Here is a 72,089-nt window from a genome sequence, read left to right as displayed (position 1 = left end):
CTCGGAATTGGGAAGAGGTGGACATGATCAGTAACAGCATCTCATACAAGCCATCCTTGATATGTGGCACAAAGACTATCTTCATTCCCCCATCACATCCTGAAATCTCCTAGGGTTTACAAAGACTTAGAAATTTTAATAGTTGAACTTTTTCCCAGTCTTGTATGTAAGGAACTCAGAGGGCTTCACTCTACCCTAACACAAATAAAAAGATGCACAAACTTAAATATCAAAAATTCTTATAGTGTTTTTCAGAGAGATAGGGTTACAGAGCACACCATTCTCTCCCAAATTGGAGACAGACAGGTAGATATGAAGAATCAGCTTACCTGAGCATAAAACCAGTACCAGAAGTGTCTGCAAGAATCAGTGGTAAGGCAGAAAAACCTGAGCTGTAATTAATGAAGTGCCAGAGGCATTTTAAAAAAAAATTTATTTATTTATCTATTTATTTATTTATTCATATGTGCATACAATGTTTGGGTCATTTCTTCCCCCCTTCCCCTCTCCCTAACCTCACCTGCTCCCTCTCTTATCTCCCCAACCCCTTGCTACCCGGCAGAAACTATTTTGCCCTTATTCCTAATTTTGTTGAAGAGAGAGTATAAGCAATAATAGGAAGGAATAAGGGTTTTTGCTAGTTGAGATAAGAATAGCTATACAGGGAGTTGACCTGCCTTGCTTTCTTGTACATGTGTGTTACCTTCTAAGTTAATTCTTCTTGAACTAACCTTTTCTCTAGTTCCTGGTCCCCTACTATTGGCCATGCCAGAGGCATTGTATACACAAAACTGAGGGATAAAAATTCCAGGAGCATGTAGTCATGAGGGGTCATTGCAGTTTTTGTAAGTTTTACCTCCAGAAATTCTGGCAGGTCCTCACAGTGAATAGCGGAGAAAAAAATATTGTGAGTTATTGGCAAGGAGGAAGAAAAAAAGTAGTCATTTTCACATATTTCAGAGTTTTCTGTTTTTCCTAAGAAGGACTGCTCTCAGGCAAAACATTTTGCCAAAGTGCAATCTACTGAGATTTTGTGACAGCATCACTTATCACTGAGAAATAAAGTACCTGACTCCAGATAACTTTAACAATCCATAGAAATGACAATAAATACATAATGCTAGCCCCTTTCAGACATTTATACAATTTGGGAGGAGGGTCATGGTGATGTTTAATCTTGCTTGGATTGAGAAATACATAGGAAATTAGTGAAACATAATTCTGAATATGTCCATGAGGATGGTTAGAGAAAGGATTAACTAAGGGGGTAGATTCACCCTAATTATGAGAGACACCTCCCATAGATTGGAAGCCTAAGGAAAAAGATGGCAAAAGGCGACAGGTCCCATGACTTTAAGCAATCTCTCCACCCTACATACTTACAGAGAATAGTTGCATAGCTTTGCTCTACCACAGCCTCTCCACTGCAATGGATCAAACCTCTGAAACCATGAGGAAAAGCAATCTTCCTCTAAGTTGTTTTTGTCAAGTATTTTGTCACCATGACACAGAGGAACAAATTGAGACGTTTACAGTATTGGAACCACAAGCTTATGAGAATCCCCTGACTTACTCACAGGAAAACGAAATATTTCATTCCTCTTTACAATTACTACTGCATCATTAAACACTCACTACCAGTAGTTCATTTTACCCAGCACATCATGTCCATCTTTCAACAAATAAGTTACAAGACATAATAACAGACAAAATAAAACAAGAAAAAATGTTCAATATGACAATGAAGTTGCAATGATTGGATTGAAGACTTAAAATAGAAAAACATACTAACTAGCTACAATGAATATACCAGGGACTTTCATGGAAACAGTAGATAAAATGAAGCTATCATAATGTAAGCACAGACAGAAATTCTAATAGTCAAAAAGTACACTGCCTCAGAAATATAGAATGTCCCCACAGTGTTATTAGTAGTCAGGATACTGTGAAGAAAACAATTGTGAGGTTAAACATATGACAAAGGAAACTTACAACAGTAAATGGTTAAGAAGAAAATGAGATATTAAAAGATTAATAAAATATCCAGGAACTGTGGAACAAAAAGGATGTAATAAACACAAAGACTAACAGAAGATAAAGAAACAGAAGAAGGAAAAGCAGCAGCACTGAAAGAATGAAAAGAATTGACATCATAAGCAAGAGAAGCAGAAAATTTCCCCAAATTAATGTCACACAACATACAAAATATTCTGAAAACTCTGAGAAAATCAACCAGGATAAATGACCAGATTCATTTTGAGGTAAAAATAAACCTGAAATAATATGTAAATTGTCAAAAAGCCAAATATTAAAACAAGTTCTTGAAAAAAAGCCAGGAATGAAACCAGATCAAATATATGATACTTGTAGAGGAGCATACACAAATTGTATACAACGCTGATCATTTATGGTGAAAACCACCACTTTTGTGGCCAGGCTTGGTAGCTCACAGCTATAATCATCAATTGCAAAGCAGAAATGTGAGGAGTATAGTTCAAGTCCAGTCTGGATGAAAGTTTAGTGTTGACCCTATCTCAGAGAATGAGAAGGACAAGGAGGTATCTAGCTGTAATTATAACTATGAGAAAGGCAGAAGTTGGAGGATTGTGGTCCAAGGCTAGCCCTGGGCAAAAAAGGTCATACCCCCCCCCCCATCTAGAAAACAACTGAAGAGAAAAGGCATAAGACATGGCTTACATAGTAGTGTGCTTGCCTAGCATGCGGATGGTCATAAGTTCAAAACCTAGTATGCCACAAAATGAGACAAACATTTTCCTTCTAACTTTTTGAAATGTATAGTATATTGTTCTTATATTAATCACTTTCTTTTTAGTAGCACATCAAAGGTTTTTTGCTATTTTCTATCTGTGACACAGTACCATTATTCAATCTTTCCTCCTTCTTGAATTGCCCTGTTTCTAGTAACCACCATTCTGTCAACTTCTATGAGATCGACTTTTTGTTTGATTCCATGCACAAGTAAGCTCATGTGGTCATTGTCTTTGTATGCTTGAAGGATTTCAGTGAGACTGACATTCTCAATATTGTTTCAGGTGATAACCCTTCTTATATGTCTGTGTCGTCTTACATTGTAGATGTGTATCACACATGCATTTTTTTATCCAGTCACAATTGGTGGACACTTAAGCCAATGACTTTTAGTAGATAAAGCACAAAGGGAACTCTGTACTTTCTACTGAACTTTTTAGTGAACTTAAAATTTTCAAAAGCAAAGGTTAATTTGAAACAATTTGTGAGAAACATTTTTAAATCAATCTATTTTATTCCTTTTAAATTCTTACTTGAAAATTGGAATGAAACTAGCAGTTCCTAGGACCACAGAAGACTACTCATATTTATTTTTGTCTTGACTCCAATTGTGAATGTACAACCATTAGAATGTGTTGTGTACATATTAAAAAGTATTTATGCTTGCATAGAAATGGGATTTGATGTGAGTATATATAGCTATGTGTGTGGAAATTCATATAACAATTGCTTAGCTGAAAACTTTGTTCTATTTCCTAAACATTTCACTCAAAATATTTAAATATATGTTCCTTACACTGTATTTTTATCTAATTTATTGTGATAAAATTTGTTTTTACTGAAGTTGGCTATTAACTATAAGAAAGAAAATTAGCATAGCAATTTGTTTTAACTTCATTATTTCTTCTGGTTTTCTTTTCTTTTTGTGGTTCTGCTTAGAGGTACTAAGTAAAGTAGAAGAAATAAGCAAAAGACAAGAGATTTAATTACTTCTATTTTATTAAGTAGTTGCATGACATATGTTGTCACTGTAGACTGTCATTTATACTCATTTCATGTTCATCTATAAAGTGAGGGAACATTGCACGGGGATTTGTTTCAAACTTGCTAGGATTCAGAACAATGTCAGACTTACTGGAGACCTTGATTTAGTGGGGAAATACACACACACACACACACACACACACACACACACACTCAGACACATACACACACACAAATGGAACTGGACCAGAAAATCTATGGGCTCTGCCTCCCTGCCTCCTTCGTTCTTCAGCTGAAATCCTATTGTCAAAATTGCTCATCTTATCACAGCCTCATCTTAGTGCCAAGCTAAGGAATCAGTGTATTTTCCATGCTTTGTCTATTACTATGTTATTAGAAGGTATATTGTAATAATTTAATGAAAATACAGGCAAATTATTTTCATTTAGCAAAGACAGAAACTGTAATGGAAAATTAACCAATTCCTTAGGTGCCTCATTAGCAAGCAATAATTTCTATATGAGGACTTTTAGCGGTGCTGTCTTCAATTATATTATTACAACTGACCTAAGTCATTGACCATTCTCTTCAATTGATGATTAAAGTAATTTCAAAGTGGACTCATATTATGATTAAACTTTTTTGTTTTGTTGTTCCATTTTACAATTGGACACCATATGTGAAGGAACATATTCAATTTTAAAAAACCTGTTTGTCTGCAATTCAAGCCAAATGAAATTCTCTCTAATTGCTTCAAACTATTCTACAATAAGAGGCTTTAAAATGGTAGTCTCAATGTGTTGAATGTTAAAAGTTAAATGAAATTTTATTGTATCATACATCTATACTTTAATCATTATCCCTTGATATTTACAAGAACCAAACACAATTAACCCTAAAACAGAATCTCAGGTTGGAAGAAAAGAATCATTAAAAATGTTGGTATTAGAAACAGTAAATCAAAGCTAATGAAGCAACATTAGCACTTTTATGTGGTAGGTTCTAATTAGACAGTCTGTTAATGAAATTGGGGCATTTACTTAATTACTGTGAACAATTATTTTCAAATTAAGGATGGCAATTAAATAGCATGATTAAGCTCAGAATAGTGGATTTAGGTAGAGATATGCTCACTATTTTTCATGATGTATTATGTATGGCAGTTTAAACACTGAGTATCTACTGATTAACACATATAAATGGCATGTAATACTTCTTGATCTTGGTGACATATGCAAAGAAATTCCTTACTGCCTTAAATACTTGCCTGCACAGTCACTTATAACTACTGGAACCCAAACCAAAAATCTGCCCCACTTAACATAAATAGATTTTTTTCTTTCCCATAAATGTCAGACTTCCTGAAATATGCTTGTACATTTACAAGTTCCTCTGGCTCCTTTCACATTCAGCAGACTTACTCCTGCTCTTAGTCTTCAATCCTATCACAAATAAAAATAATTATTATCAAATGAAGTTTCAAACTGGTTTCACATTAGTATTTGATCCTGATTTATAATGATTTCAAAAGAAAATATTGCTATTTCTATTTTTGAGGAAAAACTGAGTTACAGAAAGTTGGATGTTTTTAAACTTCTCAAAGGCACATCATGGATAAATAGCACATCCAGTTCACTTACAGCAATTCTCATGTATCTTCTGTGAAAATATGGTTTTATATCTTTATATCTACTAATACCATGCTTTCTAATTGAAATGCAAATTTTTAAATAATCCCCATTGTATTGGATTTCTTAGTTTCTGAAACTATTGGCAAATTGTCAACCCTCTCAACCTTATGGATGTCAAATAATATTTTCCCACTTTTGTCTGTTTCTTTCATATCATCTGCTTTCACTTCTTTTCAAGTTTCCTTCTTCATTTTACCTTTTTAGTTTGACAATGTCCTCTGAAAGTTCATATTTTCTTCAGATGATTTCTATCAGATGATTTCATCATAGGCTTTTTTAGATGAAATTTGATTTGTAGGCACATTTTTTCTTATCTGATGACCACTCACAGGAAGTTAATCACAGCAAAATTATCAGTACTTTTGGGTACCTTTTATTTTCATTGCTCCTCTGCATTTAACTTTTGTTAGAGAATGCATCATCTCTTGCTCAGTCTGGTGCCTTACTTTCTAACCAGCTCACTTTCACCTCGTTTTCTCCCCTAGCCTATGAAATATCTCTCTTAACACTGATTTCCCTGCTGATTTTGAATAAGACATACTAACTTTCTTAACCATCCTATGATTTCCTCATTCTTTTTCATATGTATCAGTTACTTTCCATTCTTTTCTGCCTAGTAAAGTTCTATGTTTCTGTTTTAGTCCATTAATGCTGCTACAAAAAATACCTTATACTGGCTAATTTGTAAATCATGTAAATTCCTTTCTCATGGTTCTGGTGGCTGGGAAGTCCAAAATCAAGACACTTGGTGAGGTGATTCAATGTGGGAGTTGTTCCTGCTTCTAATAGGTGATGTCTCCTCTGTATTCTTAAATGGTGGAAATAGCGAAACTCCCTTAGAGTACCATTTCTAAGAGAACTCACTCCGCTCATGGGGATTGGATTCTTTATGATACAATCACATTTTTGAAGACAAGATGTCCCTGTGTATCCCTGGCTGGACTTGGACTAGTGACCTTAATGCCTCAGTTTCCTAAGTGCTGAGATTACAGGTATGCCCCACCATACTGAGAGGCACAATTATATTCTAAAGACTCATCTCACTGGGTGTTAGGATCCAAGCTATGAATTTTGGGAGAATCTTAACATTCTGACTACAGCAATATCCTTTAGTAACTGATGTTTTTGGGGTGTCAAGTTTGAAAGCCAGTATAGTCTCTTCTCTCTCTCTCTCTCTTTTATCTTACTAGTTGACTTCAATTCTATATATTCCATTATTTCTGAATCTGTGACATTCCTCTCATACCCAGGTTCTTACAAAGGTGTTTCCCTGGGTTCAAAGTTCTAAAGTTGGTAATTACATTTATTTATATTTATTTCTTTAATAAATAAATTGGAGGTCGTGTATAGCTTAGCTGTAGAGTACTTGGCTAGCATGTTAGGGTCCTGGCTTTCATCCCCAGCACCAATAGGAAGAAGAAGAAGAAAAAGAAGGAGGAGGAGGAAGAAGAAGATGAAGAAAAAGAAGAAGAAGAAGAAGAGGAGGAGGAGGAGGAGGAAAAAGAAGAAACATTTTTGGTGGTACTGCAGGTTGAACTCAGAACCTTGAGTTTCTAGGTAGGCGCTCTACCACTTGAGCCATGCCCCCAGTCCATTTTGTTTTAGCTATTTTTTGGTTTGGTTTTTGTGTTAATGTTCAGAGAGTTCCAGAAACCTCCTTTTTTATGTTTTCTGTGTAGTATTAATGACAGGTGAACACTATCACAGCAGCTATTGGTTTAGACGGGATCTAACAAACTTTTTAATCTAAGCTGTCCTCAAACCATGACCCTCCTGTTCTCTGCCTCTTAAGTTATTAGATGTATAGCCATAAGCCACAATGCCTGGCTCTAATAATAAATAATTTATTAAATGCTCTACATGTATTCCATTTTAAAATACAATGTATAAAATGTGCACTATTATTAACTGAATTTATACAAGTGTTTACTTCAGATGAACTTATTTAAGACTCACCAAAAAATTCATCTGAGCTGTTTTCTTTGTATATCAATCTTCACTATATATTTTTTATTTTTGACTTTCATTTTAATATGTTTCTTTCCAAATAGAACTCTTAGTTGAAGACATCAAACATAAGCAACGATTATGTTGAGCTACAATTAGTCAATAACAAGTATGAAATAGATCACTCTCATTGCATCTGTGTCTGGCACACTATTACTTAGTCCATATACATCAAATTAACTTGATTCAACTTCTAAAACCAGTTCCAGTGCTACAAACATGCAATAGTGATTACATTGAAGTTTTAATTTTGTATTTCTTGGGTAAAAATACATGCAAATATAATATTTTAATAAAGTATTTTTGCTTTTAAATAATAACCTAGCACCCTTTGTACTATCTCGTTACTTATAAGCAAACTGTGAATGTTATTAAGATAACCACTTATTTACATAAGCCAAAAAGTGCATGAAAACCAAGAAACAATTTATGAAAGTATTTTATCTGTGTTAGTATAAAATACAATTGTCTTCCAATCAACTTTTTAGTATATATCTAGTATTAAACCCCTCAAAAATAACTTGTATACAATATGTTGTCTATTACCATATTATATTTATAGTTTTCTAGAACACCATCTCTGTGCTTTTTGGTTGAATAGATTAAATGCAAAAATTTGCCTATTTAAGATACTTTAAATGTATTTAAAGAGATTATTTCATGGTGATGTAAAACATGTAAAACATGTTTGCAATGAAATCCTTATTTTTAAAATCTTTCTGTATTGGGCCTTGAAGTACAGCTCAATGGTACAGACCTTGCCTAGCATGTAGAAAGACATGGGTTCAATTGTGAGCACTAGAAAAAAAATTCTTTGTAATTTACAAAGTGCTACATAAAATGATAAGAATTTTTAAATACCTAAGATAATTTATATATTTATGTTGTTCTCTTAAAGAAGTGTTCCAGCCAAAACTACAAATTGCTGAATTACTCCAAAGATCCAAGCCCTATCGTGCCTTAGGGCTTTCAATGATTATATTCCCTGTGATTTGAAAACTCTCCTCTATCTTGTTTTCAGTCTTCACCCATGTGATTTCTACTTATTTAGTCTAAAAGCAAATATCGCTTGCCTCAAGCATTCCATGGTTCATTCATGTGAGTAGGTCAGAGTGTATTTGCCCATAGGCACCTTGAACTTCTCTTTTAAATACACATGGAATTACTTGTTACCCATCTGATTTTCTGAAAAAAATATAGGCACCAAAAATTCAAAGAACTTCTGTGCTTTTTTTTTCTATGTATACCAATCATCTCACAACCATTTTTGTGTGAATAAGAATGTGGACTTCAAATTTGTATTCCTTTTTTCTAGTTTGTTCCTCTCAAATTCTTTACTGAACCCATTATATTTATCTACTAAAAGTATTAATTGTTTATTTCATATATCCATCTCCCATAGGCACAACATCCCATTTTGTTTGTTTAACATTCACTATGATTTTCTTACTAGAGAATATATTCTGAATTCATACCAGCAAGTGTTTTTATTGGATAAGCTAGAATGGGACCAGGTTATATTCTGACTACTTTGAATAACATTAACCTAGAGAATAACATCTGAGTTCCTCTAAAAGATGTTGAATGCACTCTCATCCATTTTCTTACCTGTCACTCCTTTTTCATTTGTCACTGTACACAATTGACAACTGTCTATAGTTCTCCATAAACATTGCACAGTTTCATGTTTCACTGTTCTTTAGTATCCTTTCTTTACAGAAATAGAAATTTATTTAAAAATTGACAGAGAATTTTAAGCAAAACTTGTTACCATTTTCAAATTTATTCTCACAGGAAGCTTCCACTTTAAAAATGGTAAAGAGAATGCCCTGTGCAAATACTATGTGTGCGAGTTTTACATAGGCTTACTGTGTCAGGTCAAATCCCTCACTTGTTTGACTGAGGTAGTTATTCTCATCACATGAATTTTAGAATGCATTCCATTTTCCAGAATAAATTACCTGACATGATAAACTTCTTAGTTTGGTATTTCTCTGTACTCACCATCTTAGTAAGCATTATTTGTTTTCTTATGTCTGTTTCAAGTAAAATATTTCTATAATTAAGGAACTATGTATTTTTAAATTTAACTTTAACTAGTACATCAAAACAAAATCATACATGTTAACAAGATCACACATAACACTTCCATAAATGTATGCATTATATAATGTTTAAATCATGTTAAATATACTGATAATTTATGTTAAGAGTTCTCAAAACCTTTTCTACTAGCTTTTTGAAAGGTGTACTTTAGGGGTATGTAGTTATCCTACCAAGCTACAGCACACTAGAACTTCTTGCTCATACCTAATCATAACTTAATAACCACTGATAAACCTTTGTCCATCCCCACCCTCAACGCCCTAGCATCCTGGTCTTTGGAAATCACCATTCTATGCTCAACCTCGACGACCCCATCTTTTTACATTCCAACTACAAGTTAGCTCATGTGTTAATCCTCTTTCTATGCCTGCCTTATTTCATTTGGCATAGTAATCTTCAGTTCCATTAAAGTTGTCAGAAATGACAGGATTTCATACTTTTTATAGCTGAATACAGTTCACTTGTATATAAGCACAACACTTTCTTTATGGACACTTGTGTTGTTTCCATTGTTGTCTACTGTGACTAGTAGCTGTGAAGATGTCTCTTCAACATTTCTTTCATTTCTTTTTGATGTACATCCAGGAGTGGGATTGAAGAATCATATAGTAGTTCAATTTTTAATTTTTTGAGGAACAGCCACAATGTTTGCCATAACAACAACTTAATTATACTCATTGTATATTAATATTAACAGTGCACAGGGGTTTTCTTCCCTTCATACCCAAACTAAAACTTTCATATCTTTGATAACAATAAACCTAATAATTAAGAGATGCTGTATCATTGTGGTTTTGATTCTCATGTTCCTAATGATTAATGGTCATGGTAGTTTTTCACGTATCTGTTAGTCATTTGTATGTGTTTTTTAGAGAAATGCCTACTTAAGTTCTTTCCATATTTGTAGGGTTTTATTTACCACTATTAATTCATTTCATTTCTTTAAATATTATGTACATTTACTCTTTATCAGATATACAGTTTCCAATTGTTTTCTCCTCTACTATAGCTCCTTTTTTCACTCTGTTGATTATTTCCTATGTTTTGTAGAAAAGTTTTAGAATGATAAAATGCACTGTATTAAATTTTGCTTTTGTTGTCTATGCTTTTGGGGCCATATCAAAACAAATCATCACATAGATAAATATCATGAAACTTTTCCCCTATGTTTAAGTTATTTGCTTTCAAAATCTATTACAAAGTTTTAGTAATAAAAGAAGCATGATACCAGCATAAAAACAAGCACTTAGGTAAATGGGACAAAACAGAAATCCCACAAATAAATCTACATGTTGGTTGTCAGTTAATTTACAACAAAGGTATGAAGAATACAGGATGGGGAAGTATTTTTATTCAATGGTGTTGGAAAAATTGTATATCTACATGCAGTAGAATGAAATTAAACCCTTATAACATATGATATAAAACTAGAATGAAAGACCTAAAATTGTAAGACTAGTATTCACATAATTAGTCCCTATAAGGATGTCTTTGTATTAAACAAACAGGCATCATCTGGCAGGACATGGTCTGAATAGATGAGGTATTGTATTGGTGGCTCAGAGGTCAGAAAGTCCATGAGACCAATTCAAAAAGCCAACATATAGTTTCATTTTAGGAAGGTAAAAGAAAATCAAGCAGCCATATGGCAAGCTGTCTATGGAGAGGGAAACCTGTAGGAATTGAAATTCTTGGTTCTACATGTAGTTTCCAAGAGCATCGTTCTGTCAACATGTCAATGAGGACCCTGAGTTTGTGAGGAGAACCACAGTGTGGTCACACAAAGATTTTAGCCATCTGAGTCCCTAAACTGTGGATTCAACCAAGCCATGCCTGGACTCATGACCTACAGAAAGTGTGAGATAATTAATGTATAATCTTAATTGCTAAGTGCATGGAAGTTTATTGAACAGCATTCAAAGAACTGTGGCTTTCTTATATCCTAGAAATCTGGTAAAAACCAGTATTTGCTTCGTACATTCCTCAGGAGTATTAAAGGAGTAAATACACATTAAATTGATCTCAGTAATGCCTGGTCCATATTAAGAACTTGATAAAGACTGGGTCTTGTGATTATATGTGTTCATTATAGGCTTCCTAACATTTGCTTTTATTTCATAATAATTCTAAAAGGGAGCACCAAGCTACACCAGTATTTTACTTTTATAAGAAAATAATTATAACTTCTCATTTCTAATATACTCTGAAGACATTAGGCTACACGGAAAATGTTAAGTACAGAACCTATTTTTGCTTTTTGCAAGCTTTTTGGAACCCTCCAAAGCAAGCACATGCTGAACATGGCCCAATGCAAACTGTGAATTAGGCAAAGCTGCTCCTTTAGCTTCCAGACCTCCGCATTCACATCACTGCATTTTTAGGTTTTTATATAGCTATATTTCCATGCATTTGCATAATTTTAAATACATACATAAATGTGATTAAATATAGATATTTTTATTACAATCTAATTTAGCTTTTTAAAGTTTTGTGCTCATTCTTTCATTTTTTATTGCTTTGACAAATCACCAAAATAACTTCACTCTTCTCAAAAATCATACATTAGACAGACATACATTAAACAATAAAATACAATGTGCATCTTGCTATACACACACATACACACACAAACAAATGCAAACACACAGATACATTGTCCTTGCGTGATTGTACAAATATATTCAAAGAATCCTTGTGAAACATTTTATTAAAAGTTCAATTGTATATGCATACATATGTGGTTATGAATTTATGGGTATATGCAAGGATGTGTGTATATATTTTGCATTTATCACTAAATAATACTTTGTGGAAAAATTTTTATGCAACTTTTATACCTACATTACATACTCCACTTTTATTATATGGTTGCTCTATCTTTTTTTTTTTAATTGTTTTTATATTTATTCATATGTGTACACATTGTTTGGGCCAACTCACCCCCATGTCCCCCTCTTCTATTCTGCCCCCATCTTCTCCCACCATACTCCACTTTCAATATTATCTTTTTCACCCTAAAATATAGACCCCCCCACTCTTCTTGTGATTGGTTTCTTAGACAGTGTGAGGAAGGAAGATGGATAGGGTTGCATCATAGGAAGAAGCAGGAGGGAGCACTGACACTGATGAGTAGAAGACACTGTGAGCAAGTGACTATCAACAGCAGAGCATCAGAGTGTTTTTAATCCACGAGTATGTGTGCTCTGTAGATCGTCAATATACACTAAGTTATGAAATACGTGGTCCTCATAGCCATATAGTAACCATTAATGCCAGTGACTCTTACTGGCAGATCTAGACCCTTCTTGTAATTGAGGCATGGTTTTCTAGCAGCATCAACCATAATGAAAAAATAATTAAGAACAATATTTTTATCGAGGCAAACTAGCAACCTCAAAACTGACACAAAGGGCCAGGCACGTTGCCTCATGGCTATAATCTCACCTACTTGGGAGGAAGAAATCAACAGGATCCCGGTTTAAGTCCAGCTCAGACAAAATGTTCATGAGACCTCATCTTAATAAACATGGGGAAAAGACAGTGCCTAAAACCCAAGAATGGAGACCTGTAACAGATCCTTCCTTACAGCCCTGAGAAGAAACCAGTCATGCTGACATTTGATCTTGGACTTCTACAAGTATGGGAAAATAAGTTTCTATTATGTAACTCACCTAAATTTCAGTACTCTCTTGAGGCATCCCTAATGAATTAGATTCACAATTGTTGGACAATAAGCAGTCAGTTGACCACCTATATCATTAAATAAAATTTTGTTGAAACACAAACATGCCCATTTGTTTGCAATCTATGGCTACTTTTGCACTAAACAGTTCAGTTAGATAGTTGTAAACTGAGACCGTATAGCACACAAAATCTATAAAATGTATCTGTCCTTTTATAGATAAAGTATTTCAACCCCTAATACAGAAGTGTAGTTTTTGGTGATCAGCATACCAACAAGGGAATTCAAAGATAAGATGCATATTTGGATTCAGCAGACACATGCTAGGACAGGAGTCTAGCATTTTTTCCCTAAAACTTTGTCAATTATTAAATATCTTGCACTTTGTGGGCCAACTTGTCTGTGTTACAGCTACTGAAATCAGACTACTACCTTAATACAAAGGCACAACGTTTTTTGCAAAGTAATTGGTGTAGCTAGAATGCAGTAAGATTTTGTTACAAAAGCAAACAGTACTTGACCCAAGTGCTACAGCACATTCTGCCCTAACTGTAACATTCAACAGCTTTCCCCAAGAAGATTGTATTGTGTCTTCCCACTATGGACAAAGAAGCATTTTTCTTTCAAAGAACAGAAACCTAATTCTGGTATGAATTTTTCTCTTTTCCATACATTTCTTCTGCCAACCCCATCATTTGTGGATTTATATCATCATTTTTGGATTTATATCATCATTTGTGGCATTACTACAGTATTTCACTCAACATCATCCTTAGCAGTTATCAAATTAGAGTAAAGGTAATGAGACCGTAGCTTGATGCCTACAGAATTGACTGCTATGCCACATTCTCCATTAAACAAAAACATGTTTTCTGGCTTAAAAAACCATTTTTTTCCTATATCACAGACTGGCCAACCAATTAGGGATCTGAAAATCTTTGTTGCTCTTGGTTGGTTTTAACAAGACTCCAGTGTAAGACTGTCCATGTATCTTATCTTAACCTCCAAATTGAAGAAACTGAAGTTATTTTATGCATGATATTCTCATTGCAAGAATATAAGAAATGGAAAGGGCACACAAAATGTCTCTTAAATTCTCTGTTATGATGAGAACTTGTACAGTCACTTTTGTTCATATTCTATTCATAAAAACAAAACTCTGGGTTAACCTGATGTCAGACTGATAGAAAAGTATGACTATGGGTACGAGGAGATAGTTAGGAAGAGAGAACTTTGAATATTTGTTGAAATAGTTAGGACACCAGGTGTCTTCTGTAAACATAGTTATAGATCTGAGGTATATAATCCTGTGGGTTTGAGTACTAGAGTATGTGAAATATTATCTAAGTATGCACAATTTTGCCAGTCTCCCTACAACAAAAATGTGTGGATCAGAAAAAAAAACAAAAAGCAAGAGTCAGAAGTGACTACTCTCCCCATGTCACTAAAGAACACAATTTAAGAATCTTTGCTTATTCTCATTAAACCTAGTGGTCAGTTCGTGAAAACTGGTGCCAAAGAAAAGATAACCTTCACCGAGCAACTCAGTCAGGATTCCCATGAATTATATGTGGAGACTCTCACCTGGCCATTTTGGGTTCTTTGCACCATATAGCACAAAGAAGATGATTGCTCAGTAATCTAGTGAGCTTAATGGTACTTGTTTAGTGAAATTTTGGTTATGGCATATGTTAGGGACCCAAAAGATAAGATGAAACAAGATACATTAACTGAAGTTTATCTTAGTGTTGCTATCATACAATAGTCTTAGTCAGTAAAAGTCATAGCTACTCAGTAAAGAGAAGATCATCAAATGCTAGGTACCTGCAGGCATAAAGAATTACATACCCACACAGCCATGAAACTGACCCAAGATAAAAGAAACATAGGATAAATGGGTGGTGAGAGTGAGTCTGCTGTGTCTAAGATTTATGCACTAGAAAGTGGATTACAACAGTTATGCTTTAAATGTTATTAGTTATACCATGATTTACTCGCATTTCTTATTTCTCATGGTGATATGGAAGGTGATGAAACTTCAACTATCCTACATGTTTGACAATCTAAAGTTTTTTTCTATCAGTTAAATATTCTTTGTTAATCTATACATTTGCTCCTTGTGGAAGTATATTTTTTAAAAAATTGTAGCATTAGACCACCATTCTTTGCTTATAGTATTTCAAGAAAAACTGTCAAATTTGTTGGGAATGTAATTACCTGAGATGGAGAAGAACTGCCTAAAGCAGTCTGGACATTGTTCCTGACCATCCTAGAGAATGCACCATCTTGAAATGGTGGGGAACTTCCCAGGATTTCATGAACTATAGTCTTCCTCTCCTTTGGAAGAAAATTGTCCTTTGATGTTTTGCCCAATGAGTCACATTGTCTCTGAGGTGTAAAAGCCAGTGCTGTTTTGTGGTTCCTAGATATAGTGAAACTGAAACACATGCATAGTCAATAGTCAATCCGCCCTACCCAGCTTTCTTGAGTCTTGGGGAACTGGCTTACCATGTATCCTGGGCTTGTGTCCTTTGTTGCCTATTTGTACCTGATAATCCTGATTCACATAATTTGTTGTGTATAGAATACTTTGTTTCTCACCAGGCTCCTGCATAGGTTAACCAGTGCATGGTGATACTGCTTATAGCTAAAAATCTATCACCCCCAAAATGAAATGTATATTCATCATAATTATTTTCAGTATTAATGAGTTTTGTGTATTAGATAGTAGTTAAAGTCCATAGTCAAATATAAGAAGCAAGTGTCAATTGTATTTTTTTTTGGTGATGCTAATTGAAGTTTAAATGAATGTCTGTCTTATATATTCTGTGTTCCATCTCTTGCTTCTATCACTGTATTCTTAGGCAAATGAGTAGGCGCTGATTTATCAGTTGGGAAACCTGAGGTTTACTATTATCTTGAACCTTCAATAACTGTACTTTTATTCAAACCAGTTAGTTATACCAAAGTTCATTTTACTACTCTACAAAATGAAAGAACTTTTAAATTAACTCCATTGCAATTCTTAGATGATCTCTAATGAACGAGTTCCCTTAATGATATCTTGATTTTATTTTTGCTGTGTAATTATATGACAATACTTGAAATAATGAGTATTGATTTAATTTACATGTGTAAAGAAATAGTTTTTAAATTTTGTCATCAAAAGTCATGGAGATGTTTTCACCAGTGAAACTTAATTACAGATGCCAAATTCACAATGTGAAATTAAATACTATATTTATTATTGAATAAAATACCCTTTGAAAAGTCTGTAAATTATACACACATAAACATGAAAAAGTTTTAAATATTTTCTAGTATGAAGACTTTAACACAGGTAATACTTGTTAAATACATATTGATTTTAAAAATAATAGTAATTTACCTAATTATTTATTATATCCATTTCTTTACAGTTTTAAATCATCTATTTTCTATAGAACAAATAAATGCTGTGGATCTTAAGTTCTTCCCATGTAGAAGAGACCACATTCAAAGAAATATCAGATATAAGAATGAGACCTGAGAAGATTAATATAAAAACAAATCCCAAATACCAATTTCTGAGTCAAAGTCACTTAGAAAAGGATTATTTTAAAAGCCACTGAAGCAGAGGAAAGGGCCAGGGGCCGTCATTCTCTGAGGATCAGATTCATTTATTTCAAGGGCTTTTTTTGAGCAATAAAGTGTATCTGTCTAATAAAAACACAAGTAATTCTTGGCCTAGGAAAGTACTTCTGTCCCCAAAAGCTTTTCTTTAACCCTGTCATCAAACCAACACCACAAACCCCATTGTTATGACTTTCTCATTCTTTCTCTCAAGCCCTTGTTCTACTAATCCTGTTCCCCCCATACTATTTTACATTATAGATTTTGTGGTTTATTTCTTTGTGGGTAGATTTTGCTTCTTCCATATTCCTATCTGTCAGGAACTTATTATAACAAACACTGGCTGTCATAAGGTTGAAGAAATAGATACCTGTCTTATCTCCCAATTGTCTTTCATTTGTTGCATATATTTTTGTAATTCCAGAGCACCTTTCAAATACTTGTTAATTCCATATAAAAGAAGCAATGTATTTCAAATCTTAAGAAAACACACAGAAAAATAGCTAAGATGGAAATTAATCACATAAGAGCAATCATTTAGACATGGACATAATTCAGTTTAGATGAAAATAAGTCACTAGCTTCTATGGGTCTGATAGAACTTTGAATAAATTCTTTCTCTTATCCTATGTCTTCTAGCCAAAATGTTAAAAAAATAAGAACAAAAGCTGTAGGCATAAAATATTCTCAAGAGAGTTGTTGACTAGTCCTTCTACTACCAAGAGGAGATAGAAGTTAAGCAAGAAGAAGAGGAGGTCCTAAAAGTAGTACTGTCCCTCACCAAAGGCAACAGTGAATCTGACATTGATTGTAGACTCTGATTTTGCCTTCCTGGGGAGCTCTTACCCCCTCCTCACACATTTAGCACAGAAATACAAATACATAGCTTGTAATCACAGTTACTCAGGGAAGGGGCGGAGACAAGATGATCTTAAGTTTAAGGCCAACCTGGGAGCACTATAAACAAGTATGTGGTAGAGTACCTGCCTAGAAGGGTCAAGTGCCTGAGGTCAATTCTCAGTACCTCCTCTTCCCCCAAAGTAGATAGGCACACACACACACACATACACACACACACACACACACACACACACACACACACACAGTAATATACAGGAGTCTATGCTCTGGGAACATGCACATCCAAAGCTTGGTTGCCATGCAAACATCACTGCAGTTGAGAAATGTAAAAAATTCTCTTGGTTGATCATAACTGAAAGGGCATAACCTTCCTTTTGTCACAATTTTGTGCTCTTATTCTCTTTCCTTGAAATGGCTGTATTTCATTTTTAAAGCTAAACATGCCTTTACTGACTTTAACAAACAGGAATTTCTTTCTTAAGGACTCAGGACCATGTCTTTGAAATAAAATAATTAAGGGACACAACACTCCAAATTCTAAGTTTGTATGAGAAAACAAGGCCAAAGACCTACCTTTGGAGGTCAACATGCAAAACTACTTATGTTCCACCTCTATGGAGCAGGAGAATTCAAAAACTGAATTTATCCTTTTATTCTCAAATTCCTATAAAAGCCTAAAGGTGGGAGGAGAAAGTTCTTGTGAGATACTTGTTTGGATGTTGGCTGATCCTTTACTTGAGGTAAGAAAAAACTTTGCAATCAAATTCTTTTTGAAATTTTTGAATGGTGGAGTTAAAGGGGAATGGTATATGAGAAAAATCTGAGACCTCAGGAAGAAATGGAAGAAAGTATAGATTAACGGAATGGAAGTGTTTCTAAAGATTAACAAGTGAATAGAAAGGGAAACTGAGTGACTATATGCTACTTTACACCATCTGTTGCTCTATACTTTGTTTTGTCTCCCTGAAGGAATAGTTCTCATGAAAAGGGTGAGAGCAAAATATATTCAGTTTATAATCTTGTTCTAATTTATAGTTTTTTCATGTCTAGACATGTAGTTTAAGAGATTCAATGTGTACTATTACAGAGCAAAAAACAACAGAGTTGTTTAAGAGAATCATTTGCAGACATGGGGCAGTTGTCACAGTCTGAATTCAATTCTGGCACATTGCTCCTCATGCCAAGTTTACTTCCCCAGGGAGAATTAGATGGAAGGGAAACAGTAGGGAGGGAGCTTTTGAAGGACCTCGAAGATTATTCCCGGAAGCTGTGGATCTATGTGGTAGAGAAAGGTCTTAACTATTTGTTTGGAGGAGGGACCTTGGTTACTGTGGTACATAGTTGTGAAAGAAAAGGATGACTAAATCCCTGTACCTAAACCTCCATGTCATTCACAATGATACATGAAGGACTTTGAAGAGGACTTGGTTTTTCCAGTATCCATGAATGAAGGAGCCAGGTAGATAGAAGAAGAGAAGGAAGAAAGTGCTGTAATAGTGTTTCCTGGCAAAATGTGAGAAACCCCACTAAAGAAGTGGCTTTATGGCTAGATGGAAGGTTTAAGACAGACATGGTTATACTATATTGAGCATTAGCAATGAAGTGAGCGGGGAAATCTGAATACGACCCAGAAAAAAACCACATATAAACATTGTCTGGAAAATATCTTAATTCCCGAAATCACTAACCGCAAACAGAAAAACTCCTGGTAAGTACAGACACTCTCATCAGTTGGTAGTTATTGTCAGCATAAGAAAATATTCTCCTCCATTATTCCACATTTCCCATATCCTAATATGGAAAATGCTTGACCTAGTGAACACATGAGGCAAGATTCCTCTTTGGGAAGGATACATTCTCGTCTGCCTGCTGTGATCTGGAGTGTGTCCACCACAAACTTTGTGTGTTGACTAGTTTTCATGAATGGAAGAGGCCAGAGACGTTATGCACATGTCAGAATAATGACCGATTAAAAAAATAGAACAGAGAAATTATATAAAACACAGTTAAATTAATAGCCTCTGATAAATTAAACCAATACAAATTCAAATAAGTTGAGATACCTCAGTAAAATGCAAAGTGGTTTACAAATATGTATAAATAATGTCACAGAAAAGAACCATTTGGCACTGTTGCAGGGCATACTTTTTTATTTGAATGAGCATTCCTTTTCTCTAAGCTTCTAATTCTAGGAAAAGTATTTATATTCACTAGAAAATGGTTAGTTTCAAAACAATTTCCTTACAATGGCACTAGAAATACATGTACACCTTCCATTTTAGTATCCATATATATGTTTCTCCGTCTTTCTTTCCTACAATGGAAAGGAATATATTTGCATCCACATATATGACAGCTCCTTTTAAATCCTGCCATTACTCCTAGCTCAAAATGAACAAACTTCAAATCCTAACCTTCTTATTGCTGCCACGCTTTGTCTTTCTTGAATCACTTTTCAAACTAAGATCTCATTTCTGTCAGTAGTAGCACAACAGAATGTCTTTCAATCTCAATAGATAATATACATCCAATATATTCTTTGTCAGATTCAATGTGGTTATACTCTTTCAAACTGACCCTAGCCATAGCCACAATGATATTCAAAAAGAAAAGATTTATTCATACTTACTTTAATAACTTTGACCCAACTTTAATAACAGTATTATCTCACTTAAAAAGGTTCTTACAGCTGGGCAACAGTGGCTCACACCTGTAATCCTAGTTACTCAAGAGGCAGAGATCAGGACTGAGGTTCAAAGCCCACCCAGGCAAATAGTTCTACAAGACCCTATCTCGAAAAATCCTTCACAAAAATAGGGTAGGTGGATTGGCTCAAGGTGAAGGCCCTGAATTCAAACCCTAGTACCAGAAAATAAATAAATAAATAAAGTTCTTATATTCTTCAGTGAGTTTCCTATCTTTGTTATAAATGTCACTTAATTTTGTCTTTTCATTTTAACACAATTTATATTCTATAATGAGTTATCAACAATTGTCATGTTTATCCAATTTATTTCTAATGTATATCTTCTATTATAATTTGTGTAATTTCCCATCTCTTCTATTATTTGCAATAGCACATTCTTCTCTTCTCTGCACCTAAATCCTCATCATCATTCAAAGGAAACAGAAATTTTAATATCTTTATTAAACCTCATCTGACCTCTTGATTCCCTACCAACCTCCTTAGAAACTGATGAAATACTAGTCTACACACAGAAAGGATTTCTCTGGAAAGAATTAATTAATCTTGTATAGGATGAATGAAAAGGCAAAAAAGAGAATCTGAAGTTATCATGGATATAATACCGGTAGGAAGCAGCTACAATTCCTGAGGATGCAGGAAATAAAAGAGGTTAGAGTTATTAAAAGGCCAGGAGAACTGGGACACAGACTTCTCATTACGACCTCACCCCTAGGTCAGCTGTTTCTAGTGTTTATGAATATAGGGTGCAGTACAATAAGACTGGTGTTAGGAGTTTGGAGTAAAAAAAAGAAATTGGACATAACTACATGTGGAACAGTTGTCAGGGGCAGAGTGAAGATCAGTAGTTCGGTTAATACTGAACCAAACTGGGAGCAAAGAATCTTCCGCTTTTTATTTTCATCTCCTGTAGGAGAAAGCTTTCACCAGCGGACAGAAAGAAAATATGATGTAAAGGGTCTGAGGCCTAGGCTTACAATACAGTTCAGGAAGAAAATCTGTAACTCAGAGAATGTGGTTGCATAGCCAGCACACATGTCAAGCTTTAACTATACCAGGAACATTCATGCTTTCTTATGTTTCCTATATATTTGAAATCTTGCTCTTTCTTAGATTCTCCACAGTCAATGTCTTGTGTAGTATTTTGTATAAAGATATCATTTTAGAAATGCTTAAAAAGCTAAAACAATTTATAAAGATGTTTAAATGCTCTATGTTATGCTATCGATAGGCAAATCATAAGGGTCCGGTATATCTTCATGGTGTTTAGTGGATGTTCAAGCTCAATCACTCCCTGAATTAACTGTCCTTGTTATCTATCTAGATTTAGTTCATCAGCATAATGAATGGTTAAGGAGTTGTTTTATCTTTATAATTGTCATCCAGTATAAAATCAACTGAATGACATGTATATCACAGATTAATTCCCTACCATTACTGAAGAAATCTGGGTTTGCCATCTAAATTACTGTCAGCAAATCTTACATTACTGTATATTCAGCACTTTCCAGCCTATTAGCAGTGTATGCTCATAGAAAAAATATATTTTAAGATGCCGTGTTGAATCATATCAGATAATAAAATTATATTAATGTTTTAATGAGAGCCTTAAATGGTTTCATTTCACATTCCTGCTGTCACAATGTCATTGAATCATACTTCAACTTGCTAGATAATGTCATCATTTTATTTTGTCTCCTATGAATAGTACAAAATAAACACTTCTATATTTGGTATACTTTCCCACATCTAAGTCAACAAGCCAAGCTAATAATAGTACTTAATATAATATGCAAATATAAGTAAGTAAAGAGAGGATTGAACATTCTGAAGCAGAAATACTAATGGATTGCATAGAAAGGGTTGGGTTTACATCCAAGAAGGGCCTCCAGACAAAGAAATTTGGACTTCTCTGTCTAAAGAGTAATCCCCATCATTCAATTAAATTCACTAGGGTCTCAAAATATGCAATTAACCACATGAGGGCCTCATTAGCAAATATGAAAGCCAAATTTTCAACATTTCTAGATTTTTCTAAACTTCTCTTATTGTCTTCTGATTGAGTTGTGTTTTTTAGATGCTTTGAATTTAGGCAGGGGCCCAAGATGGTTTTAATCAATATGATATGAGCAGAAATGGATTGCTATATTCTTTCTTCCATTGGATATGATCCATAACTTCTACTTCATCATCCCAGGTAAAAGAGAGAACATGATGACAGTACATAACAGAAATTCAACACAAACTCTGATAGGCATATAGTACAAGACAGAAATTAAATGTTGCCTTATTTATAAGATGGTGGAGATTTTTCTAAATTTCAACAAAATGTACTTATTCTTATTAATGTAATAATGGAAATTCTCAAGGCCTTTGAGAAACAGCTCTAATGAAGACATACTAAAATAAAGGAGAAAAAATAATTTGGAGAAAAACGCTTGTGTGCTTTGAGATTAATACTTTAAAAAACTGTCTCTTAAAATTGTATAACTACAACAAAAGAAGGATAGGCAACAAAATAAGGAATATTGCTACATCTTTAACCTGCGAATAGGCAATACAGTACCTGCAGAGAAAAAATAGTATCTCCTTGAAAATTCAAAATAGAATTAACAGACAAAATATTACAAGCTATAAATAGAGCAATTTCCTATGAACTAAGAAAATTAAGATTTTTTTAAAACATGAGTAAAAGTAAGAATTTAATATTCTCTAACATCTTCATAATGTGAGTTGTAGAATAAAATAAAAATGAAAATGTGAGGAAATGAAAATAAACTAAACAAGAAAAATTTACTAGTTTAGTATAAATTTCCATTTTACAATGAAACGAGTATTCTTAAAAATCAAAATATGCTGAAAAAAATATGCTTACACTCTTACACCAAGAGAAACCTTTATGCAATTTTGAGAGGAAGGAGCATTTGATTGTAAAAAGTTTAGGAATGAAAGCAACATCGTGCTTCTTAAGAAGCTGCACCGCAGAATAACAAAGAAAATAAACTTTCATAGTTCTTTTTATTGTGTATATTTTTTATTATGATATTATTGTTTTACTCATGGTACACCATGAAGTTTGCAGAAGTACTTACAATATATCTTGCCTATTTTTTTATTTTATAATTTTTACATTTACTCACATGTATATACATTGTTTATATTTTCTTTAAATTCACCCCTTCTATCACTCTTCTTTGTTTTTCCTCCTTCCTTATTAGGTCTCATTTTTCCATTTTCATAGATGAGTATATAATATTTCACCATATTCACCCTCATATACCCTTCCTTCTATCCTCCCAACTCCCACTGATACCAGCCTTTCCAGACAGGACCTGCTGTATCTTCCTGTTCTCCATTTTTGAAGAAAAGACATTTTTGTTTCTTTAAGATAGCTACATGGAGAATTTCATTATGACATTTCTATGAATGTAAGAAATGTAACTCGAATTCGTTCATTCTCTCCATTTTCCTCCTTTTTATCTTCGTACCCTTCTTATGGTCATTTCAACAGATTCAAAAGTTCTATATTAATTCCTGCATAAGAAGTACATGAACCCTATTCATCTTCTTTACTTCCTTCTTTTACTCTCTCTATCCTGTTAGTGACCTCAGATTAGCATGACATGTTTTTCATGCTTGTTCTTTGTTTTTTGGCTGTCTTTTGGTAAGTGGAATTTTTGCCTTAGTATTATCCCAAGGTGTATATTGTGCTTAAGTCAATTTAAACCCCATCTATTTCACTTCCTCTCCCTTTCCCCCCCATCCTGTGTTGTTTAATAGTTTTCAGCATGTTTTCTTTTTTCTGGTTTCTAAACAGATTGCTGTATTTCATTATTATTTGCCATCTTCTTTCCTTCTTTTTCTCCTCCCTTGGTCTCCTCTACCAATATATTTTCTGTGTCTTTGTAATATTGCTTGTATTTGGGGAGAACTATATTCCACAGATGAGAGAAAACATGAGGCCTTTGGCTTTCTGAACCTGGTCAGCTTCACTTAAGTTGATGTTCTCCAAGTCCATCCACCTACCTGCAAACAAAAAAAATTTATTCTTCTTTGTGGCTTAATAAGATTCCATTATATATAAATACCACATTTTCTTAATCCATTCATCAGTTTTGGGGCATTTTTGCTGTTTCCATGGCTTAGCTATTGTGAATAGTGCTGCAATAAACATGGGTCTGCAGGTGTTTTGGTTGTAACCTGACTTACATTCCTTCAGGTACATTCTTAGGAACAGAAATTTCTGGGGCATATGGCAGAACTGAGGAGCCTCCGTACTGTTTTCCAAATTTCTGGGTTATATGGCAGAACTGAGGAGCCTCCATACTGTTTTCAACTGAGGTTGTACTAATTTACATTCCCACCAACAGTATATGAGAGTTCCTTTTCCCCTGCATCCTTGCAAACATTTGTTGTTGTTTGTGGGGTTTTTTATTTATTTATTTTCTTTTTAAATACATTATTGTTGTGGTGGGAGTACATTGTGTCATTTACAAAAGGTCTTACAATATATCATAGTTGAATTCACCCCCTCCATCACTGTCCTTTATCCTCTCCTCCCCCATTCCTGGAATAGTTTTAACATGTCTCATTTTTCCATTCTCATACATGAGTACGTAATATTTCCCACTACATTCAGTCTCCTTCACTCTTTCCTTTTATCCTCCCCCTTTACTGGTAAAAACCTACAGATAGGAACTATTTTACCTACTTGTTCTTCATTTTTGAAAAAATGAATTTTTGTTTGTTTAAGATAGCACTACAGGGAGTTTCCTCATGACATTTCTATGTATATTTGTGTTATAACTTGACCTAGTTCATGCCTGTAATTTTCTCCTTTCTACCATGTGTTCTTTTTTTTAATTCATTTATCCACATTGCATACATTGTTTGGGTTATTTCTTCTGTGTTTTTGATGATAGCCATTCTAACAGGGGTGAGGTACAATCTTAATGTGGGTTTTATTTGCATTTCCTTTACAACCAGATGTTGAGCATTTTTCATGTGATTTTTGACATCTTCCTTTGAAAAAGCTCTCTTTGGTTCATTTGCTCATTTCTTCATTGGCTCTTTGGTTTTTTTTGTGGAGCTTAGTTTTTTGAGCTCCCTGTCAATCCCTTGACAGATGTATAGCTGGCAAAGATTTTCTCCCATTCTGTGGACTGCATTTTTTAAAGAGTAGGTTGTTAACAACTAAGAATTTTTTATTTAGTGAAGCCACCAGTCATGTGAAGGTACCAAAAATAGTTTAGCACAATTGTTTCTCTAAACAGATACTTCATAAACTCACATGTGAGCTTTCCCAGGAAGCCACAGAGGAAAGCGTGCCATCAGATTGAGGGAAGAAACTAAGAAAGAAAAATGAATCATCTAATTGGAGACAAATGATCCTTTATAAGAAAAGAGGAAAGGAATGTTTAGAATTCACCCTGTGTGAAAAAAATTCTTGAGTTACTAAAACATCATCAGGAGATGACTTCTACTCTTTCCCTGAAGAGTTTCTCATGGCAGGATCTCCCACATCACAGTTAGTTTGTTTCCTTCAGTGCATCTGGTAAGATTTTTTTTTTTTGCAAAAAAAAAAATCCCTTAATGCTCTGCCTTTGCCCCATATTCATCCCTCTACCCACAACCCACAATTGTCACTTACATAGGTCAGTTTTTAATGATCTCTTCTGTAGAGAAACAAAGCCAGGAAAGGATTACTGAAACAAAAAGAGAACAGGATTACCCTTATTTCCAGTCACCCAGTGAAAAACACTTTTAAATACAGTAAATATATATATATATATATACATATATATATATATGTGTGTGTGTGTGTGTGTGTGTGTGTGTGTATGTGTGTGTTTGTTAAAAAAAAGCAAAAAAAATTCAGAATGAGAGAAAATAAAAGTGTTTAGGAAGAAAACATGTGATTCCAAGAGATGTATCTGTGGACAACACAAAAAGAAGAGAGGAATTGGAGAGGAAAAACAGAGAAAAAAGTTTTACAAATCTAGTAACTTTGGTATCTTAAAACTAATAACAGATTTCTCATCTATGTCAGTGTTTGAAAATTAATTCATAAATACATAAAATTAGGAAGTAAAAATGATACAATTATAAACTTTAATCATGGCAATAAAATCAATAAAAGTCATGTAATCATAACATACTGAATTTTAGCTTTGAATATTTATGATATGACTTAATAGCTGAATAGTGATAATGGTGGACAGTGTTACTTATTGAGGGAATTAGAAAAAAGGAAGTAAAACTTAAGTATTTAAGTAACAGAAGTTTTTTGACATCTTAAACTTCATTCTCTCTCTCTCTCGACATAGCTATATATATTATACAATCAAGTGAAGATAAATAATAATGGTAATGAATTTAGAAGAATAGAAACACATAACACAAGAAGTTACTGTTTTGAATATGATTCTCAATAGAGTCAGTTTACAATTGTGAGAGAGAAGAGGAGTTGATGCTTATAATTTTTGGTTACGAAGTATTTTCTTATTCTTCATATTTTGATTATACATCCATCTGACAGAAATAACGATTACTGAAATAATTAAATCCATGTCTTATATAATTATATTTTTTCTCAATGTATAAACAAATGAGTATCTTTTTATTATTTAGCTTGGGAAGATATTTTGAAAAAAATATGAATCAAAAATTTAAAAAATAGTTATACCAAAAATGAAAAGAATAGCACACTTTTAAATTTTTTCCTGAATATTGTATAGTTTTACTGGCAATGGATTAAAATAAGGAAAATAGGTGAAGGAACGGATATATGAAATTATTGAACATAACTGACAAAAACTTGCATCTGTGTATAGTTTCCATGATTTTATTTACTAATACACAGGCAAAGGTCTAGGAAATATAAGTAGTAACTTTTGGTAAACAAAAATATTATGTACTTTTGGTGTACAACACAATATTTTCTTTTACATTTTATAAACTTATTTATTTTTAGTTCTCTATTTTTTTGGTAGAACTGGAGTTTGAACTCAGGGCCAGTAAATACATTTTTATTAGCACGTATTTGCTATACAAGGGGACTTCATTGTGACACATACATATGGGTTTACAATGTAGCCTGATTAGAGTCTCCACATCCATCACTGTCATCCCTCCCCATCCCTACTTAAAACAATTTGAACTGGCTTCATTTTTCTATTTTCACACAATTATACAAAGTACATGAGCCATATTTGCCTTTCTTCACTCCCTTCATTTACATTCTCCCTCCAATTTCTTCCTCACTCTCCCACAATTAAGAAATGCTTAATCTTCCTGTTCTTCATGTTAAGTGTTTATTAATTGAGACATGATATTTTGATAGTATGCATGCAGTGTGGGATGCTAAATCAAGCTTTTTAACATGTGAATTACTTCACATACTTATTATGTTTTTCTAATAGAAATATGAAATCTATGCTGAGCAATTTTTATTTGTAAAATATCTTATTAAGTTCAAGCCCCATGATATACAATAGGTCTTTTAAACTTATTCCTGCTGTCTAACAGATATTTGTGAGTAATTATCTTCACGTATCCTAGACACTCATAAAAACTCTTTTACTTTCTGTTCCTGAGTTTAACTTTTGTACACCCAAAATATAAATGAGATCCTACAGCGCTACATTTCTGTTCCTGGCTTTTTTCCTAAACCTAATGCCCTCCAGCTTTGTTATAGTTTATATCTTAACTGTTCCTCAAAATCCATGTGGTAAATATTTGGTACCAAGGGTTGTAGTACAGAAAGTTGTGCGACATTTATGAAGTGGGAACTAGCTGATGTCTTTGAGTCACTATAATGTGTCCTCAAAGAGAAGAGTGGGACTCAGCCCCTTTCTCTTCCTCAAAACTGAGGTGATCAGTTTTGCTTCACCACATTCCCACAGCCCCAAAGAAATCTCAAGCACTCATGAGCTGAAAATGATAAACCTATGAGCGAAAATAAATTTCTTCTCCTTACAAGTTCATTGTCTGTACTAGTTTTTATATTAACAGAAAGCTGACTAGCATAAGATTCATTTTCATTTTGCAAATTATAAAAAACTCCTGTTTGTAAAGGATAACTAGTATACCATTGTGTATATATAGTCCATTTTCCTTACCAAAACATGAAAGTGTTTGATGTCCCCACTACAGAGGAACTAATACAGAAACCCTAAAGCAACAGAGGTTAACATGAGAAGGGAATCAGGAATCAGTGTAAAGATCAGTTAGAGATGAATCAACTTGGGTTGTAGCACATTTGTACAAGAAAGCAATGCTAAGAATCTTTCTGTGTAGCTATACTTAACTAACTAGCAAAAATGCTTTGTCTTTCTTATTATGCTTATGTCTTCTATCCATTCATCTGTTGATGGACACTTACATTGTTTTCATATCATGACAATTGTTAATGATGCAGACAATTGTTAATGATGAGAGTGTAGACATCCCTTTGGAATATCAACTTATTGTCCTTTGAATGTATGTCGTGTAGTGGGCTTGGTGCGTCATGAGGTAGTTCAACTTAATTTTGGGAAAGTTATGTACTCTGTTCTATTGTAGCTATACTAATTTACATCCCCACTAATGCTGTGTTATGTTTTCCTTTTCTCTACAACTATTAGCTTTCATCTTTTTTATAATAGTTATTCTAACAACTGTGAGATGATATACAATTGTGTTTCTAATTTGTGTTTTGCTGATGATTACTGATATTGAGTGTATTTTCATACACTTATTGACCATTTGTATATATTCTTTGAGAAATATCTACTTAGGTCTCTTGCCCAGTATTTAATTGGGATTGATATTTTAATTTTGAATTTCTTGAATTTCATGTATAGTTTTAATGTTTACTCCTTATCAGATGTATGGTTTGCACATATTTTATAAGTTATCTCTTCACTTTATGATTGTCGTCTTTTTGGAGAGAAGAAACATGGTTTAAATGTACATGTCTATGCTACTTGTAATCCCATGTGTCTATTGTGGGCTTCATTACCTTTAGTTTATGGTCTTCTCCAAAATATGATTCCACAGACTAATGCCATGGAACTTTCACTCTGTTTTAGAGTATACAGAATTATTAGTCTTTCACTCATTTTGAATTGACTTTCATATAGTGTGAAATAAGGTTCTAATTTCTTTCTTGTACTTGTTGATATCCAGTTTTCCCAGCATCATTTTTTGAACACTCAGCCCTTTCTCTAATGTGTGCTCTTGGCATAGTCGTTGATAATCAATTATTTACGAATGTATGGATTTAAGTGTAGGAACTCTATTTGGTTCCATTCTTTTATTGATCTTTTTTCAGTTGTATTTGTATTTGAACTCAAGAATTTGGACTTGCTCTCTCACCTGAGAGAGGCATGGGCCTATGGTCTTTTTTAATCTTTATTTTTCAGGTAGGATCACATAGTTTGACAAGGGCTAGCCTTGGACCACATTCCTCCCATCTGTGCCTACTGCATAACTGGGATTATAGATGCATGCCATCATGCCACATTATTTTTGACATAAGGTGTACCTTTTTTGTGGGGGGTCTGGGCTGACATTAAATCACGATATTCCTAATCTGCAGCTCTCAAGCAGCTGGGATTACAGATATACTCCACCAGGGCTTACTTTATTTTTGTTGTTTTTATGGGATCTGCTGTTAATTATGTTTGCAAGTATTTGGAGTTGAAGGTTACACTTTTAATTTTATACAGTTTCTGATGTCATGGAGTTGTTTTACAAGGATAACTTACATCTCAGATAGTAATTTAAAAGTATCTTTAAGAGCCAAAAAATAAAACCATAAGAAAAATAAATGAATAAACCTTCACAACATGGAAAATCTGATACTGTCAAAAAAGTATATAATTTCTGGAGGAAACACTGGCTTTAAATGGAGAAAGAGATGTGTCACTTATTACAGAAGAGCAGTTCTGACTAAAGACCCAGATGTACCTTTAACTCTCCCCAGAATTTTCTGGTGTTCTTTATATTTCTAGAAGTTGGAAAATAAAATAAATTTAACCAAGAATAACTATGTTTTCATTCTGTCTAAAAGAAATTAAATTTTACAGAAAAGTAATGTTTAGTAAGTTATTCTTATCCATGTCAATCTTGATAAACATTGTTCAATTCCTTCTGTATTTGTTAATGTTGTTATATCAACAGTGACTGCATTCAGTTTTATAAACATAAAACAACAAATTGTTTCATTAAAACATTCTGTATCACTAAGATTTTTGTCATGTTAAAATTTCTATGCATGTGTGTTCTTATAAACACAAATGTAGTTTACCACTTGCATCCTAGAAATACAATTATAATTTACCAATGTAATACATGATACGTTTTCTCTATAGACCACTCCTCTTTTGCCTATTTTTAACATTATATATGTTAAAGGTGATAATGCTATAATAACACATTTTTTATTTCAAGTAATATTTTCACTGGTCAGCCTGAATGATGACATATTTTGTAATGTGTGTTGGAATAACTGCAATCTGAAAATTAATTGCAATTTGTGCAATGCATATATATATTTTAATGAAAAGAATGTGTAGTTACCTAATGAGCTATGGAACAGTAAAACATCAGTCAGAACCCAACCATGAAAGGTACTTGTTTCCAGTTAAATAATATATGATACTTCCAAGATTCAAAGTTCTAATAGAACATTTGCATGCCATGATATTATAAATAGAATGAGTAAGAATGAATTCTATAAATATGATGGGATAATCACTCCATCAGGTTGTGTTTCATGACAAAGATGATGGCATAGTCACTCTTCTAAATACATTATATTATATAAGATCACTTAGCACCAGACTAGAGAGAACTGACAGGCTGCCACTCTTGAAAGAGTTAAGCTCTCATACTGTGAATGGTTCAGTGGAGCAGGGAGAGTAACTGAGAAAAGTCTCCAGCCAATATCTAACAATAAAAAAAATTACTTCAATAATATCTTAACAGAAATTTACATCCACCAGTACACGTATTAGCATTGAAAAACTTGAGTCTGGGTTAAAATCTCGATCTGGTTAACATTTGCTAGAATTAAGTAGAATTTCTTCTTGAAGGATTGGGAATGTGGGCCCCAATACATCTGGCTGAAGCATGGACACTGATTGTCTCTGTCATAAATTAATGGCATACTTGTTTATAATTTTACTAGTGTTATAATGCAATCTCTATCAACTATTTTAGAAATTCACTAATAATATCAATTATTTTAAGAATATAAGGAAATAGTAATAATAAGGACAATAGAAATCAATAACTTTTGATGAAGAGGATGAAAATAAAAAGCCTGAAGAGCATGACAATAAAAAGCCTAAGACAATTAATTATTTATAAAAGTCTTAGCACAATACCCAGCAGGAAATTTGGAAGCTTTTTGAGACACTCATGTCCTTCAGAAAAATATCAAACTTCAGGACTACATTCATAACTTAATAATAAAAGGAACTATGTTCCAAAGTTTTTAAAATTCTCAACCTAAAGTTGTGTGTTATGGTTAGGTCTAGACCTCATGTCAGAAACAATGAGACCCATAATAACAGAGACATCTTGGTTAATTCATTCAATATCCCCAGATTATCTTGAATCCTCTGAATCTAAAGAACTGTCTTACTCCATTTTGAAGCATAGCAGTACTTGCTTGCTTAAAGAAAGTATAGAAGTCTTCATAATGAAAGTCAAAGTACAGAGTCTTCAATATGTGCCTTCACATACCTTCTGTCCAGAAACTGTAATTTGGGTAAAGCCCAGACGTAACTTGTAAAGAGAAGTGCTGTATTTATAAAGGATGGAGAGACCTCTTTATATATTTCTAAGTATAGATATATAGACATTATGGAATGTATTAGACAGGCAAGGACCTTGGAATAGATTGCATACTCATAAAAAATTTTAAAAACTTGTAGAAATTTTGAAAAGCTAGAAGAAAATACTTTGTATGTATGTATTCACCATAAAGAAATGATAAATTTTTGATGTGATGAACCTAGTTAACTTGATTTAGATATTATAAAATCTGTACATGGATCAAAAAATCACATGGTATCTCTCAATGTACATAATTGTCATTTTCATGTACTACTTAAAAATTGAATTGAAGTAAAAAATAACTTTGATGAAATAATGACTCATACTAAATGAAGTATAAAAACAAATTATTGCACTTTAAAGATTGGAAGTTTGAATCAAAATTTTCATAGAATAAAATATGCCAGATTGATTAAAGTGCATAAGGTTAGATCATCCATCAGTGTACTATGTCCCAAAGTAAGGTCTATAGAAATTCTAGTGACAAGGTGATAATATATTGAGATGTTTCTCAGCATTTTTTCAAAGTTCACTTATCAGTGTTCTACTGTAATTCTTGCCATTAAGGTACATGCTGTAAATTCTATATTTATATATCCATATTTATACCTCTATCTCATTTTCTTTAAGTAACATTATGCTCTATTTGCACTTAATCAAACCTGACACCATTTGAGAATGTTTTACAGATGGTGATGAAGATGTTGCAACACTGAAATTACAAAGGGTAGATGGTAAGATTTAAGCAACACAATCAAGATACCTTAACCGCAACTGGCAAGACAGCTCATGGTATCTGATCGTGGTGATAAGATTAATTAAAAAACAACATTCCTTGGAAAAAATAGATGGTCATCCAACAAGGAAACTGGTCAACAAAACATCAGTGATGAAGTGAGTGTATAGGCCAATAACATTAAAAAAAGTTTCAATCTCTTCATCAGTTTCCATAAAGGAGACAATTTTTAGGCTGGTGATCCACTGTTTCCTAAAAAACAATAACTGTACAATTTAATGGAAACTTCATATAGAGATGGTTTTCTAAGTTCTTTACCAATGGGATCTAAGATTATTTTCTTATGAAAACTTCTAAAACTAATGTGAGGTGGAATAAAATTTGCCAGGTTTGAGTAAGACCTAGATTAGGAAATTTCTCTGAGTCAAGCATGAGTGATAATAAAATGGGGAAATATGCTGTGTGGGATTTGAGTGATTACAACATCTAAGCAAACTGTAGAAGTTTATACTACCATAATAATTCAGTTAAGTTGACACATAAAGTATTAACCATCACAATATCACATCCCAATTTCCTTTTGTGCTGTCTGGCTACATACCAAGATCTGTATGTGTGTTTGCAAAGAGCACTCCTCATATCCTTCCTCCAGGCTAATCTTGTTATAAGACTCTGATCTAAAGGAAGCCCACTTGCAGTAGCCAATAAGACCAGCTGGGGAAGATATTATGAGCAGGATGAGTACCTGCTAGCATGTCTTTTGCCCTAAATGTGCATTATTATTAGAGCTATGTAACACATATATGTTATAAGAACCATTCACATATTAGCTTAAATCTTATAATACATATCTGCAGGCATAATATATATGTATTTAAAATATATACAAGTATATGTACACATATATGTACATATATATGCACATATACACATATGTATACCCAAATAAATATTGGCTAGCTGTGGAGGCACACACTTTAATTCAAGCTCATGGGAAGTAGAGAAGGAGACTTTTGAGTTTGAGGCCAGCATGGGCTACATAGAGATTTCTAGGACTATACTACACAATAAAATACTGTGTCAAAAAAAAGGTGTATAACACAAATACTAATGAAATCAAATGGATCATTAGAGAGTACTTTAAAAACTTACACTCAAGTAAACTGGAAAATCTACACAAAATGGATAAATTTCTAGATGTATATAACCAACAAAAATTGAAGTGAGAAGTTATTGAAAACCTAAATAGATACATTTCAAGCAATGATATTGAGGCAGTAATAAAAAATCTCCCTACAAGGAAGACCCCAGGACCTGATGGACTCACAGTCAAATTTTATTAAACCTTTAAACACAAATTAATACCAACATTCCTCAAACTTTTCCAGGAAATAGAAAGGGAAGGAATACTACCAAACTCATTCTATGAAGCCAGCATTTCACTTATTCCAAAACCCAATAAAGATGCAACCAAAAAGGAAAATTACAGATCAATATCTTTAATAAGTACAAGCACAAAGATTCTCAACAAAATCCTGGCCAACAGAATACAACATCACATCAAAAAGATATTACACCATGACCAAATTGGTTTCATTCCAGGGATGTAAGGATGGTTCAAAGAAAAATCTATAAATGTACTGCAGCATATAAACAAAAGGAAAGACAATAACCAAATGACCATCTCAATAGATGCAGAAAATGCCTTTGATAAAATTCAACAACATTTTATTATAAAAGCATAGAAGAAACTAAGAATAGAAGGAATGTTCTTCAACATAATAAAGGCTACATATGACAAACATATAGCCAACATTATACTAAATGAAGAACAACTGAAACCATTCCCACTAAAGTTTGAAATGAGACAAGGATGCCTGCTTTCCCCAATCCTGTTCTCTATAGTTTTCAAATTCCTAGCCAGATCAATAAGACAAGAAATAAAAGGAATTCAAATAGGAAAGAAAGAAGTCAGACTATCCCTATTTGCAGATGACATGATCCTATATCTAAAAGGATCTAAACACTCTATCAAAAAATTATTAGAAATCATAAACTCTATCAAAAAATTATTAACACTCTATCAAAAAAACACTATGAAAAAATTATTAGAAATCATAAACTCTATTGAAAAGTAGTAGGAAACAAAATTAAGATACAGAAATTGGTAGCTTTCCTGTATACCAATGATGAACAGACTGAGAAAGAAATCAGGGATACAATCCCATTTACAATAGCCCCCCCAGAAATAAAGTACTTTAGAATAAATTTAATGGAGGAAACCGAGGAAATTTTCAATGAAATCTATAAACCACTAAGAGAGAAATTGAAGAAAACATCAGAAGATGGAAAGAACTCCCATGTTTATGGATTGGTAGAATCAACATTGTGAAAACAGTCATATTACCAAAAGAAATCTACATGCTCAACACAATACCTATCAAAATTCTGATGACCTTCTGCACAGGAAAAGGAAAAATACATCCTGAAATACACAGAGAAACACAAAAGACTTCAAATAGCCAAAGAAATTCTGAACTAAAGTCCAATTCTGGAGGCATCATAATAACCAACTTCAAACAGTACTACAGAGCCATAACAATAAAAACAAACAACATGGTATTGGCACAAAAACAGACAGGTAGACCGATGAGTTGGAATAAAAAACATAGACATAAACCCATGCATCTACAAGAAACTGGTCTTCAACAAAAGAGCCCAAAACACATAATGGAGAAAAGATAGCCTCTTCAACAAATGTTGGTGGGAAAACTGGAAAACCACATATGGAAGACTGAAAGTAGATCTGTGACTTTTACCCTGTACCAAAATCAACTCAAGTGTATCAAAGACCTTAATATAAGGCCTGACACAATGAAACAACTCCAGGATGAAGGAGGAAATACACGGGAACAAAGTGGTAGACGGAACAACTTCCTAAACAGAACTCAAAAGGCTCAGCATCTGAGAGACAGAATGAATAAATGGGTCTGCATCAAACTAAAGAGCTTCTGCCCAACAAAGGAAAGTGACCAGACTCAAGAGACAGCCCACAGAATGGGAGAAAACCTTTCCAGCTACTCATCCAATAAGGGACTAATATCCAGAATCTCCAAAAAAAAAAAAACCCCAAAGAATCAAAATTCCAATGAAGAAATGAGAACATGAATTAAACAAGGAACTACAAAAAGAAAAGGTACAAATGGCCAGTAAATATGTGAAGAATTATTAAGCTTCCCAAGTTATAAAAGACATGCAAATCTACACTCAGATTGCATCTTACCCAATTTAGAATGGCCATAATTACAGGCAACAACAACAAATGCTGGTGAGAATGAGCAAAGCAGGAACCATTATACATTGTTTGTGGGAATGCAAATTAGTACAACCACTATGGAAAGCAGAATGGAGATTCCTCAAAAAACTAGAGATAGAACTTCATATCATCTATTGATACTGCTCCTGGGCATCTAATCAAAGGAATGTAAATCAGCATACAATAGAGACACCTGAACACATATGTTCATGCAGCACTATTCACAATAGCCTAGCTATGGAAACAATCCATGTGCCCTACAACAGATGAATGAATCAAGAAACTGTGGTATATATACAAAATTGAATTTTACTCAGCCATATATCATCAAAAATCACATGTGGTTTGAAGGTAAATGGATGCAATTGGAGGACATCATGTTTAGTGAAGTTAGCCAGGATCAGAAACACAAAGGGTGATGTTTTCTCTCATACTTGTAAGATACATCCAAAAGATAAACATGTACACAAAAATAAGTATGATCACATTCAAACTCATATGTAGGACATGCTAGTAATAGTGGAACTAATCTATGGAATTAGGGGAGACGTTTGTGAAGGTAGAAGATATAAGAATGTGTATTGAGAACTGTTGAAAAGGAGTGGTGGGAGGTAAGGGGTAAGGGAAAGTAATGGAAGGGGTTGAACATAGCAAAATAACGTATATACACCTCAGAGATACACAGAGAAAGCCAATTGAACATCAACTAAACATTAATAATAAAAAACAGGACTATATAATAGGTACAGGGTGTGTCTGGGAGTGGTACTAGTGGGAGGGGGAGGGTGAATTAAGGTGATTATGGTGAGAATATATGGTTGATGGACTTCATTTACTTATTTACATGAAATAAAACAAAGAAACCTCTCACAAATGCTTTGAAGCAGATTGAGGAAGAGAGAAGATGAGGTGATCTAACCAATATACATTATAAACCTAATTGGAACTGTCACTATCAATAGTATAATGCATATATCCTAGTAAAACACTTTCTTAAAATGATCCTGTGTCAAAAAAAGGAAAAAATTAAAAACTGAAACCAAAAATTGCCTAATGATATAATAAGATTATAGTCACAACCTCAGTTATTTTTTGTCACTGTCAGTTTTTCCCTTCATCTCTTTGATTTCTCAACACAAGTGAGTTGGAAGGTTTGCTCAGTCTGCACTGTGCAAACCTCACTTCATGATGTAAGATTGCCATGGCATTGATTGAGAAAGGAAGAAATCCCATTCCATTCTGCTGTAATTATTGCTGCGTTGTTTTATTTACTGGTTGCAAACAACCACTTAATAGTCCATGGACCAATTCTAAAAATGAGGGCAGCATTAGCATCATTTAGAAATTTGTTAGAAATGCAAGTTTTCAGCACCACTTTGTACATAACTAAATCAGAAATTCCAAGCATGAGGTTAACAAAACTATATATAAATGAATACTATAATTTGAGAACTCTAAAATAGATAATACCTTCCCTTTCTCATTACTAATTATTAGTATTATTTTGTGAATACACTAACCTGTTTTACCTTTCCAAGGTAGAAAAATAGCAGCACAGTGTTTAAAATAACATTTTTAATTTATTTTTGAAAACTAACAAGTATAGAAAGATTGTTAATCTAAAAGGATACCAAAATTTGAATATGGTTGATGTGCTTACTGTATAGGAGGGAATATAGTAATCTTAAACTGGCAGAGGCCACTATGGGAAGGAGACTGGGAAGTAGTGAAGAGATATAGTAGAGATGAACTAATGTGGGTTGTAATACACATGTGCATGGAAGCAATGCTAAGAATCTCTCTGTTTTGCTGGATTGTGACCAGCACACTTGAAGGGGTGGATGAAGGATTATTTGAACATTGGAACCAGTATAAGAGAACCTGAGGGGAAGACTAGCTTGGGACTATCTATTTCCCTGAATGTGTTTGCCTTGTGGATTTTATTGAGAACTAGCAAATAGCCAAAAAATATTTTTTCAAGCAAACAATCATATTGCTGGCATCAGCAGAATAGGCATGTGGCATAGCAGATTAAGATCAGAGCGATAGGGACAGTAATTACAATTACTCTTAAGTAAAGGTTTAGGTATCAGGGAGCATGCATGTCTTATGGAGATCAAACATTGAACAGATGCCTTCATCCATCCTGGAGGAGGTATCAGGTCCTACTTGTTTATAATTTCTTTAACCATGCCTGCACCCCAACACTATATAGATATTTTTATCTCAAAAAAGCAAAAATATCTATGTTTTTCTAATTATCTCTTATGTTTTCTCCTCAACAAAATCAGAGAACAAGAAGGCAGAACAGGAAGGCGGGGGAGGGGAGGATGAGGCCCAAATAATGTATACACATGTAAGTAAATGTAAAAAACGATAAAATAAAATAAGAAAATCCCCAAAACAACAAAAAAATTTAAGAAAAGAATACTATTAATTTGTGTCCAATATGAATTTTTATTTTCCTGAACTAAAATGGTGTAGAGATATTACATTATAATTTGATGGTGAATATTAGATGTGTATATGGAAAATAATTCCATAATACTTGCATTTTCCATCATTTTATAATTAGACAATTTGAAAAACTAATATTTTTAATGGTTCATAAAATAAATATGATTATATTCAGGTAGAGAATACTTTCCAATCCTCCCTCGAGTTGCAAAAAAAAATAAAGAGTAATGCTAATTAGAGGAAGGTAATTTGAATTTTTAGTTTAGGGCTTTAAATAGCTTTAAAACAAAATGGGAACAAAAGTAGCTTGCAGAGAAATTGAGGTTGGAAACAATGAAAACACATTCATTTCCACAATTGATCCTGGGTTCATAGGGTATATACCATCAACAAACATGCAGAAAAAAATCCACTTTATTATCCACTGGGAAAAGTCATGCTGTGCTGCATGTAGACAAGCTGCTTCTCCTGCCTAGTAATTGGCAGCCAATAGTCACATCCCACTGTGAATAATCCTGTTATTTTAGAGACACTTTTCTAAGTCCTCAAATTATACAGTATTTTAAGAAAAATCTCAACATGTTGTTAATGTTCTTATGAAATAATTATACTATTTGAGTTCTTTTCATTTCTATAAATATCGTTATCTATCACAATTCTTTTTATTTCCTTTTCACAGTATGCCTGGGAATGATAGTTCTTCAAACCTAACTTTGTTATTTCTATTTCTAATCAAGCCTACATATACTTTCTGATGTCTGAGGCTGTATTATTTCATTTCTATTTTTACTTTTATCAATTATTGTTTCATATTTTAAAGTATCTTTATAAGCTCACTTGTTTTTTTGTCCAATTAAAATGTGACCTACTTTTACATAGAGTGAAGTGTTTAATTTCATTTTTTTCTTTGAGCTTTTGATTATTGATGCAGACCATTGTTTGCATAACAGGGAATTTGATTAAAAGTAGGAATTCATTTCATTCTCTCAAAAAATGTACTTAATAATTGAAATATAGGCATTTTTATTTAGGGAAAGGCAGCAGGATTCAAAATTTCCTAAATTTTTCCCAGAAATGAACTGATCTCATTAAAGAAAAGCATGGATGCTGAAAAGAATTATAATTGTTGCAGTCACAGGAGGTTCCCAAAAGGCTGTAGTAGTTTATTACAGAAAAGCTTTCTGGTGTGCAGGAGCAGAAGGTATGTCAAGTGCTCACCTTCATGTCTGATCAATCTGTACTGAGTTGGTTACTTTTGTAACCCTAAAAAACACTTAATATTACAAATATAGATTATTAATATAGATTACATATATTATTAAATCCATCTATGGATAATGTTTCATAGTACAACAATCAATGTTAAAGTTACTTAATAAAACTTAGCATTTGAAAAATTAGATATAACAGAGAAGAAATAAACCTTTTACTAAGGAAACAATGTATTCCAAGTTTCAAAACAGGGTTTTTAAATACAAGCATTTATTTGTATATGGAAACATTTTCCCAACACTCGAGACATATATGCAAACCTGAGTTTTTTACTACTTTAAAGCCATAACCATTTTAATTTTTGTGGAAAACAGCAACATATTGACATATGTAACTATAAATTATATTATATAATTATGTATTATATTAAATAATACATTATGCTTAACATAAATATTTTATATTTTATTTTAATTGATATCTAAAAATATTTTAAATGCTCATGTTGATAAACCTGGTGATATTTTAATATATGTGTACATTGCATGATGTACAAATCAAGGTAAATATATATAATTTTCTACAGTAAAAATTCAAAATTCTTGTGCTTTGAAATACATACATCATGGTAATTTATAGTCACGCAAATGGGCAATAGCACTTCAGAGTTTCTTGATCCTAACTTTAACTCAGTACCCGTTTATTAACACTTTGTTCTTCTTCCCCAACCCTCCTTTTCCCAGACACTATTAACCATACTTCTACTTTGAATTAGTACCTGGTCAACTATTTTAGATTACACATGAATGAGATTATGTAGTATTTATGTGGCTGTACCTGGCTTGTTTTGCATAGCATAATGATCTTCCCTTCATCCATGTTGACACAAATACAGTACTTCATTCTTTCATGGTAACAGTATTAAATCATATATGGACTGTACCTTCTTTTTCCTGCTGAAGTATGTTTAGGTTGCCTCCACTTCTTGGCTATTGTGGAGAGTGGTGCAATGAACCTGTGAGTAAAGCTGATCTCTTCAGCATATGAATTTCACTTACTTTGGAAACTCACTAAGTGTGTGATTGCTGATTTACATGTTATTATTGCTACCATCTTTTGAAGAATTTGTTTTTTTCCCATAATGACTGTAATAATTTACATTTTGCACCAAATTCCTTCTTATCAAAGATACAGTTGTTTTTTCTAAGTTTTTTCAATGAAGGCTCTATTGCCTAATATGTAACTTATAGAAATTTAGTCAAATATTTTATAATTCCATGATTTGCATTTCTATAACAACATATGTATTTTTAATAATACCATTTATTCCTAAAGTGAGGATAGAATTTTCTTTTATTAATATTCTTTTCTTTGTTGTTTATACTATGACTATGTACAAAAATTCCAACTGATAGTATGTGAAGCAGATAGCTATATATTACAACTACCTTTATTAGATACTTGAGTGTATTGGATACAAATATTATTTCATTTTTAAAACACATGCAATTAAAGACCTCACTATTCCTATGGCTAGAAACGCAAGACAATTTTGAGAAATATTTTAAGTTAAGTGTGAGATGATGCACCAAAAAAAGTGTCAATACAATTAACTTTATACTTTAAATAAAACCAGTTTGCCTCAGAAATTGATATTTACTCAATATTTAAAGAGAATTGATACCTCCAGTGTTGTTTTTTTCCAAAGTATTGCTTTGGCTATTTGCAGTCTCTTGTTCTTCCAGAAGAAATTTAGAGTTGATTACGCTATCTCTGTGATGAATGCAATTGGGATTTTAATGGGAATTGCACTGAACATGTAAATTGCTTTTGGTAGTATAGCCATTTTTATTTTACTCTGCTGAGTTTTCCTTTCCACAAGCATAGGGAGATCTTTCTATATTCTGTAGTCTTCTTTGATTTCTGTCTTCCTTAGTTTGCAGTTTTCCTTGTAGAGGTTATTCATATTCTTTGTCACATGTATACTTAGGTACTTGATTATTTTAGGCTATTGTAAATGGAATTGTTTTCCTATTTTTTTTAATCTGTTCATTGTTGGTGTACAGAAAGGCTACTGATTTTGGCAAGCTGATTTTATATCCTGCTACTTTGCTGAAGCTGTTTATGGTGCCGGGAGGTTTTGTGGAGTTTCTCAGGTCTTTTAGGTATAAGACCATGCTACCTGTAAATAGGGATATCTGGGGTATCATGATACCCACTTCAAACTGTACTACAAATCCATAGCAATAAGTGGTACTGGCACAAAACCAGATATGAATGCAAGTGGAACGGAAGACCCAGATATAAATCCATGCAGCTATGCCCACCTAATTTTTGACAGAGGCACCAAAAGCATACCTTGAAGAAAGGACAGCCTCTTTAACAAATTTTGCTAGGAAAATTGGATATCTGCCTGCAGAAAACTAAAACTAGATCCAAGTTTATTACCTTGTACAAGTATCAACTCAAAGTGGCATAAAGATCTTAATTTAAGATATGAAATCTTAAAGCTAGTACAGGAAACAGTAGAGAATACCTGAAAGCAACAGGTATAGGTAATGACTTCCTAGCAGAACTCAAGTGGCTCAGCAACTAAGAGAAAGGATCAAAAAATGAGAATACATGAAATTAAAAAGCTTCTGTATAACAAAAGAAATGGTCTCTAAACTGAAGAGGTCAAATTTCCTTAATGAATGTTGATGCAAAAATCCTTAATAAAATAATGGTAAACCGAATCAAACAACACATCAGAACAATCATACATCATGACCAAGTCTGCTTCATCCCAGGGATGCAAGGGTGGTTCAACATACACAAATCTATAAATGCAATACAGCACATCAATAGAAGCAAAGATAAAAACCACTTGATCATCTCAATAGATGCAGACAAAGCCTGTGACAAGATCCAACACCACTTCATGATAAAAACTCTAAGAAAAGTAGGAAGAGAAGGAAACTACTTCAACACTATAAAGGCAATATATGACAAACCTATAGCCAACATCATACATAAAGGTGAAAAGCTGAAATGATTCCCTCTAAAATCAGGAATGAGACAAGGGTGCCCACTATCCCCACTCCTGTTCAACATCGTACTGGAATTTCTAGCCAGAGCAATTAGGCAAGAGAAGAAATAAAGGGAATACAAATAGGTAAAGAAACTGTAAAAATATCCTTATTTGCAGATGATATGATCCTACACCTTAAAGACTCAAAAAATCCTCCCCCAAAACTCTTAGACACCATAAACAGCTACAGTAAAGTGGCAGAATACAAAGTCAACTTAAAAAAATCATTAGCTTTTCTAAACACCAACAACAAACAAACTGAGAAGGAATATACTGAAACAATTCCATTCACAATAGCCTCACAAAAAATCAAATACCTAGGAGTAAATTTAACAAAGGATGTGAACGAACTCTACAAGGAGAATTACAAACCCCTGAAGAAAGAGATCGAAAGATCTCTTTTCTCTAAAGAAAATGGACAGATCTCCTGTGCTCATGGATTGGTAGAATTAACATAGCAAAAATGGTAATACTACCAAAAGCAATCTACATATTTAATACAATTCCCATCAAAATCCCAATGACATTCATCACAGAGATTGAAAAATCTACCCTAAAGTTCATTTGGAAACACAAGAGAGTGCGAATAGCCAAAGCAATACTCAGCAAAAAGAGCGATGCTGGACGTATCACAATACCCTACTTCAAACTATATTACAAAGCAATAGCAATAAAAGCAGCATGGTACTGGCACAAAAACAGACATGAAGACCAGTGGAACAGAATAGAGGACCCGGATATGAATCCACACAACTATACACACCTCATTTCTGCAAAGGTGCCAAAAACATACGATGGAGAAAAGACAGCGTCTTCAACAAATGTTACTGGGAAAAGTAGTTACCCATCTTCAAGAAACTGAAACTAGATCCATATTTATCACCCTGAACTAGTATCAACTCAAAATGGATCAAGGACCTAACTATCAGATCTGAAACTCTGAAGTTACCACAGGAAGGCGCAGGAAACACTCTGTAACTAATAGGTATAGGTAAGGAGTTCCTCAATACAACCCCAGCAGCCTAGCAATTAAGAGAAAGGATGAATAAATGGGACTTCATAAAATTAAAAAGCTTCTGCACAACAAAAGAAATGGTCTCTAAACTGAAGTGACCACTCACAGAGTGGGAGAAAATATTTGCCAGCTATACATCAGACAAGGGACTGATAACCAGAATATACAGGGAACTTAATAAACTCTCCCAAAATCAATGAGCCAATTCAGAAATGGGCAAGTGAACTAAGCAGAACTTTCCCCAACAAGAAATAAAAAAGGCCAAAAGCACATGAAAAAATGCTCACCATCTCTAGCTGTAAAGAAAATTCAAATCAAAACCACACTAAGATTCCACCTCACCCCTGTTAGAATAGCCATCATCAAAAACAGCACCAACAACATATGTTGGCAAGGATGTAGGGGAAAAGGAACCCTTGTACACTGCTGGTGGGAATGAAAGCTGGGGCAACCACTCTGAAAAAAATTTGGAGGCTTCTTAAAAATCTGAACATAGACCTGCCATATGATCCAGCAATCCTACTCCTGGGGATATACCCAAAGGAAAGCAACACAGGTTACTCCAGAGGCACCTGCACACCCTTGTTTATTGCAGTGCTATTCACAATAGCTAAGTCATGGAAACAGCCAAGATACCCACTACTGATGAATAGATTAAGAAAATCTGGTATGTATACACAATGGAATTTTACTCAACACAAAGATGAATTCGCAGGTAGATGAATGGAACTGGAGAATATCATCTTAAGTGCTGTTAACCAGATTCAGAAGGCCAAAAGCCACATGAGCTCTTTCATATGTGGAATATGGACCTAACACAAATGTAGCAAAATTATGAAATGCTGGTCTTGCTAAAATTAGGTCATGCACAAGAGAGGTGGGGAAATTGAGAACTTGAATAGGGTTGATATATTCTCTATACAAGAATGAATATAGAAATCCTAAACTGAATGAAACTACCATAAGAAAGGGACTAAGGTAGAATGAAGAAAAATTGGAGTAATAAACCAGTTGGGGTTATAATACATATATATGTGGAAGTATCACAAGGAAACTCCCTGTGTATCTACCATTATCTCAAACAGGCTAAAGTGTTATGTTTTTCATTTAATCTTTTATCTTTTTTCTTGTACAGAATCATTGAACAGGAGGGCAGAACAATTCCTGCTCAGGGGGGAGGGCTGACACCAGAGGGAGGACAGAGGTGATGGGCAAAGGGGGTAGGAGGGTTAATATGGTGCTAAAATGTGTACATGTGTAAGAAAATACAAAAATGATGCCTGTTAAAGCTAGTTCAGCAATTGGAGGAGGGGGGAGTAAGGGAGAAGAGTAGAGGAGATGAATTAATGTATGATATATTTAATACATTGTAAGAATCTAAAGCACATACTTTAAAGCAACTGAGACCAATAGGAAAAGGGGACCAGGAAGTAGAGAAAAGGTTAGTTCAACAAGAATTAACTTAGAAAGTAACATACATGTACAGGAAAGCAATGCGAGTCAACTCCCTGTATAGCTATCCTTATCTCAACTAGCAAAATCCCTTGGTCCTTCCTATTATTGCATATACTCGCTCTTCAACAAAACTAGAGATAAGGGCAAAATAGTGTCTGCCTGGTAGCGAGGGATTGGGGGGGTAAAGGAGGGAGTGGGGGAGTTAGGGAGGAAGCAGGTGGGTAAGAGAGGGGGTGGGGGGAAAGGGGGAAAAATGACCCAAACATTGTATGCACATATGAATAAAATAAAAATTAAAAAAAATTTTTAAAAAGAACCTATGTAAATGCCACACTGTACCCCACCCAGCACAACAATATAGGAAAAAAATAAAGAGAAATGAAAAAATATTTTAGATATTCATGTGTTTATGCTTATCTACAAAAAGTAAAATGAAAACATCATTTCTTCAGAGTCATGATTTCTACAGAGTAAAGAACCTATTTTTTATATAACACATTAGCAGGAATTCTAATAAAATAAATATACTTCTAGAGTGATAAGCAGTTGCAATCTGAGTGAGATCTTATTGGAAGGCAGTCACTATTGCAAAACAAGGACAAATTATGCATTGCCATAAGAACTCTTGCATGAATTGTTGTGAAATGCTGGTACACAAGATTGACAACTATGTTCTTACAAAGAAAAACAACACTCAAACAGGAACTCCTGGGAAAAACAAAATGCTTTCTTCTATGACAATGCTTAATTTCATTATGCAATGTGTTGTTGAATAGATAACTACCACCAATGATGTTATTTAGAAAAATCTGTGTATTCTTTTAATACAGTAAATAACATATTAAATGTAATTTAATTTTGAGACTATTTTAACACTGTGCTCTTATTTTAATTGAAGTATGTCAGTATACATACTATGCATTCTCACCTCTACACTGAAAGGCAAGAATATATTCATTCAAAATTAGGTACATTTTTGATAGTTTTACTCAAATATAAAGATGAATAGAATTTTTAGCACTTAATTATAGTTGTATAAGTCATTCTTTTAGTAGAAACTTATAATAGAATTTTTGTATATTTTAAGTAGACACTTTTAAAACTCATAGGAATTGTTATTATACAATAATTATAATGCTACAAACATTGTCTGCATTAAGTTTTCATTAGAAGCATGACATTAAACTCAGGTTCAAGGAACATATAATAAACTATTTGTAATCACAATAGAAGACAGACACATGAATTTTGAATCACAGTGAGTACCACTTTTGCTAGCAAATGTAAAAGTTATTACCTAAAAGTCTAAAGAAGATGACTAGGGCCAGAATATTATAATCCCTATCTGTAGGCCAGGATTTAAATTAACATAATAAAGTTGAAAGTTTTCTCAGAAATCTTCTTCCTAATCACAACACATTTATAACAAAGTGTTGATAGACTGGGGAATGGACATTATTTTCAAAAACATCGTGTCAAGTTCCAGACAGAGATAATAGATTACAGACTGAGATCTGAGACTAGTAATTTAAAGCCTGCAATTTTGAAAATGTTTTATTAATCATTTTTTGACTTGAACATTTTCATCACTGTCAAAAGTAAGTCATAGTAATATTAAATGGAAATTAAGAATCTTCAACCACATATTCAATTTAGCCAATTCATAAATGGAAGAGTTGACTTCAGTACAGTCTGATGGATGAAAACTTGAGAAGACTTTAGAAGGGCTGGCTAAAATACTCGTCAAAGAAGGATTCTAAATCTGAGTCATTAAAACTTCCACCAGGGCTTTCTTAAAAATGTATGTTTCCCAGATCCAACACAAAGATTCTTTTTACAGGAAGGGCCCAGGAACCTGCATGGTTAAAGATAAATTCCAGGTACTTCTCATGTTGGTAACCAATAGGTTATACCCTGTGGATGTTTTGTTACCTAAATCTGTTTTACTTTTAAAAACTATCTATGCAAAATCCTATCTATAGCAGAAAACCTTATATACTACCATTCCTTTCATTTATTATTTCTTGCTCATTGATACTTTTCTCATTGTGCAATCCTGAAAATGTTCTATTTGCATAGTTTCCTAATACTTGTTTCTTAGTCTTTTTTGTGATTTCATTGTTATTTTCTTGCTACCCAAATTAAGTGTACGTACATATCTGTATATTTATATGTATATGCATACATATGTATGTATATTCACACATGAATATATTCATATGTGATTATATACAAGCATGTTTTCTATATTTTTTGTTAATAAAGTTATAAAATGAGAAAAGTGAATAATGCTGACAATATGTCATAGTTCACTAATGAATAGCTTATATAATTATTAAAGTAATTCAGTCATTTAAGAAGTAACTATAATTTAAAATGCAATTAAGGAAAAATACAGCTATAATCATTACAGTCATCACAGTGTTGACAAAACTCATTATTAGTAACATTTCTTTGTGTGGCCTCCCATCAATTTATATAAACTGTCAGATGATAGATTACATGCACACACACACACACACACACACACACACATTAGTTTACAAAAATATACTTTTCTGTATTTGGTTTGCTGTACTATTTTACAGTAAACATTCCTACATAAGATACTATTTAGATTTTTGAAAGACTGGATTATATTGCATTCTGTAGAAGACTGAATAATAGCTCTCCAAAATGTTTTCCTGGTGAATACGACATCATTTGGAAAAAGGGAATTCAAAGATGTAATTAAGGTAAACATTTTGAGATACAATCATCAAGAATTACCTAGACAGATATCTTCCAAGAAATAAGAGAAGGGAAAGTGACATGCAGAAGAGGAGGCCATATGAAGAAGTAACTACAAACTGAGGAACCTCAGGATTTCAGATTCTATGAGAAGATAGGGGAGAAGACAGGAATAGCCTCTCTCCCAGAGCCTCTGGGGAGAACCAATCTCACTAATCTTTATTTTGAAATTCTTCCCTCCTACTGGGAGAGAAACTAAATTCATGTTGTTTGTAGCCATCTGATTTGTAGTAATTTGTCATGGCAACCACGGAGAACTAATGCAAATCCTTTGGCCAAAACAAAATTCATATATTTAATTATTTTTAAGATACAATCTGTTATCCCTACAACATTGCTGCCTAAAAATATTTATGAGCATTTTATTAAAAATCATAAAATAAATATTTAAACCCTGAAATTTAATGCACTAGAAACAAAAGAGACTTCCAAATTCCTCATCAGAAAAGTTTAAAAAATTAAACTTTCTCTAGAAGACAATTGTGACCAATTTTCAGGAAGGATCCTGTGGTATTTCTTCAAATAATTTGTATGAATTGGGAATATAAAAGAGATGCTTTTGGAAATGCATATTGCAATTTAATATCATAATTCATTAATATCCTACTGCTACTGTTACATGTTTTCTCTACTCTTCAATAATGGAATGTCAGCTGAGAATTAGTGAAAGCTTATCCATCCATAGGTAAGGCTTCCACTAATATTTCTATTCATTGCTGTAGATAATCAGGAACTAACTGAAAAGCACATATGTTGGATTAATCTCATAAGTGTGTATAAATAATGAACTCTAAATGAGTTTTGCATAAGTTTCCTTCAAAAGTGACCCATGAGATTTCCATAGCAAAAGATAATATGACTGGATACCAAGAAGCTATATTTTCATCAAATCCACTTGACTAATCTGCAGCAACTATAGCAAACTACAATTTTAATATTCATATGTTTTCCACCTGGGACCAGTTGTTCATGCCAGTAATCCTAGCTACTCAGGAGGTAGAGATGAGGAGGATTGCAGTACAAAGATAGCTTGAGACAAATAGTTCTAAAGTCCCTATCTTGAAAAAACCCAATAAAAAACTGGGCTCGTGGTGTGGCTCAAGTGGTAGAGTACAAGCCTAGTAAGCATGGGGACTTTTTAGTTCAAACTCCAGTACCAACAAAACAAAAAAAAATTCATATACTTTTTCCAAATATCTTAATATTATTGTTTTGAAATGTTATTTTTGTTTATTTTTTATGTTATTTACTATAAGAGAATAAAATAATGGATCTAAATACATATATGATTTTTTAAAGTTTTCTGATTTAAAAGGTGATCTATATAGTAGATTTGACCTCATATAAAAATCGTGTAAATATTTGTTCAATTTTTAGTTTTCATTACATTTTAGCAGGATACTACTAGGGCTTAAACTCATGACTTTGTGCTTGCTAGACAAGCGCTCGTCTACTGAAGCCAGGCCTCCAGTCCTTTATTTCATTTTGAATGACACATAATGAGTTCTAATTAAACATTTAGTCTCTAACTCTTTTAAGAGTATAATGTATATTTAATAATTGACTTCCTAAGGGAAAATAACTATTAGAGACAACTGCCATACTTAAAACTTCATAACAGATTGAAATTTGATTGAATTGTGTGCAGCAGCAAGAAGCAATACCATGACATTCTATGTATCTTCCTACTTCTATCACTGTCTCGAAGGAAATTGGAGAAAATTGCCAGTTACGTGATTAGATCATTTGGCATAAGCTTCTATTTATGAAGATACAACCACTTAAAAAAAAAGAAATTGTGTTTTAAACTTTGCCAAATAATAAAGGAAAGTTTCGTAAATACGTTTTGTGCAAATGAAAAAAGATTAACAGTGTAGTTTTGGTATATATCTTAATGATTTGAACTTTGTTAAAATATTTTTTTCCTTCAAGGAAACTGTTTGAGTGGTACTGTGGTGGAGTCACTCAACAGTAAAGTGGAATGAAGTTTAAACCTCGTACCATAGTTGCAGCATGAGAAACACCAGATATTCTTACATTTTTTCTTTATATTTGTTACAGTAGCACAATAGCTATTAATAATTGATAGACAGTAGTCAGAAAAAGTCATACCCATTTTTTGGTTTAACTATCATACATAGTTATCACTTTTATACTTCACTGTTTTTATTTGTATGTTTGTCTAATATTAAATTGTGATAGCATTTTTAACACACCTTAAGTTGTTTACATAGAAAATCCATTTATATTACAGTACGAATTACTTGATCTCACAAATTACAGCATGTAATCCATTAAATGAACAAAATATGTGCAAGTATGTAATATGTAAGGAAATGTACCTTGTAGCGGGAAATACACATTTACAATTCCAAACTGCTTGAAATGACCATGCCAAGGTAGTCTGAACCACCCTTTCTGTGTTATATTATTTAGTTTTCCTTCAAACTCAACTGAACTTCATAATCTTCACTTTATAAATGAAAATATGATTCAATGAGAGGTTTATTCATTTTCTCTAAATAATAGAGCTAGGGAAGTTTAGAACTAAGATTTGAATCCAAGAGGTATCACTAAAGAGCATATACACTCACTTCTAAATTATATTTGGAGCATATTTCTAGAGATAATTACTAACTTAATAAAAATACTTATAAATTATTATTGCTTAATGTGATTGTGCATTTAGAAATGGTAATAATTTAATTTCTGAGGAAAGATAGAATTATGATATCCTCCTTAGCAAGGTAATGAACATTTAATAAGTGACTGTCTCTCTACATATGTATATATATTATACACATATAATTATATATATATGATACATATATGTCTATATATACAATTTCTTTCCTCTACAAAACACTCATTATTTTGCCATCCACCCATACCAGCATGAACATCTGTATAAATTATTTAAACTGTGTCTTTGAATTCATCAGTGAGCTTCCACACAAGAACTAGCACCACACAAGAACATTGAAAGATAAATTTAATTTCTAAAGTCACTGATCCTCTTGAGGTATTCACATAATACTTTGAATCCCTAGGAAGATAAACAATAAAAACTCTTTCAGTGATCACATAGGACTATGAATAAACTGTTAAATTTAGAACTCACCAAGAATACTCTGACATAAATAAATGCAAATTAAATGTGTACAAGATAGGAAAATTAGAAATACACAAGATCACAATCAAAATGAATCCTAGATACAAATTATATTTGTTGTTGATTTAATATAGCTGTCTATTTTTATCCATATTTCCTCTTTTCATCTTAAATTTCCTGGCAGAACAAAGGGCAAACACAAAAATTCTGTGAATGAAAATATCAGCTTCCTAGTCTCAGTGTTGCTTTGTCTTTTTATATGTATAATTCCAGAATTTGAATAGAAATCAATAGATTCTCATTATTCACATTGGTCCCGTCTTCTTAAATGCTGGATGTGGTTCATAAACCAGTACATTACCCTCTCCGTGGATCAGTTTTCCACACGTGAGTCATAATAAGGACCGTTTCAGTAATTATAATGCAATAGAATTACTGACCACCAGCAATATGGCTTTGTTGCCATCTGTCTGGCAAAATATTCGTTTCCAAAATCCCATGGTAGCATTCAGTTCTCTCAGACCCCTTCCTGCACCAGCAGCCACAGGCTGGGTTTTCCCAGTAGCAGACCTTGATAAAAAAAAAAAAAGACTGAAGCAGATCTTTAGAAAAGTGTTCTCAGGAATGAGTAACAGAAATGGGAAGTTAAATGGTGGGGGAGGGAGAAGCCCACACTTCTCAGATTATGGGTAAACAACCAACTAGAGTTTAATCTCACTGGAGAAACCTGAGAGATGGTATAGCACATGCTCATCAGTTATTCCTCCTCTTAGCAAGAAATATGGCAAATCTGAGCACAGCCCACTGTCTGCTCTTGCATATGAGCTGCTTTCAGAGGACATTATTTCCTGAACCTGTGGCCTGACTCACAAAGAGTTCAAATGCATTCCATGCAACTGAAAATCCTTAAGCAAGACATAGGAAATTAAAGATTAGACCAATGTATAGGAAAATACCTATGGCAAGGAAGGGTATGTTTGGAACAATGACAGAATTTGCCCAATAGTCCCAAACATTTGCGATTCTAGATTGTTTCACATTACACGTTACTCAAAGATTAAGTCAGTTGTCAATATTCCTTCTGTCTCTCTCTGTATCTTATGTTATTTTTTTGTGGGACTAAGATTTGAACTCAGGGTCTTATATTTGCTAGGCAAGTGACTTATCACTTGTGCTATGCTCCCAGTCCTTTTTTTTCTTTAGTTATTTTTCAGGCAGAGGTTCATTATTTTTCCATGGGCCAGCCTAACACGATGATCCACCTTCCTACTGCCTCCAGTGTAGCTGAATCCACTTGTTGTGTACCATCACATTGCCTTTTTAAATTGTTTATTCATTTATTCATATGTGCATACATTGTTTGAACCATCTCTCCATCCTGCCTCCTGCCTCTCTCCCCCCATCCCTTGCTTCCAGGCAGAACCTGTTCTGCCCTCTTCTCCAATTTTGTTGAAGAGAATACATAAACAATAATAAGAAAGGCATAGCGTTTTTGCTAGTTTGAGATAAAGATACAGAGAGATTCTTAGCATTGCTTTCATGCACTTGTGTATTACAACCCAAATTGGTTGATCTCTACCAGACCTCTTCATTACTTCCTTGTCAACTTCCCATACCACTCCAAGGGAAATACCTAAAAGAATGCAACTCAGGTCGCATATGGCACCTGTACTCCCATGTTTATTGCAGCACTATTCACAATAGCAAAGTTATGGAAACAGCCAAGATGCCCCACTACCGACGAATGGATTAAGAAAATGTGATATTTATACACAATGGAATTTTACTCAACAACAAAGAAGAATGAAATTTTGTCATTCACAAGTAAATGGACGGAACTGGAGAACATCATCTTAAGCGAAGTTAGCCAGGCTAAGAAGGCCAAAAATCATATATTCTCCCTTATATGCGGACTTTAGATCTAAAAGAAATGCAATAATATTATTAGACATAGGTAACACGCTAAGGGGAAGATGCATACAGGAAGAATAGGATAGGAAAAGGTAGGAAACCCAAAACTTGAAAGTATTCAATATGCCTAATGTAGAGAAGTGAATAAAGTAATCTTAAACTGACATTGGCTTATTGAGTGATGGATAATCTCACTAACTTTTTGCCCAGGCAGTCCTGGAACTATGATCTTCATAATCAATGCTTCCAGAGTAGTTGGTATTACATGCATGAAATGCTGTAACTATCTTCATTAAGAGAAATTTTATAGAGGAAAGTTAGTGTAATGGTTTGCCAGTGAAGTTGTAATAAAATACTTATCTTTTAGATTTTAATATAATGTAAAATTTTCAAATTCTTAAGAAGTATATTACTCTATTATTTTTCCCTCATGACCATTTTTCACTCTATCTTTTCCCTTTTGTTCCTCCAAACAGTCCCACAATTACAAACTGGTTTATTTTTCTGAAGTTGACTGGTGGGAAGGAGAACAGGGAAATGAGTGGGCAATAGAGGGGATTAATCTGATCAGAGCTCTGTGTATACATGTGTGAAATACCATGGTGAAACCCTTTTGTACAATTAATGTACACTAATAAAAATGATGCTATTTAAGTTTTTATTTTAATTGTTGCCTCCAGTAATTGTTCAGATCTGTAACAGTACAGTATTATATATAAGCATTTAGTAATGTTTATATTATATCCACTATAACTCTGGTGTTCTGGTCAGTAACAATATGCAATAAAAGTAGTATCATTTACAATAATTTAGGTAACATTTCACTGTTTAATAATGTCATATAAATCTTTTAATATGTTGAAATAACACATCGGATTTTATGATACAAGTATTAAGACAAAATCCATATGTGAATCCAAGTACATGAAATTGCACATTGTTTGTATTTTCTTTCATGGACTTGAAACATTTTGCTTTTAGTTCACTGCCTTACTCGCCTTTTCCTCTTACTCCTGATCTGCATGGTTCTGCACTCCTACTCCTTCCAGAATTTAGCTATCAAAGTACAAATATGGTTGATGGTACTAAATCCAGCCAATTATTCTCTGTTAATTCATTAGCTAGATAATGTGTTACCTCTCCAAGGGAATGTGGTGCTTAACTCTCTAAATACAACTTCCACGAAAAATATACAGGGAAAACACTAATGCTGCAAATTTTTAAATATCCAACTGAGAGTTAATTCACTCAAGAGGGATTTTTCAGAGTCCCTCAAATCATATAAATAGAGCAGCATTTTCTCTAATTGTGCATTCATCAACCCCACACATTGCCAGCTACTCGAAGAATGGGGGCATTTTCAAGGCAATGTCTTCAAAAACACACAACAACAACATTTTTTTGTCATTATTGGTTGTAGTGTTTTTCACCATTAAGGCTGGAACAAGTAGAACTACATCTAAAATTTAATATTCCTAACAGCTTTGTAAATAGAATCTCCCTACTTAATGATCATACACAATGATGAATGGATGTGTAATTATATATGTGACAAATCAAAAGTGGAAAATAAAGTCACACGTAATTGATTTTTGATAAATAGTTAATCCATTACCATTTTCATGCTCATGAATATTGGCCTTAATAATTATTATGTGTGAATAAAGGATGAATTCAAGGAAGATAATTATATTAATATTCTATTGTCTATACTGGGCCTTTTCCAATCTCAAAACTTCAATAATTATCTCTATGGATATGATGATCTATCTGAGGTTGGGACATTTTTTCAAATTGTGATTGGAAAGTCTGCTTATGCTACTAACAAGAAATTTACACAATAGGAATAAACTTCATAGTATCATTAATTTAAAAACTTCCTGCTTTTGCTTTACAAGTCTTAAAATTTCTCATGTCTTGCTCAGGTTCTATATATAACTGGTTCCTAAATCAAATACCCATTGCAAGCTAAATATGGACCATTTGTCTTCCTCTCTACCACACTTGATCCACCATTATCACACTTGATCCACTTTTTGAACTGCAGTGTCTTCTACCACTTCCATTTCTTCTCCTACAATTGTTTCTTCTTAAGTCAATCCACCCTACAAAATATAGACTGTGACAAGTTTAAGTATGAGTTATTAACACAGTACAACTCTAAAGAAGTTGAGTATGTGTGGTTCCTTATTAGTGATAATGCTATGCGGAAAGGATGCTTGTTCTGGGAAACATCATAAGGAGAAAATTGGAAACCCACATGGAAGAAAATGAGCTGATTTAGCCACTTCCTCACAATAAGAAGTTTATCATGATGGAGGTGTGAATAGTAAACAAAAGACTTTTGGAAAAATTAAGTAAGCAAGCATGGAATATGCATGTATTCATAAATAGAAAAATGTTAATCTGACATGAAAAAATTATAAATATGATGGATTTAAAGGTGAGTTTTTCTATTTTTAAACATTAAATATTTTACAATGTTACTAGTAATTCATAATAGCTGTGCACACTCCTCTTTACCCTCTTCATTTACCCTTTCTCTCTTGCTATGATCCTCCCCTTAACCTGACCTGTTTTACATTCTTGTCCTTCATTATTTCTGTGCCTGTTCAATGCTCGGTGGTATTTTGCCTTGGAATTTTCTCAGGAAATATATTGTGCATCAATCAGTCTAGCCTCCTCTATTACTCTACCTCCCGCTTTTAACCCTACCCCATATTGTTCTGCATTTTTAAGTTTGTTTTATTGTGTCTTATTCCTACACTGAAGTGATGTATTTCAATATTATTCACTCACTATCATTCACTTCTTTCCCTCTTCTCCTTCTCCCTTAATCTCCTCTAACAGTCCCACTATAAATGTGCAAACTTTGTTTTTCTGAATACAGTTTACCTCACTTTACATGATGTTCTCCAGTTCCATCCATTTTTTACTTCTTTATGGCTGAATAATATTTCCTTGTATGTATGTATATATATATCACATTTTCTTAATCCATCCTTCTATTATAGACCATCTTGGCTGTTTCCAGAGCTGGCTCTTGTGAGCAATGCTGTAGTAAACATGGGTGTGCAGGTTTCTTTATTGTATCCTGACTTACATTCCTTTGGATGTATGCCTAAGGGGGTATTGGTGGATCACATGGTACTTTTACTTTTAATCTCTGAGAAATCTCCATACTTCTTTCCATAGTGTCTGTGCAATAATTCTAATTATAAAAAAAATTAAAGAATACAAGACAAGATACAGAATAAGAAAAGTTATATCATATATATCTTCAATAGGCATATCCTGATTATATAACAGATTTCAACAAACCAGTGAGAAAAAAGCAGAAAATTCAATGTAGATATAGACAAATGACATAGTAATTAATACAAAATAAAAATAGAATGATGTATTGCTGCACACTCTCAAGGATGATAAAAAAAGTAAAAAAAACAAAGGTAAAGCAACATTTGTTGAGCATGTGGAATTCTTATGGTGAGGAAATGCATATTGATATGACCACATTAGAAAAATCTCTCTCTGTATCTAATAAAGCAGAATATGTGAACCTGAGTTTTGCGCCATCAGAAAAAACTTGCTTTTCTATGATATATTAGAATACTCATAGCAGTGATATTCATAGTATCCACAAATTTGCAAATGAAGAAATGCTTAAGAGAAAATAAATATATAAACTGGGCAAGGTTGCACACACTTATAATCCAAGGTACATGAGTTACAGGACAGCCTGTGCAAAGTTAGCAAGGACTTATTTTTCAATACCAAAACAAAAAAGACAATGGTCTGTGATTATAGATCATGTGACAGACCAATTGCCTACTAAGTGTGAGAGTCTGGCTTTAATCACCAGTACTGGAAAACACATTTACAAGCAAGTGTTCACATACTCCACATGAAACTTCTGCTCTCAATTGATTACAATAGTCACAGTAAATGATTTTTAGATACCATTTTAGGTGAATATCTGTAATATAATCTAAAACACAGTAAATCAGACACAAAAGTTTTTGATATTGTTATGTAAATGCAAAACTTACATAAAACATAGAATAATATTCAACCTTGAAAGAATGGAATTGTGGGACATGGGGCAGTACTGAGAACTTAAAAAACACTGTGCTAATTAAAGTGAGAGATACAAAAGGAAAAGTAATTTCAAGTCCAACTACATGAAATATCTAGAATAATCAAAGTCATAGAGTCAAAGAGTAATTAACGGGTACTGGATTCCAAAAAGGAAGACTTTAGAGTTATAACTTAATGGGCTCTAAATATCTATTTGGCTAATAAAAAGCTTTAGAATTGAGTCTGGGGATTGTTCTACAACATAGGATTTTAATTGATGCCATTTAATTTTACACCTAAAATAGTTAAAATGGCAAGTGCTATTATTGATTCTTTTAGGTAAGATAATACTGAGTTTTGAACTCAGGCCTCATATTTGCTAGGCAGGCACTTCACTATTTGAGTCATGGCCCCAGCACTTTTACTGTAACAGCTTTTCAAATAGAGTTTCACTCACTTTTCACCTAGGTTGTCCTTGAACTGTGAGCCTCCTGAACTCCACTTCCAGAGTAACGGGAATTTCAGGCATAAGCCATGGAGCCTGGCAGTTATTAACTTTAGAAAAGTGGATTGAGAGAAATATATATGCTCTTAATATGTTTTTGAAATGTATGTATGAGACATGTTACAAGAATCAAAGTGAATTAGTAACAAGAGACAAGTCAGAGAATGTAAGTCTGAGAAAGCAATCAGGTAAGATGAGAAACTAACAGGCGTGAAAAGAGTTCAAAATTTAACTGAAGAAACAGTTGTAGTCATACTTAGGACCTAGCTATACAATTCAAACTTCTTGTCAAGTATCTAAAATATATCAAAAAACAGGAAGTTGTGTCCATACATGGACTATAAAGGAAAAAATCAGTGCTAGAAATATATATTGAGAATTTAATTCTTGATCTTGACAAGGATGGATGAATGTAGGAAAGATACAGGTCAGGGAAATGTTCAGTATTCAGGACTGAGCACTCAAACAAACCACCAAAATATTTAAAAAGAGAACAGAGACAAAAACAGAACAAAGCACTCTGTGTTCAAGAAGAGGCTGAAGAACAAGTTAGAAGTGGTTAGAGAAGTAAGAGGGAAGCTGAAGAACATGTTGTCATAGAAACAACATAGTTCTATGACAAATAAACAATATAGTTCAAGAGAAAGCTAACTCCTGCTATGAAAAGTCCCAAGAGAGCAAGCAAAACAAGGAATGAATAGAGGCAAACCAGAAAACTTTCTCTGCTATCCTTGTGGATGGTTACATGTGGACCTAACCTCCCTGGATGATGAAACACAGGTCTATACTTGAAACAATCCCAACACAGCACTCAGGTTCTAGTAATCATCTTTCCGTGATAGTCTTTCTCTAAAGATCTGTGCGAACCTGTGAGGTATTATAGCTTGTGGGAAATTCATATTATGAACAGACATCTTGTAAGCTTCACAATTTTGTAAATCTTATGATTGTCTCTTTAAATGAAATTCAGATTTCGCTTTCATTTGGTAGGGTTTGTCTTTCTTCTTTCCCAACCTTCCTTTGGAAGTAAATCCCTCCCCAACTGTCTCTCGCACCATGTTTTGTCCTCTTCACTGCCAATTCTGCAGATTAATACCAAATGCCCCGGTGGACTCTGTTATTGAAGATGATTAAACTCTGTTTTCTAGCACGGCCCTTAAGGGCTGTTTGTACCCCAGGGCTAAGTACCTCAGATATGCTGATGAAGCTCTTCTGACAATAAAGGTTTTAACCACATAAACTGGAATTGCAATATTCCCGTATGGTCAATTCTCTAAATCTACTTGGTTTATTTGAATGTGAATGTTTGTACTCATGAGCCACTAAAAAGTAATATTTTCAGTAGATGTGAAAATCTTTGTTGGTGATTGTAAATACACAATACAATTGTGGAAAAATTTCCTTGACTGGCTTTAAAATACTTAAAAATATAATTAATTGCAAATTTGAAAGATTTCATATTCATTGACATAAAGCCATTATATTTTCCATGGAATAAACGATTGAAAATGAACTTACAAATATTTATAAAGGCAATCTGCTTCTTAAATTTCTATTTATATATATTTTAATGATGGTACTTTATTTAAAAATATTCTGGTATTTTCTTACACAAAGTTATTATTCGTTGCTTTGAAATGTTTTTCTTTTTCTTATTTAAGAATATTAATGCAGTATTAAAAAACATACTCGGAATGTATATGTGGTGGTGCTTGCCTGTATTCTCAGCACCTGGGAGGCTAAAGCAGGAGGATCAAAAGTTTGAGGCACCCCAATCTTTTGAAACCCAGCCTGGTCTACACAGCAAATTACAAACCAGTCTAGGCCACATAGAAGATGCCGTCTCAAAAAAATTCAGACTGGAAATATTTTCCATTCTGTCTTCAAAAATATATGCAAGATTTTTTGTTTTAATGGCATAAATATTAAACTAGTCTAAAATTTTCTCTAACATGAGAAGTATGTTTCAAATAATAGTCTTCAAAGTAAATAAAGTGAATGAATATTTCCATAGCCTGTTTTTGAGATAAAACAATTTTATTTACCTCCAATAATATTCAAATTATATTCCTTTGTATTACCCTATTGTTATTTCCTTTCACTTTTCTGAGAGTGGCCTTTAATGGTCTTTTTTTGACCAAAATGCATTTTATATTCTGGTAACATAGAATGGACAATGTTATCAGGGCTTAAAACTTATGCCTCCCTATAAAATAATATTTTTTGCCTTAACTACACAGGTCATTGTATTTAAACAGGCCTAAGTAGAAATAATGTACAATGAATAAATTTAAATAAATAAAGATAATCATAATTGCCCCAAAACTCTTTACAGAAAAGGAAAAAACAATAGACTGAAAGGAAGAAAAGCATTTTAAGAGTTTGAAGAGAATAGAGTGCATACTTTGAGTTGAAAACTATCCTCAAATTCCAAGTATGATTTGCATAGGAATCTAATCATTTTCACTAAAATTTCACATTAGATTATAATTTACACTTTGCATTCTTATTGTTTTTAATATAAAGTAAAATTATACAATCTCTACTATTAAAGGTTTAACTGGTTATAAATCAATAATTGTATGAGATGTGGATAATAGGACTTTACTAATGTTAATAAATCAATATCAGGCATAGAAAGATCTCTGTAGGACAGGGAGATGGACCTAGATTTGTTTGTCTGTTTAAAAATGATAGTTTTATATACAAAATTATTTTATTAAATATTTTTATATACCTGTGCACCTATTTTGAAGAAATGTTAAGTCCTCCAAAAGACAAAGAACAAAAAATTTCCTTAAGCATCATTTTCATCTATGAGCAAATGTGTTATAAAATGAATTTAGATTCTATGATTTAATTTCCCAAAATCTCCCTCTAAATGCAGTTAACATATAATGGCTGGAAATATTTCCCTGTAAGACTACAAACAAAAAAAGTGTAAAATAAAGCTTTGGTTCCTTCTACTCTTAGTCCATAGGTTAAGAGCTATATAAGTCATCTTAAACACCTGATGGTGATTTGTTATCACCATCAGGTATTTAACAGAGTGTTGGTTTAATGTTTTAATATCCTGCTTTTTAACACCATCTTAAAGTTGTCAGATATCAAATGGTTCACATGAGTCAATGTCATTGGTACTTTTACTCTTTATTGTGAGTTCTTAACTGAAAGCTGACATCTTTTTAATAAAATTTCTGGGCACTTAACACTATTGGAGCAATTAGTATTGATGTGTAATAGCTGATTTGTTCATGTTTCACCAGGAATATGGGCCTAACTCTGCAGTAGGGCTATACATACTTAAAAAAAACATGTAAAGCAAATGTCTATTAGTGACTGATATTGTCTAGTATGTGACATTGTCCTTTCAGAAAAATGAGGAAAACCAGATATCATCTGTGAGCTTTCTAGGCAGAAAGGCAGGGAGAAAAGCTCTACCTTTATTAAAGCATGGAAAAAAGATAGCATAGGACTTTGTATTGCAGCAGTGCTTAGACATCACAGTGAGTCACAGCACCTGGCAGAAAACAAAGACTTCAATAATCAGGAGAAGACATGCAAGGGCACTAGGTGAAAAATCTGCTCAGAGTGTAGCAGATTGATTATTGTCCGGCATCATCTCTAGACTTAGATTTGGCCTGAAGCACACGCATACTCCTGCTGCCAGCTTGAGTTGTGGCTGAGTCATCTAGCACCATGGCTGCAGTTGCCTCTGATTGCCCAGATGGCTGTACATGAGGAAATAGTTCACTAGACATATATTGTATTACAGTTTTGTTCATCCCCTTGGTTATTCTCCCTCTTCTCCTCCTCCTCTTCTACAGTGAGTTTAAGAGGTTTCAATGTTCTATAGTCATACATGTATTGAAAGTACCTCAACATTATTCACCCTCCTTGTCCTCTTCATTTTCACTCCCCCTCCTGCAATTAAGCTACCTTGAACATGACTTGTTTTACATTCCTGTCCTTCATTGTTTTAGTGACAGTTCATTGTTCATTGGTGCTTTGTCTTGGTATTTTATCTTTGAATATCTTGTATTTTAGTTGGTCAAACACTCTCTATTACTCTTCCTTCTTAGCTGCATATAAAAGCATTGAGAATTGGGCTGGCATATAGTAAGGATCAACTCAATTTTGGTTACTTATTATATTGCATTTTATACCTTGAGATTTTATTACCTGGAGATCTCTATTTTTCACAATAATAAGTCTGTTTCCACATCGCTTGTTAAAGAACTTTTCATTAAATTCTGTGAGATTGATGTCATAGTTGATTATTTATTATATTTCTGCAATGATAATACTTCATAACAAATCCCAAATCTCAATGCTTACATCAAGGGTTTATTTTTCTCATTTATAGGTACATGTTGAATTTAGAGGTCTCTCTCAAGTTGTTCATTCTGGGGTTGATAGTAGAGCAGCCTAGGTTATGCTCTCTGAAAGACAGATGGTAGAAATGTGGTAATTTAGCTAGACTATACTTCATACTTTAAGCAGAAATTCATGTTATCTAGCATCCTGCTTTTGGCTCCAGTAGTCACTGGGCCACACCTTCATCAGTTTAGCAATACTGCATTCCCTACATTGTGCCTAAAAGTACTGCAATGTCACACAGCAAATGAAGTGGCTATGAATTTTCATTATAAGAAGGGAGTGGATAGTTAAGACCATAAACCATTCTGTCACATTGGGCAAAATCACATTTTTGTTTACTCAATTGTCACTTCCCTTAGCAAACATCCCCATATTTCCACAGGCTAAGTATGATAAAATATTCAAATAATATACTATTTTATCTGGAAGAATTGTTGTCTTTTTTGCCTATTAACTTCTGCTTACTGAGGAAAAGATCTGGGCATGTATGTATGTACAACTTTAATATAAATTTGTACACATATCATATATATTTTTATGTATGTTCATTTAGATTTTACTTTTGAAATAAAGTAAAAATATTTTGCTCTGTAAGATAAAATGTATATGTCACTGACAAAAATCAAAGCCCTGGACCTCTTATAAGTTTAGGACATGTTGTTAGTGAACCCAAATAGACTTATATCCTGATGTACAAGTACACCTTGTGTACATAATAATGCTCATTCAGTAAGCAGAAATAGATGGAGGCCAGGTTTCAAATAGTAGGATTGTCCATTTGCTAGGCTTTACCCCATAACAAAGGTGGCAGAAATGCTGAAAGTTTCATTGACCGTTTAGATTCTAAAATATAGCTTAATATGATTGTAAGAGTTCAATAAATATGTCTTAAAGGAATGAATAGTAGAAGCCTTGCTTTCCAGCTTAGTATGTTTTTTTATTGGCTTGGAAAACTGGAGCTATCAACTGGAGCTATCACTTTGCTTGCTTTAACATAGAAATGGATATGATCAAAGCTGCGTATTTTATTTCCTACATTTAAAAAAAGCACTAAAAATCTGAGCAGATGATTAAAAGCTATAAAATATTAAGTGCAATATCCAAAATAAAAAAAAAATTTACTTTCTGAGAATATAAATATTTTCATATATTTTATATATTTGTATTATAGCGTACACATAGTTTATTTGAATTTCCTATAAAATTTTGAAAGTTCTTATTAAAGGAGAAGTAAAATAAATTAATAAATTTGAATTATTTACTATTTGAAAATATAAACATTGCAATATTTCTACAATTTGATAGAATTACTCTAGTTAATCTACACACTCCAATTTCTGTTTTAATTTTACATGATTAAGGGAAAGTATACACCAGCCATTGGTGGCTCACAAGTGCAATTTAGCTACTCAGGAGGCAGAATCCAGGAGGTTTACAGTTCAAAACCAGCTAGGGGAAATAGTTCACAAGACCCTATCTCACACAAAATCTTCGCAATAAATGTGCTGGTGGAGTGGCTCAAGGTGTAGGCCCTGAGTCAATACCTAGTACTGCAGAAAAAAAAAGATAAGAAAAAGATAAAGAATGAAATTCTTGGGATGCAAAATTTTATTTGCTGCAGTATTGCAATTTTAAAAAATATTTTTATTTTATTTAAAATGTTTGACATGTTTTCTAAGTTTTTTTCTTCTCTTCTTTATGGTTTTATTCAAAGGGTATGTAGAAAATATGTAAAATTAATTATTTATTCTCAAGATCCACATAAATAAGTCAATTAATAAATGGAAAAATATACTGAACAGACATTTTCTAAAGAATAAATGCAAACACTGAATAAATCCATGGCAAAAATGCTCAAAACTTTTACCCATCAGGGATATTCAAATCAAAACGCCATTGAGATTCCATCTCATTTTGGCTGAATGGCTATCAAGTAAACAACTAAGCAATGCTGGAAAGGTTGTTGGGGGGAGAGGAGAAGGAACCTTTATATACTGCTGGTGGAGATGTAAATTAGAATTCAATACGTAGATTACTCAAAAAACTGAAAATGCAACTTCTGTATGATCATCATCCTATATCAATCCTAAAGGAGTCAAAGGAAGCACACCCTACGTATACCTGCACACCCATGTTTACTGCAACAATATTCACAACAGCCAAGCTATAAAATCACCCACTGTGCCAGTTAACCAATGAATGGATAAAGAAAAAGAGATGTGTATATGCAATGGATTATTATTCATTCCTTATCAAAATTGAAGCATGTTATTTGCAGGAAAATGGGTGGATCTTGTGATCATAATATTAACTGAAAGAATCCAAACTCAGAAAAATATTCATTGCATGTTTTTTGTCATGTTTGGAATGTAAAAGTCAGAAAAGAAAAGCTGAAGAAAAATAAAGGAAGGAAGGAAGGGAGAGAAAGAAGAAAGAAAGAAGGAAGGAAGGAAGAAAAGAAAGAGAGAATGAAAGAAAGGGAAAAAGGAGAACAAAAACAAACACAAAAGAGGAAGGGATCTATATACTAGAGAATTGGAAAGGGACCAGCAGGAGTGAGGAATGAAATAAGTTTTGGAAATGGAGTAGGGTGGTAAACACAATCAGTATAACTCATATGTTTGTAAAATATTATAAAAACATTGTTTTGTATCATTTAAAATATGCTTAAAAAGAAATAAAAATTCATGTGTTTTAAAAAGTGAGGATATCTCACATTTCTACAATTCCTTTATATTTGGATAACATTTAAATTTACATTGATTTGACAAAAATGTGAGTATAAACAAACTGGAAATCTAAATACCTATTGTTTCTAGATGTTCACATGTGTATACATCTGAAATTAATGACTAATTTCTACCTGTTAGGTATTGTCAACGTTTCTAGCTTTGTAGAATATTGCTTGTGTGCTTTGTACATCATGCTTTCTTAATGCATAACAATGAGTCAGTAAGGAGCATAGCAAGTGGTCAATAAATAGATTTTCAGATAATTAAATTTTGGGATTTACCACAAAATTATCACATAAATATTTATTAAAATAATAGATATTTCTTATATAAAAGGATTTGGGTAAGTAATTATGCAAACGTTTGCCTGTTTTTAGCCTTCTGTTTACTCATAATCTTGAGAAAAGAAATACATAATCAATTCAACAGGCACTGTAAAATGATATCATCTATAAAAGAAATAATGATTTGATGGCCTCTCAAAGTAAAAACTGACTTGTTGTGAAAAATGAAAGCTAAAATCTATTAGTAAAACATTATGTATTCATGATCAAATAATAATAATGTAAAATAAAAAAAGTAGGAAGAGGCAGAACTCTAGGTGCAGAAAGTATATGTGATCCTTTTTTTTTACTATGTATGAAAAGTGTAAGTCAAAAGGAAAATTTTATACTGAGGAAGGTATTCAGGAAGATAGGAAGGACAAGAAATATAGCACTTGACAAAAACCATAGAAATATATAAAATAAAGTATAAATTTGAATTTACATAATTATACACATAAATCTGTGTACATACATACTATGCATACACAATATATACATACATTCACAGTTGGATGTTGATCTCAGGATGGAATTTAGAATGTGACAAAATTATCTGATGAAGTAACCTTACTGCCTAGGTTGCTGAAGTAAGACACCAACCTAAGTAAATCTGCAAATTAGTAGAGTTTTAAGAAAAAAAATCTAAAAGCAACTGGGTATAACATTTTACTCTAGTTAATAAAATCTTTTACTTTGGGGATATAGGCTAACATTTCTGAATCCACTCAGTGATGACATGGAACAATTAACTAAATGGATGATTGATAGTGGAAGCCAGGTTTCTAATGATTGAAATGAGAGACTAAGCATAAGCAAAGGGAAAGAGGCTAGAATTTATCTATGTGTTATGGTATTAGAAGTATAGACATCACTATAACTTGACATGTAACTTAATATAGACACAGGTAGTTAAACCTGGAAATAATTATAATTAGGTGTGCACACATGTGTTGGCCTAGACACATATATATCCTTGCTTTGTCAGAAAAATTAATCACACAATTTCCAGATCTTGATTTCAAATTTAATGTCATATTATGAAGAAAAAGGAACATAGACAAAGAAAAAGAAATAAGCCTTCTGAAGAAAAGGATAATCCTATTTCTGGAACAAAAATATCTAAGGTGAGTCTGCACATCTTATAAACTACAGAAAGTTAAATTTTTAAAACAACTACAACAAAACATACAGAACCCACAATTATATGAGTATGTCAAAAGAGCATAGGAGCCAAATAGTATAGCTCCTTACAGACAAATCTATAAAAAATAGGCAACAAATAATGTTTCATTACCTAATAACTCAAATTATCAAATGAGTTGAAGCTGACATTAAAAGTTTGAAATGCATTACATCTCTCCAGGTAGATGAACTAATGATGTGATGGAAAGCTATTGCACAGTGGCAGGGATGAGAGGGAATGGGAAAGGGAGAGTAACAGAGGGGGTTGAGCTAACCAAAGGTAAGTATATTCACAGCTGGGATACATCAAGAATCCCCTTTGAACATTGACTTTGCAATTAAAAATGAAAGGCAGAACCGTAAAATAGGTATAGTGTGTGTGTTGATGGGTTTTATATACATACATGAAATAAAACAATGAAACCTCTTGCAATTGCTTTAACTAGGGCAGGGAGGAGTTTATGAGGGAGACAGGTGGGGGCAATCTAACCAATGAACAATGTGAAACTATTTGGAATTGGCACAACAAATCCACCCTGTACAATGAATATATGCTAACAAAAATGAAAAAATGCAAATAAAATAAAACCTAAAAATTTTAAAAATTCACTATAGAGATAAAGAAAGACAATTTCTTAAGCAGAAAACTTCTAAATAATCTATGCAGATATTTCATACAGATGTGGTACATATCTGTTGATTCCAAAGTTTGGGTCATGCATAGCCATCTAATTCTAAATAGTATAGTATTAAAAGGAGGGGAAATAATACATTTACAGTGGAAAAATCTGAACAACTCTACTTCAGTCAAAGGGTGATGGTCCACATCACACAGCTAGTATAGGCAGTGGCCATTACAGTTTTGATATTTTGTGATGAAAATGTCACTTTACTCCTGTAGTTTTCCTCTCAAGAAAAATATTTACTCAAACAATTACAAAACACCTGGAAAAGTCACATGGAAGGACACTTATACAAAGTACTTAGCCAGTATTTTGAAAAACTATAAATATCGTCAAAATTAAGGCAAATTGATAAACTCTTGTGCCAACAATGTCTGTAAGGGAAAAGACTACTAAATAAAGTGCTTCATCTAACGGCGTATCTTGGATAGGATTTTGAAACAGAAATAGGATACTAAGGAAATGTGAATAACCAATAGACTTTAGTTAATAATAACGTAGCAGTATTGATTCAATATTTATAACAAATACACTATACTCATAAAATGCTCAAAACTAGGCAACTGAGTGATGTGGGGAAACATTATTTTTTACAACACTCTGTAATCCTAAAATATTGTACAGTAACAAGTTTACATAAAATATCATAGGAAATGTGAGCTACTTAGTAAATTTCAGAGATTGCAACTACATTGAACCATCCAAGGATCATCCTCTCATCCAGTCTTAATAGAAACCATTTCCTTCTCATCTTGTCACACAAATGAATGGTAATGGCTTCCTATTTTTCTTAAATATTTGCTAGGATTTAACTTGGATATGTTAACCTTGTCCACATATTTGGAAACTTTCCCTCCCAGGTGTTGATAGAGGTTTTATGATGCATGGCATTTGGAGAACGTGGAGACTGCTATTTTAGAGAAGGAATACACAAATATGAACATCAAATTTGCATAAAAGAAAAAAAATGTTTGGAATGCAGGTGAAATTATGTTACTGAATAATTAGAAATGTGGATCTTTTTTTTTTTCCTAAATTCCCTGAGGTAGTGCTTACCACAATGATTCCTCATTGCATGCTGGTTGCCCACTGCATCCAGAACCCTGAATTGCTCAGTAGCTCCCAGACCTCATAAAGGCTCCTGCAAATGAAGACCCTACGGTTTAAGGCTCATTAGCTGCACATTAAATCTTTCCCTGGTCCCCTCATTTAATTATCTTTAAAATCCCAAGTGAATGTGCCTGCTCTTCTATGTCAGCAGCTCTAACCATTATAGGTAAGGGTGAGGAAATAGAAGAAGTAGGTTAATTGGGGATTTCTTCAGTCTGAAGAATAAATGCTTTGGGGTGACTTGTGAGTACAAGAAAAAAAAGAAAGAGGTAGATAGCAATGATGATAAACCAAGTTTGGGGATTCTACATTTGTTCAGGGGGCAGAATCACTGAAGTCAATAGGAAAAAGGGGGAAATGCACTAATTTGAATTAAAATAGAAAACTTTCAGTTTGAACCTTGTGGAGTTTGTTGTGTCTGTATGTAAAATCCATAGACATGTGTAAATACTGATATGAACTTTGAAGAGAGATTTACCTGGGGAAATAGATCTGAGAATCATCAGCATTTTCAGATTATAGTTTTATGCATAAATAATAAGGTAAAGAATGCACAGATTTTAGGAGTAAAGGGGGACTAATTTAAATATCAGAAAAAGCAGTGTTTTTAAGGTCAAAGAATAGAAGCAACTTCAAACTGATTGACATTTGTGGAAAAACTGCAACATTTTGTTTAAACAGAAGCAAGAGAAACAAATATGCAAAGATGGGATGCATAAGAAGTGACAATTATAAGATCGAAAAGCAAATTGAAAAGTTTCTATTTTATTTTATAGCAATGTTAACACCAATCTTTAAGATGAGTAAACTGAGCTTCACAAAGTTAAGTAATTTCCTTAAATCTGTGTCAGAAGTATCAAACAGATTTCATGTTTAAGCATAACTCAAACTCTATATTACAAACTACACAGGGATTGGGAGCAGGTGGAACATTCATCCAAAAATGGAAAGTGTGACAGAGATGAGTAACACTGAAATAAATAACACCTGTCTAGAAACAAACCACAATGAATTCACTGAAAGATTTTGGACAATATGGGGTAGGGGAAATGGAAAGGAAGAGTAATAGACAGGGTTAGACTGATTAGAGAACCATGTATTCACCGGTGAAATACAAAGGCGAAACCCCTTTGAACAATAAACTTACACAACACATATTTAAACAATGAAAGACAGAAATGTAAAACAGGTAATGTTAGGAGGAGGAGTACTAGCAGGACAGGAACATCAATAAAGAGGCTAAAGGAGAGTGAATATGGTCAGGTTATTTTTGGATAAGTCTAAAAAGATGGAACATTGACGTGTAGAAATTATTTTAAGAAGAGAGAAGAGGCATGAGGGACAGTAATGTGGGGGATGAGCTTAACTGGGATATACTGTACACATACACAAATGGAAATGTCACTACAAAATCCCCTGTATAACTATTATATACTAGAAAAGGTTTAAAAAGCAAAAAAAGATGATGAGCATATAAATTATAAAAAATATCAATGAATTCCATAGGCCTTTGAGTCTTAAATCATTCAAATAAGGACAAAAGAACAAAGCCCCAAAACAACTCTATCAAAAAGGTGAGTGAAAGCTGGATTCTAAGCATATTTTATGGCACGATCATCACAATTTTGCCAGAAAATCTGCACACTTCCTGCTATCATTTATAACTGCTGAAAAATGAAATTTATCTGTCTACTCTGCTGCTTATAATTTGTCACCCTTCTACAGCTTGTCCTATGCTGTATCTTTCTAGTCCTTTCTGTTTTTGTAATCAGTATGGTTTTACATTTCCATGATAACTTTTATTATAATCAAGCCCTCATTGCTAACAAAGATTTCTATGCGTGTATTTGATGCTAGGACAAATGTAGTATGCATCGCATCCTTTCATAATGTAATATACTAGGTTGGTAAAGGTGTGGTAAATGTTTGTGGCTCACAGAGCACAACACTTTTCACTAACCTGCTAGAAAAGAGAACTTTCACATTTATGACTTGATAATATAATGATTATATAATAATATTTAAATAAATAAATAAATTCTTTAAATTGTAGAACGTTTATGTATTTGCAGAAAATTGAAAAGCTAGGAACGGAAAAAGTGAGATATACTGAATACCTAGCTTCTTTACTTTCACATCCTTTATAACCATGGAATATTTGTAAAATCAATGAAGAATTATTGATACATTATTAAATCCCTACTTCATTTACCTTTTCTATATATTGTCTCTTTTGTCTCAGGGATTCCATTAGGATACCACATTCCATTTGATTGACATGTTTTCTCAGGCTCTTCTTAGCATGATAATTTTTCAGACTTTTTTCATTATTTGGAGACATTAACAGTTTTGAAAAATATTAAACAAATATTTTGGAAAATGCCCCTCTGTTATAAATTGTCTCATTTTTTTCTCATGATTATATTCGAATTGAGGCTTTGAGGATGATTTAAAATATAAAAATCTAATAATATCATTTCAAAAGTACATATTAAGACTGGAGGCATGGCTAAAGTGGTAGGAACATCATTCTGAGTGAGGTTAGCCTGGCCTAAAAGACCAAAAATCCTATGTTCTCCCTCATATGTGGACATTAAATCAAGGGCAAACACAACAAGGGGATTGGACTTTGAGCACATGATAAAAGCGAGAGCACACAAGGGAGGGGTGAGGATAGGTGAGACACCTAAAAAATTACCTAGCATTTGTTGCCCTTAAAGCAGAGAAACTAAAGCAGATACCTTAAAAGCAACTGAGGCCAATAGGAAAAGGGGACCAGGAACTAGAGAAAAGGTTAGATCAAAAAGAATTAACCTAGAAGGTAACACACACATACAGGAAATTAATGTGAGTCAACTCCCTGTATAGCTATCCTTATCTCAACCAGGAACACTTGTTCCTTCCTATTATTGCCTATACTCTCTCTTCAACAAAATTAGAGATAAGGGCAAAATAGTTTAAGCTGGGTATTGAGGGGGTGGGGGGGAGAGGGAGGGGGTGGAATGGGTGGTAAGGGAGGGGGTGGGGGCAGGGGGGAGAAATGACTCAACCCTTGTATGCACATACGAATAATAAAACAATAAAATAAAAATAAATAAATAAATAAATAAAATAAAGTGGTAGAGAGCCCACTCACAAGCATGTAGTCCTGAGATCAACCCTAATGCCAATGGTGGGAGGATTGGGAGGGGTGAGGGGGAAAAGGACACAGGGATACATTTTATCAGCATGGTTTTTGACTGCTGATGGTGATCATAAACTCATAATTGAGATATTGCTAGTCAGGTTCTCCACTGTAAAGTTACTTTTCCCTACCATATCCACTATCAAGAAATTCAGAAATGTGTCCTTCACTCTTTGAAAATGATCTAGTCACATAAATTGCTTAGAAATATCTTGCCAGTTCACACAAAGTTCCAATTTCCCAAATACTCTACTGGATGCAAGTCAAATAGATGTGCATAAATCAGAGTATTTCTGCCTGCGGAAGGAGACTGGAACAAAAGGTTTGTGTTTTGGTGTTGCTGTTCCTCTTATTATGTTTTTTCCTGTTTTGTAATGCTGTGTATGGAACCCAGAAGTTTTGTTCATTCGAGGCCGTGCTGTACCACAGAATCAAATCTTCATCCCAGTTGTACCATTTTACAGATAAATGGCAAAAGGGAAATTTAGGAGAGGAAAGTTACTGAGCCAACAAAAGGAAAACATATCTCAATGCCCTTCCCTCAAGAAGATATCAAATGAGGTGTTTAATAGTCTATCAGCAGTATAATTCTTC

Source organism: Castor canadensis, chromosome 6, assembly GCF_047511655.1.
Source record: "Castor canadensis chromosome 6, mCasCan1.hap1v2, whole genome shotgun sequence".
In the NCBI taxonomy this organism is placed as follows: domain Eukaryota; kingdom Metazoa; phylum Chordata; class Mammalia; order Rodentia; family Castoridae; genus Castor; species Castor canadensis.
Note: the sequence above shows the minus strand (reverse complement) of the source record.